This window comes from Phacochoerus africanus, chromosome 1, assembly GCF_016906955.1.
Source record: "Phacochoerus africanus isolate WHEZ1 chromosome 1, ROS_Pafr_v1, whole genome shotgun sequence".
In the NCBI taxonomy this organism is placed as follows: domain Eukaryota; kingdom Metazoa; phylum Chordata; class Mammalia; order Artiodactyla; family Suidae; genus Phacochoerus; species Phacochoerus africanus.
Window position 1 is genome coordinate 131,920,838 of NC_062544.1, and position 72,089 is coordinate 131,992,926.

The 72,089-nt window shown below is 38.0% G+C and overlaps 1 protein-coding gene across 1 annotated transcript; it reads right to left on the reverse strand.

Annotated features, from left to right (window-relative positions):
• Positions 1–12,430: 12,430 nt before the first annotated feature.
• MDFIC2 (MyoD family inhibitor domain containing 2) lies at positions 12,431–53,084 on the reverse strand. Its single transcript, XM_047779104.1, has 3 exons — positions 53,050–53,084; positions 20,909–21,130; positions 12,431–13,000 (listed from the first exon to the last, which is right to left on the reverse strand). The coding sequence occupies exons 2-3, from the start codon at positions 21,126–21,128 to the stop codon at positions 12,741–12,743; spliced, it is 480 nt and encodes a 159-aa protein (XP_047635060.1). The 5' UTR covers positions 21,129–21,130; positions 53,050–53,084; the 3' UTR covers positions 12,431–12,740.
• Positions 53,085–72,089: the final 19,005 nt, after the last annotated feature.

Sequence of the window (72,089 nt, forward strand, 5' to 3'; positions counted from 1 at the left end):
TCTAGACACCATCACAAATTTCAAAAATCTTTTTTTTTTTTTTTTTTTTTTTTAGGCCACAGGTGTGGCGTGTGGAAGTTCCCAGGCTAGGGGTCGAATAGGAGCCTCAGCTGCTGGCCTATACCACAGCCACAGCAACATGGGATCTGAGCCATGTCTGTGACCTACACCACAACTCACAGTAACGCCGGATCCTTAACCCACTGAGCAAGGCCAGGGATCCAACCCACATCCTCATGGATACTAGTTGGGTTTGTTAACTGCTGAACCACAATGGGAACTCCCAAAATCTTTTATTGGATTCCAAACAGAAGCAATTTTTACCCTGAAGCTAATGATGCTTTTGCTCCCAGGGTCCCCGCTTGTGCTGAATCTCCCCTTTTATTATTTTTTAAATAAGAAAATTTTATTATAGTTGGTTTACATTGTAGAGCCAGTTTTTGCAGTACAGCAAAGTGACCCAGTCTCACACACACACACACACACACACACACACACACACACACACACACACACATTCCCTTTCTTATTTTATCTTCCATCACAGTCTTTCCTAAGAGACTGGATGTAGTTCCCAGTGCTATGCAGTAGGACCTTGTTGTTTATCCATTCTGAATGTAACTGTTTACATCTACTAACCCCAAAGTTCCCTGAGCCCCTTTCAACATGTGAATATGTTTTTATAAAATTGCCAAATTAATGTTTTTGCACTCCTGAGTCTTAAAACTATTCTCCTTAGTTTTAAGCCTTAAGCCCCACATGGCATGAATGTGCTGCTATTCCAAAGAAAGTCTTACTTGGATTTTACCCCCAAAAGAAAAGCCATACATATGCACACTATTGTATATGGAATGGATGGTCAACAGAGACCTGCTCTATAGCACAGAGAAATCTACTCAATATTCTGTGATAACCTACGTGGGAAAAAAATTCTGAAAAGGAATGGATATATGTATAACTGAATCACTTTGTGCAGCAGAAATGATCACATTGTAAATCAACTATATGTCAATAAAAACCTTAAAAAATGAAAAAAAGGAAAGACCATGTTAAAATTTCATTCATGGTACACAGTTAACATTAGGCATAATAAAAAGGCTCAGAATACCCCTTTCATGTGCTGGAATGTTCACCTCGGTGTTTTATACAGGTGTTTACTTGTAGCTGTGAGTGTCCATTTTGTCTTTATCCCCCTGGTTTTACGGATAATAGCAGTTTCAGGTCCTAGAACTCTTCAAAATGATTGAAGTTTCCCAACTACCTCTAGGTGGAAGGCTGAAAACCTTGCAGAGAATATCTGTAAGGTTTACAGGACAAAAGAATATAAGGTTTACAGGAATAATCTCTGGGTTGTCTCTGATACTTATTTTTTTGAAACTCCCTTTCATGGCGAGTCAAAGAATCCAGTTTAGCAGATCTAGGAATCCCCAATTAAGTCAACATCTAACTTCTGTAGTAAACTCTTCCGTGAGCATTCAAGGAGGTGACACCCTCATCCTGACCCAGTGCTCCGGGATCTTGCATTGTGTCCTGCAAGACCCCTTCATTCCATTATCACCTCTAACACAGATCCTTTCCTCATCTCAATGGATGCCACACAGAGCTTCGCAGACTCTAATCAACAGAGGATTTATTAAAACTAGATCCTTGAATGACTATATATATATGTTCATCCATGAGGGGAGGAAATCAGTTCCTCATAATGTTATCCTCATAGCAATTCATGGGATTTTTATTTTAAAAAATAGTAATAGTTTTATTTTGAAAAAAACCTAATAGTTTTATAATAGTTGGAAGGGACTTAATCAGCAGCAGTGAGTTGGAGGGTGCTCCTGCAGAAGATCAGAAACCCAACTGCTTAGACTTTTCTTGGCTGAAATAGGACGTGACCAACACAGAAGGGGCCCCCAGGAAGAATCCATGTTGTGACCCTGTCCCATGCAGTGATGAGACATAAATGTGGACAGTGTGTTGAACAAGTGGTACTCATGCAGCGTAATCATAAAAGCAGCTTTATATTTGTCTCTCACCATCATTGTATTTATTCAGCAGAGAGCATCCTCCTTTAGACGAGAACTTAGAGAGGCCCCTGTGACATTCTGTTTACTCTTCAGCAGTAGACAGCCTTTAAATTATAAACACAATGTCAATACATATCTTATTTTGAGCGATCATCACTGTAGTTCTGAGTTTGATTCAGTCAGTGTCTTGTCCTGCTCTAGTTGGTGACTGCCATATAGACTGGCTGCTGGAGCCGAGGTCTGTGGGTCTTTGCCTTTTCTCCAGCCACCATTTTTCCTTCTGGACTTACTTACTATGGTTTCTAAAGGCTGAATGAGTTGAGGGGAGGGAAGGAAGCATAGGAGACTAGAAAGCAATTGATTAACACCCTCATAAGATGTCATCTTTTCTGAAAGTGGCACATGTGTGAGATGCCACTTTCATTAATGGTGCCTTTTGTGGGTTATTCAGAGACCCCATCATGGAGAAGGGTTTCCCACTTGCAGTTCCTTTGACCTGAAAAAAACCCTGTTCCCCCTTGGTCTTGGTGCCGTATACATAGTTGCCTTTCTGCTGAAGTATCATGGACACTTTGGGTGGCCCTTTGAGACAGGGCAGGAGGGAGCTCTTGAACCCACTCTCTCCCAGGTGCCTCACCCACATGTAGTCCCTCAGAGACACCCACAAAACTCCTTGCCTTTACTCATTCTGGAGTGGGGGCTTTCTCTAGGCCAAGGCCATTCTCTGTCACCCTGTTGATAAAGCAGCTCACCCCTGTGATTTTCTGGGAGGGAGTCATTGCCATCCACTTCTTCCCATGAAACAAGAGGAACATGTCAAGCTCTGTAAGTGGTCACATTGAAATCCCTCCCACCAGATGAAGGAGGGAGGGAAGACACTCCCAATCCATACCTTTTTAAATTGGCCAGTCTGGACTCCAGCCAGGATTGTCTTACAGCTTAAGTGGCCAACAACATGGGCTTTGGATTCTGACAAGCTTCTAAGTTCAAATCTCTGCTCTGCCATTGTGTTATCTTGGCATTAGACAGTATTGAAATACTACAAGCCTCACTTTCCTCATCAGTAAAACTCCTCAGAGGTTGTTAGTGGAGGTAAGGTGATAATCCGTGTAAGGCCATTCAAATAGTGCTTGGCACATAAGTGCTTATTGAAATTACCTACTATAGGTATTATCTTAATCTTCTGTCTTAAATTTTTTTTGTATTATAGTTGATTTACAATGTTCCATCAATTTCTGCTGTGTAGCAAAGTGACCCAGTTTATATATATGTAAACTTTTTCTCATATCATCTTCTATCATGTTCTGTCACAAATGATTGGATGTATTTCCCTGTGCTATACAGCAGGACCTCATTACTTTTCCGTTGTAATAGTTGTTTCCATCTAACAACCCAACTCCCAGTCCATCCCACTCCCTCCCCCTCTCCCTTGGCAACCACAACTCTGTTATCCCTGTCCATGAGTTTGTTTCTTTTCTGTAGATAGGTTCATTTGTGTCATATTTTAGATGACACATATAAATGATATCATATGGCATTTGTCTTTCTCTTTCTGACTTCACTTAGTATGAAAATCTCTAGTTGCATACATGTTGCTGCAAATGGCATTATTTTGTTCTTTTTTATGAGTAGTATTCCATTGTGTATGTGTACTACATCTTCTTAATCCATTCATCTGTTGATGGTCATTTAGGTTGTTTCCATGTCTTGGCTATTGTGAATAGTGCTGCAATGAACATAGGGGGGCATGTATTTTTTTGAATGCAAGTTTTGTCAGGATACATGCCCAGGAGTGCAATTGCTGGATCATATGGTAATCCAATATTTAGTTTGCTGAAGAACCTCCATACTGTTTTCCATAGTGGTTGCACCAATTTACTTTCCCAACCAATAGTGTAGAAGAGTTCAAAAAATCTTATAAGAGGAGGAAAAAGTAAAGAGATGGGGCAATTTGATAGTGTGCTCATTTCCTAGACAAATAACTAGGAAATAATGAAAAGGATGGCATATGACTAAGTCTCAAATAATTGGTATATGCTGAGTATTACAGATAGAAATCATGAATATCTCTCATGCTATGGAAACAAATGATGTAGGTAGTGATGCTAGTAATAATCATAGCTGAAAATTTTAATGAATGTACCATATGTATTAAATCTACACTAAAGATTTTGCTGAACTATCTCTGTTAATCCGCATAATGATCCATGGGATAGGCATTAATCACAACATTTTGTTGAGGAGGAATCTGAGAGTCAGAGAGGTTTAGTTACTAACTCAATGCATTTTAGCTAGTAAATAGTGAAGACAGGAGTGGAACCCATGTCTGTCTTTAGACCTCAACCTTCTTATCCACTGTTACATGGCCATGTAAAGCCATTTAATAGGATATACTTGGGTTATAATGGGGCATTCTGAAGCAGAAGTGTCCTGGTAGCCCAAATATCCTGAGACCAGAAGGGGGGGTACTTGAGACAGTGAAACTTTGAGATGCTCCTCTAATTCAGAGTGCCTACGTGATAATCTGACTTCACCTACAGAAAAGAATCCAAGATGGCTTTAAATCAAAGGATGTCCTCCATTCTCTCACTTCCTTCACCTTGGGAGGAACCTTGAATTACTAATAATTGCTATGTTTTCAACAGATAACACTAGAAGAATTGACAGGGATTTTTAATTTTTCTATATAAATGATTATTTAGTTATAAAATTTCTGCTCACTCTAGGGTTTCACAGGGCATCTTGATCATGGTGTACCTATTGCCCTCATGCAGAAAACACCAGCAAGGGCAGAGAGAAGTCACTTTCAAGCAGGACCAATAATATATACACTGGGTTCTCAGCCAATGCAAATATGCTGAAAGTTCATCAGATGAGTATTTACTGATGATTCCTACAGGACCAGTCAAGCTATTGAGAAGAATTCAGTTTCCATTATTCTTCCCCATGCAGCAGAACTTGCCAGGGGCCTGGAATACAATTTAGGCTCTAGTCAGATGGGATTTGCACTTCATCCACCCCCAAAAAGTCACTCCTTGGCTATTATTTTTCACTCTATTGTAAATAGCAAGAGGCAGATGAAAAGGTAAAAAATATGTTGGTTGGAAGATACTTATTTCTTGCCTACCTAGGGTAATCACAAGGAGACATCAGCTCCAGATTTCGTAAGTAATAACTCACATTTGACTTTAATACACTGTGATAAACTTTGAGGAATATATCTTTTAAAACATAAAATGCTTTGCCTCTGATTTAAAGTTTGGGGGATTGGTCCTACGCCGTAGGCAGCTTAGATTTAGCATCTCTGGAAATTCCAGAGCAATTTTAAACTACTCTTTTTGATCACTTGCTGCAGCTCCAGCTTTCAAAGAGAATGAGATGTTTGGGGAATGAATTGTGATGGACTTATATGAAAATTTATATGACCAAGAATTGGATTTGTTCCCCCGGAATATTATAGATTATGTTTTATGTTGGAATTACATCAGTGTGCAGAGCAGCAGAAGGCTGGCTTAATGTAGCTAAAAATATACCTTGACTTTCCACTTGGAATAAAACTCCCCCCTCCCCAACCCGTTTCTTCCCTAATGAAAATAATGGCTTCATGACTCATATACGTGACAGACAGTAGGGAATATTTGAGTCTTAAAATAAGAAGAGTTTGAGAAAGGACTAATGGTCCTTTTCTAATTTCTTTCCCATCCATCTCTTCTTTCCTGTTTTTCCTGTCACCATCCTATTTCGGGCCTTCATCACCCCAAGCCTTATTGCAATTGCTCTTTTGTTAGTCATCAGTCTCTCTTTGCTTTAATTTGTCCTGTACACTGCATCATGGTCCATCTTCGTCCCACACCACTTTAATCATGTAATCCCTTGCCATTCTTCAATGGCTTTTTATTTGCTCCTAAGTAAATCGCAAATTAACCTTCAAGGCCATTTCTAGATATGAAACTTACCTTTTCCTCCTTCCCCACAACCTTGTACTTCATAACCACCTTATTAATCCAAATCTCTACTAAATCTTACCTGGAGTTGGCCAATAGCCTCCCCACTGGTCACCTAATTTGTCTCATTCTTGTTTTCATTAAGCCTACTATTTCTTAGTATATTATACAAGTACTATTGGAAGCATGAAGGATGATTTTTGGTGCTACACAAACACATTTAGTCTCAAAATTATTTCTAATACACGGCCAATACATTATTGTAAAAATGTTACTGGTAGATCAAATTTGTGAATTTATGCATATTATTGCATAGAATGAGACCCATCAAAAAAAGTGAGATAGGAGGTAACTTCATGAGGTCTATGGATCTGATGGGGCCCTTCTACAACATTTGGAACCCTCTCTACCTCACCTCCCGGGGGAAGTCCCATAAACACCCCCCTGGGCTAGGTGGTTTTACTGCAATGTAACATCAGCAATTATTTGATTGTAACCATAGCAGAGTGATGGCATTGGAACCAACTTACTTTCTTGCCTTCTTCTCCCATTGCAGGGACCTGCACCTCATATTGCAAAGCTGTATGGCAGTGATTTGAAACATTAATGCAGCTTTCTGAAAAGCCTCAGTTACAAATGAGTGGCTTAGCTGCTGGGAGAATTGTGTTCAATATTCTTGTTTTATTTTTTAAAAAATTTACGGGAACTTGATGTTCAATGAAGACCGTTAGGCAGAAGGAAGTGCTGAAAGAAAAAACAAAGAGGATGTCCGAGAGTGCTGAACCTAGTGAAAGCTCTGAATCCGCAAAATAAGTTGTGGGTTTGTAAATTCACTCTAAGTACATTTGAGAAGCAATAAACCATAAAAGAGGTTACCGTGACCTTGGTTTCTGCATAGCTTTTGAGATAAAAGGTCTAAGTATCGGAATGCATTTGGTTGACCATACTGTTGTTGACTGATTAAAAACAATTCATGCTCTCATGGAATGCTGATGAGGGGCTGGCCTGGATGCTATGTGCAGGATGGGATCAAAGTTGCTTTGCTAAAATTGAGCACTAAAATGTAAGCTTTTGTAACCATAGATGAATGGGGCAGAGCTACTGACATAAAGATTAAATTGCAATACATTCACTTTGCATTTATTACTTATTGGGTACATATCTTAAAAGCATATTGAAGATGTTCCAAATTCTCATCATTGCACAGCATAACAACTTGGAAAACATTTGCTATCAGCGAATGGGTTTCTTTGAGTATGGCCATATTTTTTTCTGATTAATTTTGTTTTAGAAGTGAATGCTTGCACTTTATTTTGATTTGATCACTTTTCATAAGTGCAACTTTTAGGCTTAGTGATTAAAAACATAGACTTTGGAATGATCAGACCTGGGTTCAAGACATGTGACAATTTCGTATTTGAGGTGGAGCTTGAGCAAGCTACTTAATTTCTTTAGGTCTTTATTTCCCCCCCAAAAAATGGGACTGCTAGTAGAACCTGTGTCATAGGGCTGTTTAGAGAATTGTGATAATGTATATAAAGCACTTAATCAAATATTTTCTATTTGCTGTTTATCTTATCTGTAAAATAAATAAGAGTAATATAGTAAAGAGAACACTTTCAGAATCTCTGTTCTCCTCCTAACTACACTAAGACTGCATGGTGAAGTTCAGGTGTTAGATGCTGTTGCAATCCAGGTTCAAGAAATGCCTCAATCTCACCTTCCCACCCACCCCTTTTCCCCTACTGAGTTTTGGCAGAGAGAGCTGTATGGAAAGGAAAATAGTTGGACGGGAGGGATAGACTCCCTTCTAGCAATTCAAGTACCAGTTAAGACAGGTCTTTCTAGCTAAGATTGAATCAGAAAATATGGTGTAGATGTCAAGGCTTGCATGAGGACGTCTTCTTACTACCTCATGAATCAAGATAGATCCTTGGCTAAGGCACTTCCTCACTTACCAACAGAGGTATGACATGACCAGCTTAGTCCAAGGTAGTAGGCCTTGCATCAGCCTCAGACAGGAGGGAAAGTGAGAGTGTCCTGCTTTGGAAAGTGGAGTGTCCTGCATTCTGAACTTTAAGCCAGTTCCCCCCAACCTAAATTACACCTCTTTGTAAAGCATGGCCCAATGAATATGCTGGCATCTGACCAAATTGATTAACAATCCCTCCTCTCTTGGAGGTTGAGAGGGAGCTGAAGAATCATCACTTCCTCACATCACTTCTCAAAATGTGGAGCCTTTTGAACTACAGCTGTTGCACCTGGCAAATAGAAAGTAAGACAATCAACTAAATTTTAATTTCACATAGGTGAGGAATAATTTCATAGTATATGTATGTCACATACTGTACTTTGGACATGCTTGTGTAAGATATTATTTCATAATTTTTTGAAACTTAAGGTTGACTGGGTATTCTCTCAAAAGAATACAGTTTCGTAAGTCTGTTTCCAACAGTTTTTTGAGGCTGGTTTCGTTATGGTTCATTGAGAGTAATATAAGGGCTTTCAGGGTTCTTTGTTTTAGGAGGTTGTCCTGTGTGTTGTAGTATGTTTAGCAGCATTCTTAACTTCTACTCTCTAAATGCTAGGAGCATCCTTCCTCTTCCATTGTGACAACCAGTATGTCACTAGACATTGCTGAATGATTGCCGAATGATTGCCAAATCACCCCTCATTGAGAACCACTGCTTCAGTGATAGTGGCAAAAACAATGCTGTGAAACATATCAGGATGGTAGACTAGAATGTGGCACTTTTATTCAAATAAAATGTGGGTCCTATTCCTTACCTCCTCACCTTCTGGACCCCTCTCCTGCAATGGAAGGAGCTATCTAGACCTATGTAGTGGAGCCTATTAAAACAATTTTAGTTCATTGTTGATTATACTCACCAGGAAATTATTCTCTATTCACCTTATCTTTCTGAACAGCTCATATGAGGCTCTTTATGGCAACTGTTTAGGTTTAAAAGAACATCCAACAAACTATTAAACCTAGTACTTAAATTTTATAATTTTTTTTTCTCCACAGGCCTTGTTTTATTATAGGAAATGCCTTAAATTTTATAATTTTATCACACGTCATCAGTTTGTGTAACCTTGGTAAACTGAGTTTTGATGGGCAAAATTCTTATAGTCCAAGGACCGTCCTTAACTGTATGTATTAGTCTTTTGCTCCTTTTTGTAGTGGAGAAATTTGGAGGCATTGGATAACAAATTCTGTCCCTAGGACATTTCCACCTACACATTTACCCTTAAAAACATGCTGTTGTGCCTTCTTCTGATGTTTCACATTTGTAAGGTTTCCCTGACTGAATATGCTGTCTTATTCCCTTGGAGAAAGCTGAAGCAACTTTTGCTTTATTAACTTTGGTGGTCCAGCATTGATAATTAATTTTATCAGCTTGGGAGTTCTCATTGTGGCTCAGCGGAAAATGAATCTGGCATCCGCGAGGATGCAGGTTCGATCTCTGGCCTTGCTCAATTGGTTAAGGACCTGGTGTTGCTGTGAGCTGTGGCGTAGGTTGCAGATGTGGCTCAGATCCTGAGTTGCTGTGGCTGTGGCCTAGGTCAGCAGCTACAGCTTCAGTTTGACCCCTAGACTGGGAACCCCCATGTGCCATGTGTGTGGCCCTAAAAAGACAAAAGAGAAAAAAAATTATCAGCTGATGTAGTGGGAAAATTTCATTAGCAAGTTAAATGTAGCTTCATTTCTTCATAGCTTTCCATATTTCGTGGGCTTTTAGAGAAGCACTGATTTTTATAAAAATCCATTGAGCAAAGCAAAGACAATGGACTTACCTGGTTATATTGCTGTGGGAAGAAATCTCTGATCTGGATTCCCTGGAAAGGTTGTATGTTCTTAAATCTCTCTTATCTAGTGTGCTTCCTTAAATCAGGATATTCTTTTCCCTAAGAAACCCACCTTAATGTACAATATTATCTTTATTTGTGATCATACGCCTTCATCATTGCAAAAGAAAAATCTGAGCTTTCTCAGATTCTGATATTTGTGTTTAATCAATAACCCCATTCCTCTTTCATCTGTCTCACCTTTGCAATTGCATTTTCCCAGCTGTGTATGTTTTATTATGTAAGAATTCAATTGAGAGAGCCATTCATGTTTGCAAAAAGGATGATGTTTTATTATTGGTTATAAAGAAAAGAAATTTCACACTTTGTATAACCGACCCTTTCTGTTATAGCACGGTGAATTCTGAAAGTGAAGAATAAGTTAACAAACCATGGAAAAAGAGGCCACAGAAAGAGCTTGTAGTATTCTGACCACATTATAAAATATGATTTGACAACTCTTATGTCTTTAATTGACCAGCGTTCAATTCACATTTGAAATGCATGATCTTTGCCCAGGTGGAGGGCATGTAGACTAGAAAGAATAAGGGAATGGTGGTCAAATATGTGACACCAAGATGGCATGGCCTGATCAATGACACCAGGTACCATATTGTTGATGGTGTTGATCTCAGAGACCCCTAGGTGTCCAGGTGTTCCTCCTTTAGTGGCTGGACAATGGGGAGTTGGGTAGGTGCTTGGAGATGGGCCAGGTGGCTGGAGGTGTGGGGTAAGCACTAAAGAAGTTCATGGTAGCAACTGTTTATGAGCCAGTCTGGTAGTATTTTAATATTTGAACAGTTGGAATAGCTGTATCACTGTGTACCAGCTGGACTAGGAAGTGGAGAATCCTGGGGTAGTGCAGTGTAGCTAGAAAACAAGACCACAAGTTCAAGCTCCTCACACTGCCATTAATTCACCACATGGTCCCGGATAAGTCAGTTCTTGAGAGCCTCTATTTTCTCTTATGAAAAATGAAAATATTGGGTAAGAAGAGCTATAGGCACCCTTCCTAAGAATTTGCTTTTTTCTCCCCCTAAAGATCTGCAAGTTCTACGCTGAGAGTCTAGAATTGCCTCTGAGCTTCTGAAAAGCATTGAGGCTGGTGTTTCATAAGGGATGGCCATTCTCATGCTCTGTGCTTTGTGGGTAGTATGACAGTCAAACAGGAAGGAAGCCTGTGTAAACTATGGATGCACTATGTTATTAGGAGCAAGATGAATGGTTGAATGCCTTTTTATGGGCAGCTTAAAATTTTCAAAAGATTAATAGTTTTTAGTGTTTTGAGGAAGTTATTGCAGAGTAGAAAAACATGCTAGTTCACTACAGAAACAAAACAAGTGCAGGTTTTGTCCAAAAGTACCAAAGTCAAAAAACAAAAACAAAAACCGCCCCCCCACCCCCAAACCCATGGAGGTTCTCTTGTCACACAGCAGGTTAAGTATCTGGCATTGTCATTGCAGCAGCTTGGGTTGCTGCTGTGGCACAAGTTTGATCCCTGGCCCAGGAACTTCCACATGCCGTGGGTGTGGTAAAAAATAAAACTACGAATAAAAAACAACAGAGGTACCAAAGTCACACAAAGATAGGTATTTTGGAATTTGTTGTTGCTATTTGTCTAAATCATAAAAAGTTCCCTTGAATCTCCCTTTCATTTTTGTGTTCTTTGGCTATTGATCTATTTTGCCTGTTTATATTCAATGAATATAGTGAGCTATTTCCATGGGAATATTTAAGCACACTTTAGTAAGTGATGCCACGCTTACAGAAAGTAAAGAAGATTCCAAAGTAACTTTGACCTAGATGTATTTTCCTTATAAATTGTTCACTCATTTAATTTGTTTTGAGATGAAAGTTGCTTTCTATGTTTGTATTACATCTTCAGAAATTTGTTTATAAGAATAAAGAAGTGCTCAACATAATTTGAATTACTTGAATTATCAGAAAATAAATGTGGCTTCTGAAGTACATGCTGTATTAGGAAACTCAGGGCTGCATGAGTGCCAGGACATGGGTTTCTTCAGGGTGCCTCCACAACTGATAGTTTAGTGAAATGAAGTGGTTCTGTTTTAATATCCTGTTGCCTTTTGTACCTGACAAACAGAAATGAGGAAAATGAAGAATTGATGATCTGGGGTCATTTTCTTGAAACTTGCACATTATTCTTATTTCTGCTCATTAGAATAAATAAGAGCCTTTCTGTAACAAATTAAGAATATGCATAACCTGTTATGACATAGTCATAGACATATAATAACATAGTCTCAAATTAACAGTACTCTCTCGAAGTACATCACATTCAAAATTCACTGGCTATGTCTTAGAGACATCTGTTGTAATTACAGGAACATGGTTGCTAATTCATTTAATTCCCTTTCCTACCTAAACTGTACATATAAGTGAATTTTAAGAGACTGTATAAATAAATTTTTAATTACAAAAGGATGTTATACAATGCATTATTAATAATAACCAACAATGCATCATGTTTATGCATGAGTCCATTAGAAAGACGAGCTAATGTATGTCAATTCTGAAAGAATGCACTAATTTGTCCTGAATCTGTGAATGAAGTTTGAATCCATGATGCAAGCCAATGAGTGCAATACCACAGAATGGTTTCACATGCTATTTTACAGTCAAGAAACATCTTGTACCTATGGCATTTAAGAGGTATTTAAGATTTGTTCATCACATGTGATCAAGATCTTATTTTTCAGCGAGCCATGCGGTTGGGAAATTTGGACTAAGACCATTGGGTTGACAATACTAGCTTTCCCAGACAGGTGCAGAATAAAATGGTCTATAGGCATCCAAGAAATGTGTACAGTCCTTTCATTTCAGCACAAGGAAATTACAGTCTTAGTGTAAAGGAGTTTCCCCTTGGGGCCAAGGAGGTCTGCTGGAAGGGGCTTCCTTTGTGGCATTAGCGATAACAGATTTCTGAAATCTCCATGGCCAGCTCCAGACATTCACTGGTCTCATGACAGGATTCAAAAAGGCTGCAGTCCACGTCACAGTTGCAGTTGCAATCATTCCGGGAATGGCTCTCATCCGAGGTGTAGTGGTACCTGTGAGAGGGGCAGCACACGTTGGTGCACACCGTCTCACAAGTATCTGGGAGCATTAGGAGACAATCCAAAAACTGGCAAAACAGACAGGTGAGGATAAGGGAGGCACACTCCTCTGTATAAGAAGAAGACAGATAATTGAAAATGGTTCATGTGGTGGCTTGGATGAAGGGCTAACAGGTGCAGGGATGGGCTTGATAACTTCATAGCCAAGTCTGAATTATTTATCCATGTTAGGGATAAGGTGCACCCTTATCCTTTCAGGCTTCCCCACCCCCATCCAGTGCTCATGCTCCGTAAGGAATTGCTTTATTAACTTCCTGAGCATTGCCTATTGATCCTACATAATCTGGTTATTTAAAGTGCTGCCACTTCTCTAACCTCCCTTATTTACTTTGCCCGCAGAGGTGCTGGGAAGTCACACAATTAGTTACCTATCTGGAAACCTTGCAATTGTCTGAAAAAAATAGCAGATCCTCTCTGAGTGCAGGGAGCTTTCAGGAGCAATTATATTCAGGGACAAGGAGAGACCATACACGTTTCTGGCTTCTCATCACAAGGCTTTCTTACTTGTTTGATGTGGATTCCAGTAAATCTGCCATACGGCCATAATCAAATGCGAGGGGAAAGCACATAACAAAACCTAACATAAAGGATTTTGTAAATGCTCATGGTTGTTTGAGGTTGTATTTTATTTTCAATCCCTGTCTCCTTTTCCCCCTAGTTGTATGAAGCCTTGATTTTATGTTCAAGTTAAATGAAATACGTCATCATATACACCTCAAGTGGTAGAAATCTTATCAATCCTCTTCAAGAAAATTGGTTTAAAAATTTACTACGCAGACTTGTAAAAATCTGAAAAGTATCTCTAAGGCATTAAAAGTAATTGGTAATTCTAGCCAAACAGCTGTGATGGGTTAGAGATCACTGAACTTTTTCTTTCCATAAAGGGAATTAGTTAGAAGATGTAACAGTTCTCTTGTTAAAATTTTAACTTTTCTTTCTCCTTTTCTTTCTTTCTCCTTTTCTTTCTTTCTTTCTTTCTTTCTTTCTTTCTTTCTTTCTTTCTTTCTTTCTTTCTTTCTTTCTTTCTTTCTTTCTTTCTTTTCTTTTCTTTCTTTCTTTCTTTCTTTCTTTCTTTCTTTCTTTCTTTTTCTTTCTTCCTTTTTCTTTCATTCTTTCGTTCTTTTTCTTTCTCTTTCTTTTCTTTTTTCTTTTCTTTCTTTCTCTCTCTCTTTTTAAAGTTGAGTGTCTCAAAAACAGGTGAGGGTAGGTAAGTGTTCATGTAAAATATCATCCAAGTATTTAAAATCAGTGTCCTGAAGACTATTGATGATTGAAAGGAACATTCTAACATGAGTTGGAGAAAAATTCCTCCCTCCTGATAGGCTTTTCAATTGATTAAAGTTAGACTTTCATAATTTATTTTTCCTCCATTAAGAATGTAAATGACCTTTATACAGCCAACAGACTGTACAAGCCTGCAGGAGAGGTTTGGCTCTCTGCATCATCCTCCAAAGTGTCCTAAGTGATCTCAGAACCGCATCATTTATTTCTAACAGTATTTGCCAGCAAACTTTTTGTTCTTTCATTTTTCATATACTTCTTAGTCTTTAAGAGGATGGAGAACATGGAAACTTGCTCTAAATGGGAACAGGTATTTTAAAGAAAACCATTCTAATGTCGTTTAAAGACACATATCAATGTCTAAAGTGAGTTCTGTCTATAGGTAAACAGCAATCTTCCTTCAACCTGTTGTCTTGCCCTGCCTTTTTTCCTACCTCTCGCCCTCTGTTTCTTTCTTCCCAGTAAGACAGTGTTAAAGAACCACACCAAGCCTTTTATGACTACTTTAATTGCCATATATTGTTGCAGGTGCTCTGTCCATTCCTTAGTATTTATAGTTGTGGTGGCATATTCCATAATACCTCTCTGGTGTATGTACTCATCTCTTTGCCAGACAGAGTGTATTTTTTATTCACTCAGAGCCAGCTTCTAGCCTGTGGCCAGCAGCTCACCCAGATCTTGCAAGTCACTCCAAACTACCCACAAAAATTCAGGAGTGAGTTAGTATAGTACATGGACTCTCTTTTGCATATGCATTTCTGAAGAGGGTATGTTGGTGGTCACAGATCCTGGGCCCAAAACTTCATCATGTTTTTTCAGTACCAGGACTGCTCCTATAGGATCTTCTGGTGAAGAAGGGGTTCTTGGGAAATACTCCAAGCAAATGCTCTCTGATCTCTTAGGCTGGAGACTCAGAGACTAACTCAGGCCCATGACCACATAAAGATGATTTTCCCTCTAGATCTTGTCTGTTGTAGGTATGGAACTGAAAGTTTGGGTTGGAACTAAGTCAAGTTGGGTACGGGGTGTCCTGTGGGGATGGGAGCTGGTGTTTCCTATCAGTGTGTGAAAACCTCTTCATAAAAGGACCTTATAATTTCCTGAGGGCGTATTACCGATGGTTCAAATTCTCTTGCCAACATTCTTCTGGCAGACTCTGGAGGTCTCTGCTTCTGATGTATACCGTAGATTTTATTTATTAAAAAAAAGGTATGTTGACCTAATCCTTTGGTCAAGTTGGCATTTGTTTCCTTCTATCTCTCTATTTTGCACTTGAGAATATAGCCTTTTTTTTTTCCTTCTGTTTCTAAGTCAGTACTTTTTATTTGGTTATAAAAGGTAGAGCTTCTTGCCCAGAAAAACATGGCAACATTAATGAATTGAAAACAGACTTTTCCCCACTTTCAACTGTGTTCCATACTTTTCCTAAAAGACGTATGAAATAGTTCTTCAGGAGCAGGCAAAACTGTTTTGCATATGGCCAGGTTTTGTTTGCACAAAAGTAACAATGTAAGCAGTTCAGAGGAAAATGTGCAACTGTTTAAAAGTTGGACTTTCCATTCTCCTGAATGGGTATATTTTCCTTTGCTTGCAGTATTCCTTGGGACTTTAATAAACTTGATGTTCAAAGTCATAGTCTGTGATTAGCACTTGTCTCGGCCCATCCAAAACTTTGTGCCCCACATCCAGCTACCTGCTGCCTGTCTCTCTTGCAGTGTGTTCAGAACATCTCACACTTGGACAAGGCCACATTGTATCATGATCTATCTCTCTCTTCCCTGCACTGTGCAAACCTGCCTCTCTTCTGGTTTTCTCTTGTGAATGGCTCCTGAACACTCAGAGGAATTGACCAAAAGCTGGGACTTACTCTTATAATTTTCCTTTTCCTCATACACTCCTGAGCCAATTCTTTCTTGAGTTCTGATTCTCTCTCCCCCTCTCTCTAAGGGGAGTTCGAAACACATCAGCCTCTATCTACCTTAGCTGTAGCCACCATCAGCCATCCTCAAGGCCACAGCAATGTCTTCTTTCCCAAGACACTGCTTCCACATGAGCCCACCTCAGAGGCATCACCCCCTGTGATGTTTTTAGTCATAAATCAGAACAACTCACTCTCCCTTAGAGTGAAGTCCTCAGTCCTTGACATAGCCTTCCACTTCCCATGTGATCAGATTCTACATGTAAGTGATATACAGTGTTTGTCTTTTCTCTGACGTATTTCACCAACTATAATATTCTCTAGGTCTGTACATGTTGCCACAAATGGCAATATTTCATTCTTTTTTATGTCTGAGTAATATTCTATTGTTTATATGTATTATATCTTAATGTGGTTACCAAATGGGAGATGGAAGGGGGCGAGTGTACAAAATAAGGGTATGGGATTCAGAGAGACAAACTACTGTATATAAAAGAGATAAGCAACAAGGATATACTGTATAGCACAGGGAATCATACTGTTATCTTTTAATTACCTATAATGGAATATACTCTGCAAAAGAACTGAATCACTATACTGTACATCCGAAACTAAAAATATTATAAACCAACTATTCCTCAAAGAAAAAAGGTAAGAAAAAAAGAATCTGCCTCATTAGAAAAGATCACATTTGGAGTTCCCACTGTGGCATGGTGGGTTAAGAATCCAACTGTGGTAACTTGGGTCTCTGTGAAGGTGCGGGTTCTATCCTTGGCCTCTCACAGTGGGTTAAATGATCCAGCATTGCTGTAGCTGCAGTGTAGGTTGCAGCTACAGCTTGGATTCAGTCCCTGGCCAGGAAACTTCTCTGTGCTGTGGGTGTGGCCATAAAAATTTAAAAAAATTAAAAAAAGAGAAAGGATCATTTATAATTTTAGTGGAAAAGGTAACAGTGCAAAGGAGTTTCCACTGATTTGTCTAAGGTCAGCCTCAGGTTCATGGTCCTGTAATCCCTGAGTTTGTGCCTTTCTATGCTTCTGCTGCCATGGTGTCTGGGATGGGAGTGGGGAGAGGGGGCTGTAGCCACTCTCTGTGGTCCTTGTCACATTCCTAATTCCAGAAACACTTCCTGTGTATTTGGGAATCATTACCCAAAGAGGCAAGTATATGGTTCTTCCTGAAATAACCCCAGATAAAAAACAATCTCCCTTTCCTTCCTTGCAAAACAAAATTAAAAAAAAAGAGGCAATATGAACATGACCTAAGCCCAGTATTCTGATACCTGAATGACTAATGTGTTATCACCAAGAGAAGTTGACACAATAACTCAGATTCATGACACAGTGGCTCCCACTGATGACTAAAAGTTTTTGGTCAAAAAGTACCAAAATTGAGTGATTCCACTCCCCCAACATCAAGTTCTTAAAAAAATATCTGTAATGCAGAGTGGGAATAAATAAAGTGTGACTGAATGCCTTTCTCTATCTGGGGTATCATCTCTGATGTTATCAATTTTAATAGCTACTTAAATATGTCAAGATCTATTTAAGTTCAGACAAGCACAACTAACATTCCAGTCAGTTCTTTAGAATCAGAATGACTTGATTTGGGTGATACTTGGTAAATTTGTGCTTATGTTTTTTTCTGAGCAAATGAACTGAAATAATTATAAAATTGAAACATTTTATAAGGTGACACTATTGCATTTAATTGTATGAAATTTACAGTGTAGAAAATGTAATCATTTTATTCAGTAGTCCGTGGTGTAATTAAGACTATTCTTTTGAGGTATCTCGTATTTATGATTTTTCCTCTTCCACCTGGATGAGACACCTCAGATTCAAAATTATACATCAATTAGGCATGTTCTCAGATTCTTTTTAAGGAGCCTGTTTTCTAATATCATGTGTATTCCTGGTTTTATCATCCATGGGGATGCTTTTACAATTAGAACATAGGAGCAGAAGCAGAGACACAGATAGTGCTCCGGATTTTTTCCATTTTCTTCAGGAAAGGGACCACACGGGATGAGCCACAATTTAATAATAAAGTAATGTCCTAGCACATAGTGTGTGATGCACAGTAAAGATCCTTTTAAATCCCCATCAGAGCACACACCATGAACTGTGCTAATGGATGTAACACATTTTACAAAATCTGCGTGTATGAGGCTTATCCATCCTGTTTTAAGTGGGGCAATGTATATAAATAATAGATATTAGCAATTAAGCATCCATTCCTATGCACTCATTTATATATTTGAAAATAAATTAACCACAAACTACATGAAAGTGGATGCAATCTTCTCTTTTCCCTTCTGTTTCCCCTGCTGTTCTTGAAAGATATTTCTGTATTTATCTCAGTACGAACAATGACCCCAGCTCTCAATTTCTGCATCCTTAAATTAATTACTATCAAAATTTCCCTAAAGTGAAGTGTATCCAACTTAACTCTTTATTGCCTTGATGTTTGCTGTCTAAGATAATGAGAGGTTCTTAGCACTATATGTGGGTCTTAATCTGGGTGTTTTATGCTCTTTTAACCAGGTATCCAAAACTCTTACCTCAGTGGGGTAAGGGGGGATTTTTTTTTTTTTTTAATGTGAGAAATGAAGGTTGAGCTATTTCTTGTGTTGTCAGCTTAGTACTGGTATTTCCTGGGTCATAGTGGCCTCAGGCTAGCCCTTAAGAAAACTGTCAAATTCAGTGGTCCTCAAGACTTTTCTTTGCTCTTTTTTTTCCAAATTAAAAAATTTATTTTTATTTTAATTTTTTAAAAATTATTTCTTCTTACTAAATTATAGTTGATTTATAGTGTTGTGCCAGTTTCTGCTATACAGCATAGTGACCCAGTCATATGTACACATATTCTTTTTCTCATACTATCTTCTTTGCTCTTTTGAAGAAAGAGTGATTGGTTCTTTGCCCGAGTGAGGCTCCTGAGTATGGGTTGCCATTTTAATGCAGTGGTCGTTGTGGTCTTCCCTGAGGATATAAGGGTTCAGGTATCATGCTAACTGCATTAGCCATTCTCAATCTGTTGAGATACCTGATAAGACAGATCAGGGTAGTTCTGGAGGGGCACTTTGTTGTACTGTGTGGATATGTATAATGGTAATTCCTGATAATGGGGTCATTACAAACAAGATCCACTAACAAATCAGACCCATGCATCCCTGATAGGATCTGATAAAATACTAAATACTGTACTGTCAAAATGCAGAGGACTCTCCTGAATTTCCTGTTTTATTGATTGGCATCAAACTAACAAAATCAGAAACTTGGACATCATGTTGGATTCAAGGTCATAACCTGGCAATCTACAGGCCAGAGTTGGCCAAAAGTCATGTATCGTTGGGAGTGTCTGGGACTTCATAAAAGAAACAGAACTATTGCCAACATGGAAAAATGTGTCGATTTCACCTAACACTAGATCTGGCAACTCTGAACCTCTATTTTCTTCTAGTATCAATTAGGTGGAGCTGAGTAGAGGCAATGGTCTTCACCTTGACGCAGTCCTCACTATTCCCTATCATTTACCTCCAGTTGACTTCATTAATTCACATCATCTTCTGGCAACTGCAGGCAATTGTGTCTGTAGCTTCTAGTCTAAATCATCCATGACAACATTTGTATAAGATCGTATATAACATGTGTTAGAAATTTCTCCCCTTACTTTTAAGAACCATAATCATAATAAAAGCAAAAATCAAACATCTATTATGTGACAGGTTCTGTACTCAGTACTTTACACATCATTCATTTGATCTTCAAAACACCCTATGATATGTTATTAGCTTCATTGTATAACTGAGAGTCTGAGATTCAGAGATGGTAAAAAAAGTATCCAGTTTAATACAGTTAATAAATTTTAGAGCCAGGAGTTCAATTGATGTCATTTCATAGCTCCCGTTATACAAAGTTTATTTCATTTTTTGGGTTTATTTTGAGAAAGTAAATATAAATTTAAATATAGACCAGAAACTATACTCTATGATGTTTTCTTTTGAGAAACTTCAAGCTTTCTTTAAATGCAAATGTCAGCATGGAACATTACAAAACTCTTGAATGGTTTTTGTGTCCTGTGAAGGTCACTGCAAACTAACCTAAGTAAAATTCCATATCTCTTGGTATAGGGTCCACGATTTTGAACTTAACTGTGCTGATCATTTAGCATCAAGTCAATTTGAAATTGGGTTTGCAAATGGAACGTGCCTTTTATGTCATACATAGGGATGCTTGGTGTCAGTGTGCACTGAGTCAAATGCTTAGGAGGTGATATTACCTAGAGGCGCCAACTTTTTTTCACAGGCTGCTGATGTAACCAGTCTTATATTTTATGCAGTCTATATTTATACTTTCCAGCTTTTTGATGCTATTCCATTCCACCCTCTTCCACTCTCAGCCTAGAGTAATGGGTTGAACAGTCCCAGATCCAAGAAGAGAAAAAAAATAATTGGCCATTTTTTAAGTTTACTTCATAGCACCATCACAAGAATGATTCTACCTCACTCCAGCTATTTAAGACACTTCACCTCAGACTCACAGCTTTGAGAGCAAACAATCTGCCAAGCATGTCCTAATTGCAAGGTGACCTTGACATGTGTCATTCACCAGAGTCTTCAAATCCAAGTCTTCCTGTTTAATATTCATAAAGACTTTTTTTTTCCTAACAGCATATGTGATGATTTTCCAGGGGCTTGGGGGGGGGGGAGTGGGGGAGCTTTATTTAGAGATGGATTGATTGCAAGGAACATACCATCGGTGTCTCTCGGATGAACGGAAGTATCAGTTTGGAGGTAGGAAAATTTCTTTTGGCATTCTTCAAGGGAGGACACTGATATGCTGGATGCTGACAGTTTTTTCTCACAGGGGGTTTCCTTGGCTGGTCCATCTGTGATATTGAATTCGGACACTGCATTTATAACGATAGCATTAATGGCTTTCTCATCTGCCTGCTTTTCATTTGTGAGTTGCATATCTAGATGAAAAGAGAAAACACACAGACACAGACCTGCTATAGTTCTCATCCCCTAGTGATCCAGGAATGGATGCTGGCAGAAAATTTCACACTCTGGGCTTCTGTAAGATTAAAATCTTATTTAAAATAAGGAAGATCATTGCACAGAATTATTTTGAATGAAAATATATGCAAGAATAAAAGAGTTCAGTAATTATAAAATTTGACCCACCTTACAGGTTTCACTTATCACAGTAATTTACAACACTTATTTCTACAGTTTTTATTTTGTGTGTGTGTGTGTGTGTGTGTGTGTGTGGAGTTGGGATATTCCAGGCATTCATTCACTAGGACTAATAATCTCATAGAATGTTATCAGCTTAGTGTAGTAATATTTTATGGCTCTCAGAAGTAGTAAAAAAGGGTCTTAAATGCTGGACAGTACCATTCAGTGATATATGTGATCTCAATCAAGTTTTCTTTGTGTCTGTGTGTGTGTCTTTTTAGGGCTGCTCCCATGGCACATGGAAGTTCCCAGGCTAGGTGTCCAATGGGGCCTGCAACCACTGGCCTATGCCACAGCCACAGCAGCATGGGATCCAAGCCATATCTGTGACCTACACCAGAGCTCAATGGCAATGCAAGATCCTTAACCCACTGAGTGAGGCCAGGAAGTGAACCCACATCCTCATGGTTACTAGTTGGGTTTGTTTCCACTGAGCCACAATAGGAACTCATCAATCAAGTTGTTTTATTTATGTGTTTCTACAAACCTCAATTTCCTTCCCTTTCTAAGAAAAATGATCGCACGTTACCAGCCTAATAAGCTCATTCCTACATCTGCCTTTACAGACTCTTAAAAGACTCTTTAAAGTCTTTTCTTGGCCTTGACATTTGTTAAGTCCCTGTTCAGGTAATGGTTTTTGTGGCTTTAGGGGTGTGCTTCTTGGGAACATTCTTTTGTCCATTTAAACTCCTGGCAGGGAACCTCCGGCAAAGTCCTGGATTGAGATTGTGGCACAGAGGCACAGAGACAGCTGAGAAGGCCTCGGTGTTTTTAAGGATTCCCATATTCATTTGCTTACTCCCACATAATAATCAAGGGTCTGTTATATAATAAGTTCTGAGCTGGACACTGGGGATACAGTGGTGACTAAGACAGGCACAGTCCCTAGCATTCAGAAACATCAAGCAAATTAGCGATGCAACACAACGTTGACGAGTGTCTAAAAGAGAAACATACCATGAAATCAGGTTAGAGAGTGAACCAGATGGGGTAGTGGTACAGTTCATGATCCTATTAAATGATCCCAAGATGGAGAGAGGACTTAACAGAAGGTCTTTTCAAACCTGCATCCAGACTGATTCTCAGGGACTTCACATCTAAACAAGTATTATTCCTGATGATTCGGCAGCCCTCTGGGGAGATGGTGAACATGGAGAATTGCCTTCCCATTGCTAGCCCTGTGCCTGATTCAGTAATACTTACTGAGTGACCAAAAGAAACAAAACAATTGGCCACGTGGTTTCATTTTACCGGGCTTAGGCAGCTCAGTACAAGAAATACATTCGTGCCAAGTACATTGTCGTCCTTTCAGAAGTTGCTTTTGAGTTTAGGGCAGGTGGAAATCTCAATGTGTTCTTACCTCCTAGGACAGTGGTTCCTGGACCTATCTACAGAGTGGAATCATCTAGGCAATTTTTTAAAGATTTGGAATTGTTTTTAAAGCTCAGGCAACTTCTCCCATCCCTCAACAGATTAGGTCACAATCCCTGGGGGTTCTTGTAGCTCCCTGGGTGATTCCAACCTGCAGACAAGTTTGAGAACCCCTGGCCCAGGGGCCTTCTGCTTTCTAGTGTGGAGAAAGGAGGGAACAGCCCACTGATGTGAGCACCAGGTGATTTGCAGAAGCTAATCATCTGACAGTTGCTCTCCACAGGCTCCTAACCGGTGTGGGAGCTGACAGTGGAGCACACACAATTGTTTTAGGCCATTTTGTTTCTTTTTGAGGCTCCAAACAGCTGTGACTTTCAACAGTGTTTAGTTTTATTTCTTACCTCTTATGCTGGTTGCAATTTGATTCACCTCAAAAGGGAGGGCAGACCCAGGAGTTCAGGGAAATATCTATTGTTGGTAGCAGTTACTGTAGTATTGAAGAGATAGAATTAGCTCAACAGATTGGGAAACTATTGGGTTCCTTTACCCCAAGAGGAATTCACCGAAATAATGATACTATGATGATAAAATAATAGTTTATTTTTCTTACTTGGGTGTCAAAATGTTGAGTAACCAGCTATTATCACAAATAGTTATTCAGATTATGCCTTCAGTACTCAGAAAAGGATTGATATTTTGGACCAGATAATTCTTTGTCTTGGGGAAACTGTAGGATGTTGAGCAGCATTTCTGGCCTCTACTTACTTGATGCCAGTAACACCAGTTGCCCTAGGACATGACAAACAAAAATGGCTGTGGATATTGCCAAATTTCCTCCATGGGGCAAAATCATCCAGGTTGAACACCAAACCACTGCCTTACACACACACACACACACACACACAGAGTTGCGTACATTTAATGTCAAGTTCTGTGTTAGCGTTATATACCTTATTTAGCTTCAGCATCACAAAGATACTAGGAGGTAGATACTGTCAGCCTTCCAGAACAGATGGGAAATGTATAAATTGGTACTCCATATTAACAGATGAATGAGTGTAACCAAGGCTTAGATAGCTTATTTAGATACGTTACCTGAGGTTGCCTTGTTCGTAAATGGTAGAGTTGGGTTTGGAACCCTAGCCTGCTGGGTTCCAAAAGCTTTGCTCCTCTTCCCATCTCCTTTATATTGTACATCATTTCCTCTGATTTATTCTTGGCTTTTATCACTGCTTCCTTGCTGTTGGGACTGCACATCAGCAAAACCTTCTTCGGTCTAAATCCCGTCATGTGTCACTTACCTCGAAATTGAGCCTTGCAAATAACCTTGCTTTATAGACGTACCGCTCCCAAAGGAAGACTATCTCTTGCACACTTAGGGACTCCTGCCTGTTTAGTTACAGCAGCTTTATCCTGTACATTCAAGAGCAGCTCAGGAAGAGCTGATAGGGAAAGCTTGATGAGTATATAGATTCCAGCAGCTATTCACTTACAGAATTAATTACCAATCAGTTCAAATTATCACACGTAGTCAGGCTGCATGTAATTTAAATTGCTTTTGCACAGTGTAATTCAGTAACAAAAAAAAGTTGGATAGAGGTTACTGGAATATAAGAACAGGCGGAGAATACTGTATACAGCCAAGTGGTATATGAGTCTCTTTTTAATTTCTCGACAATTTTAAGTATAGCATTTTTGAATCTAAGTGATATGCTACATTAAGCAACCATTTGGAGACACTGGGCTTGTACTGAGAGAATTTTATGAGAAGTTAAACTGCCATTCATAAAGTTATTTTAATTCTATATCTCTGTTTATATTTTTATTTTTTTTTCATTCTCCAGTGGGAACTATCTGTTGCTCATTAGAAAATCATCTGACATGCACACATTTCAGAACCCAGTCTGCTCAACCCAGAATTCTGACATCCGAAGTGAGTCACAATTTTTCGGTGAATGTTACTGACATCTTCCATCTTTTATAGATGGGATGCTAACAGTAATTTCCCCAGATTCCTTCTTTTGCAGTGTTATTTGACATTGTACCCAAAGTATTATAAAGTAGCATAAGCTAAAAGCAGAAACACATAAAAAGTGCCATCACATCTTCTGCAGAGAAAACTATTTTGGAATTAAATAAGGAACTCGTGAAACTATATTTGGGATGTTATACTTAGTTCTTGACATTAACTTAGAGAAAATAATTTTTTCTTCAACAGGAAAAAAATCACCAAAATTAGGACAAAAATTAGAAACTCAACTGTATTTCTTGGGGACAAGATTAAAGTGTGTGATTAAAGGCAGTGAAATTAATCCTGTTTGGGCTTGAAGTAGTTGCAGAAGCAGTGGGCATGAACTCAAGAGAAGACAGACAGTTAATTAATTTTTTATTACCATTGAGCAAATGTTATTAACTTAATTCAATTAGCATTTATTGAGAACCCACATTCAATGGATGAATCAATGGGACAGGAGCTATTTATTTATTTACTTTAGGTTATTAAGGCAACATTTGAATGATTTTTGCTCACTAAATGTGACTTTATAATTTTTGCATTTGTACATTCTGAGTCTATATATATATGAATTCATATATATATGAATTCAAGTTATGAATAAATAGCAACTCTTCTCCCCTTGGCTCCTCTGATTCTATTTCTTGTTTGGCCCTGCCCTCCTCTCATCTCTTTTCTCTCTCTGGGTTTACTTCTTTGACCTTCCCCATCTCTATTATTGGTTTCCTTTTCTCTCCCATTCCTTCAGTATATTTAGCCCTCAAAACATTGTTTTCTTAGTTCCTTTCTTTGTAGCTTGATCTTAAAGTTTGTATTTGTTCATACAGCATATTTTCTTTGTACAATTGGCCCCTAAAATCTTAATATAGTTAACCAGCCAGCCAGGCAGTCTACTTTACTGAGCATAAACTATCTGTCTGGCTGTGTACTAGGTGCGTGGGAATTGAAAGGTCAAGAGCAAATAGACTTGGTCCTCAAGAGACCCACAGTTATCACAAATTGCCATCTCAAGTCCCTTGCTCTTGAATATTTTGTTAAATTACCAGTCAGTTCCTTACAATTATTGGGTATCTTTCTACTAGGCTTCTCATTGTCCCTAAATTTGGTAATCCTGGATATCCCTGGAGAATTCACCATTCATTTTCTTTTCATTGTATTGTTATTTTACCAGTTTCCTAAACTTAGAGATATTCTGTGATTTTCCCGATCCCTCCATCCAGTGATTTATTAATCCTTAGTTATTCTTCCTTCCAAATAGTTATTCTTCCTTCCTTCCTTCACAAGTCCATTTCTGTTTTTTCATTTGCACAGCTACCACTTGGGTGGAGATATTCAGTTGTAGATGACCACAATAAAGCGAGTATTGCCATCCATCGAGTCCCAATTTTTTTGCTTTCCCAGTGCATATATAAAGTTAGGCTCAACACTCTACTGCAGTCTATTAAGGAAGTATGCAATAGCATTGTGTCTAAAATCACAAGGTACATACCTTAATTAAAAATACTTCAGGAGTTCCTGTCGTGGCGCAGTGATTAACGAATCCGACTAGGAACCCTGAGGTTGCGGGTTGAATCCCTGCCCTTTCTCAGTGGGTTAACGATCCGGCGTTGCCGTGAGCTGTGGTGTAGGTTGCAGACGCAGCTCGGATCCCGCGTTGCTGTGGCTCTGGCGTAGGCCGGTGGCTGCAGCTCGGATTCAACCCCTAGCCTGGGAACCTCCGTATGCCGCAGGAGCGGCCCAAGAAATAGCAAAAAAAAAAAAAAAATACTTCATTGCTAAAAAATGCTAATCATCAGTGGGTTGTCATCCTTGTGCAGTGTAGTCACATGAAAGATCAGGGATCATAGACCATCCTAACAAATACAGTGATACTGAAAGAGTTTGCACTGTTGTGAGGGTTACCAAAATGGGACACAGAGACACAAAGGGAGAAAAAGTTATTGGGGAAAAAAAATTGGCCCTGACATAATTGTTCGATGCAAGATTGCCACAAACCTTCAATTAAAAAAAATAAATAAATAAAAGGCAGTATCTGTGAACTGTGAAACCCTATACAGTGAAGCATAAAAAACCAAGGTCTGCTTGTATTTCCTTTGTCATTGATCTCAACTACAGTAACAATCTTCTCCAAGTCATCTTACATGCTGTAATCAAAGTGATGTCATGAGCAATAATCAGATCATATTACTTGTTTAAAAAAAAAAAAGGAGCAAAACAAAGCAAAGCACACACATCATGCATACACACTCTCACCTGCATATCTTTCCATGCTCTTATTCTCAATTAACCTATCCATTCTCTTGACACATTGCCTATGGACAAAAAGTAGCTTGTTAAGTTTTTCTTATGAGCGCTGGACTCCAGAAGCCTATATGAAAACTATCAGATAGGTTTTTAAAGGCAGGGTGATTTTAATTTTAATTCTAGATCAAAATCTTTCAGGTGAGGGTATATTTCAAATGTATAGACCACTTTAAAAGCTGTTCCCCTTGCATGTAAACTTGACTCTAGCTCTGAATTTAGTACTGTGATTATTCCTGGTTGAAATTATTACTAGACAGATAAGCTGACATTTCATAGTATAAGCTACCAAACCACTGACAAATAAGTATGGTTAGTAAGCTGTTGCTGTTGAGGATGAACAAGTTTTTTCCTTTGTATGTAAAGTTTGCAAAGTTCATACAAATGTCAAGAATGATATTTTGTTGTTAGAGTATATGAACTTTCTTCTCCACTTGGTAGGTAATAACACAAAATAGAGAGAAGCATGCAACATGATCACACATGGTGAAAATTACTAGAACGAGCTAGAATCATTTTTCACATGTGTATGTACAGCACTGCTTTTCTTGATTTAAATTTGAGACCTGATACTCTGTCTAAAGACAACCAAAGGAGGAAGGTAAGGATACCTCCACAGTCACGAAAGTATAATAAAGAGTAATTGATATGCATAAAAGCTGTATTGAAAAACAACACATTTTCTTTTTTGAAGGCTGAGAGGAATAATTTTCTCAAGGTGAGGGTTGAAAACTTCCTAAAATATTCTCCCTTTTGAAGTGAATGGAAATAAGTAATTCATGGAGGTTTCCTTTGTGGTATTCTGTTAGTTAGATTGGACAAAACAAAATCTTGGGTTCATTAAATCTCTCTCTCTCTCTTTTTTTTTTTTTTTTTAAGGGAGAGAAGTTAATGAAACAAATATATTGGACCATTTCTCCCTTCATTTTCCACTGCCAGCTCTGGTTAGAAGCTGTCCTTTAAAGACGTTCAGGTTAAAGCCATAGGTTTATGTATCATTGTTTTGATTTGCCTTCTGCAGGGCTTCAACTAAAACTCTGCCTCAGAAAAACTTAGATGAAATGTTTATCAAGGGCCATGACAAGAGGACATTTTAAGCCTTTTCAATCAGTCTTAGTAAATCTTTTCTTTTTAAAGAGAAAAAGCAGAAGAGTGTTATTCTCTAGATATAATAGCCTTGAGTGTTCAAGGTGAAAAGGATTCAAGGGGAAGAAGGTTCTGAGGGAGCGTTGAACATGGCCCCTCCTCAAGTGTCTATGATATCTGCAAAGCAACTTCAGGCTTTTGGGGGCAAGGTTGGATTTTTGGCCCTCTGTTTCTAGATAATTACCCCAGTTTTCTGCTTGCCACTATGCTTTGCACCCATAAGCAGACACGGGCTAAGTGATATACTTTTATAGCTCGATCCTAAACTGTAGCAAGGAGCAATTCCGTCCTAGGAAGTGGTTGAATCTTCTATAGACATGAAAACAGTTTGCAATTATGACTCTCCATTTAGTTTTTATGCAGTTACCTCTGGTTTAATGTTAGTATAAAGTGTCTTGAGAAATAAAGATTATGTTATCCTAGGGAAAAAATTGGTTAGTGCTTTTTACAGTTTGATGCGCTTGATTTAGTAGTAGATGTAGAGCTCTGAAAAAAAATAAATCCAGCCAATCAGGTTATATACTCATTCATAATTGGTATTGTATATATAACAGATTTCTTGTTTTACTGTTAGTGTTTAAATGTGAATGTTAAAACTTAAGTTATAATCATGCAAAAGATTCTCTCTTATGTTAAAGCCATCACAATTTATCATTCCCACTATTTGAATGTCACCGAAAGTCTCGCACTTGCATTATCTCATTTGAGGCTCGGGACAGTATTGCAAAGTATTATTATCACTATTATATGAATGAAGAAGTTGATGGAGGGTCAGAGAATTTAATGGTTTGCCCAAGATTACCCGGCTGGTAAGGGGCAGAGCTAGTACTTGAACTTAAGCCTTCTAATTCCTGTGACAGTCAAACTTTACTTTACAAATTGCTTTATGAAACCAGGCACTCTGATTTCAGACCAAGACAGTTGTCTGAAATATAATTCCTTTGTCCTTTCTGATTTTTCCTCTCTTTAGGTAAATTTATCTCTCTGGTATTTGATTAGGAAGCACATTATCGGTATGCGCAAATCTAGAATGCTTGCAAATGATTGCATTTTCCAAACTTATCTGCACAAGACCAAAGCAAGTGTCATCCCCTAGGTGAAGTTTTCTGCACTGTCTGCTCCCCAAATGAAATGAGTCATCCCCTTTGAGGGCCCCCAGAGACCCATGTTGGTCTCCTCATATAATCAATGGATGCATAGGCCTGTGCATCCATTGATTATACTGTGGTAAATTGTGGATGTATTTCTCTTCCCTTTCTGTGGTGAGCTCTTTGAAGCAATGCACCCTCCAGTTATCTTTGATTTCCCTGCACCTAGCACAGTGTCTGGCAGACAGCAAGTGTTAAATAAATTTCAGATGAATGATGAACTGACTGACAGACTGAACGTGGGGTGTTTCAGCTTTCAGTTGACAATTGACTCATTTTCCCTGGGACAGGTTTTTCTGAGCACACCTCCCATTGGTCTCCCTCTCCCACTCTCTATGTGCCAGTTGATGCTGCTGAAATTCTAAAAATTCTCTTTTATGCTAAAATATATATTGGTTTTTATTTTGATGTGAAAGCAACATTTGCATTTGTATGTGTAAAACTGAGAAGAATATAAAAAGACACACACAAAAATTCCCCAATAATTCTACCATTATTTACCCAGTATTTGTTTCACAAGAAGACAATGGATATATCTGCTGTATGTGTATATATATATATACACTGTATATGTCTATGAGTCAGATCCAGAATATATAAAATAATAAAATTAGATAAATATTCCAATTTCAATATATATTTTTATGTATTTATCTAATTTTAATATATTAGATGTGTAAATTTTAATATATTATATATACACTATACACACACACACACAACACACACACACACTGTATATATATAGTATATAGTGCTTCCAAGATGTGTCACTCACTATTCTAGGGCCTTTGCATGTATTAACTCATTTAAAACTCCCAGAAACCCTATGTGTTAAGTACTACTACTGTCATGCTCATTTTGGGGATGAGGATCAAGGATAGAGGGTTGTAAAGTAACTTACCCAAGGGCACCCAACTAAAAAGGGATGGAGCTGGGATTTTAACTCAGGCAGCCTGGCTCCAGGCCTATGTATCTAACCATCAGGCTATATTGTCTGTCTAGATAGAGATTTAAAAAGAAAATCAGTATTAGAATTTTATTGAATATATTATATATGTTACCATTAAATCATGAATGTTTTCCTGTATCTTAAAGTTTATTTCAGAACATACTCCCATCTCAGTTCACATGTTACCTCCTCAGAGAAATCTTCTCTTACACTAAGTCTAAAGCCTTGAATTTTGCCTTCCAGGAGTCATTGGCAATGGCTGGAGACCTGTTTTATTATCATGATTGGCATGAGTGCATATAATGAGTAGTGACCAGGGATGCTGCTAAATATCCTGAAATACACAGAACTGCCCCCCTTAAAAAACACCCCTAAGAGTATGGTTTCCATTGTCAATAGCCGAGGCTAAGAAATCCTTGCAAAGTAGTCCACAGCTCTCATCACCAGCCTTTTCTATTACATCACTGTTTCACTGTCTTTGTACTACTTTCTATTTATCTTAAATTTTTTTGTTTATATTGTTTATTTGATTATGGAGTATGTGTCTCTTCTACCCTTGACTGAAATATCACCTTTATGGTATTTATTAATTTTTATCTCCTAGAAGGATGTGGGGCATGGTAGGTACTTAATGAATAGAAATCAAATAATTCATAGCATTGCTTGGAGTTCCTGTTGTGGCTTAGTGGGTTAAGAACCTGACATAATGTTTGTGAGGATGCGGGTTTGATCCCTGGCCTACCTCAGTGGGTTAAAGATGAGGTGTTGTCACACACTGTGGCATAGGCCACAGATGTAGCTCTGATTTGACCCCTAGCCTGGGAACTTCCATATGCCACGGGTGCGGCCGTAAGAAGAAAAAATAATAATGCGTGGCATTTCTTGCATGTCATAACATAAATGATTTAATGCTTTCACCATTCACTAAAATGTAGATTGTTGCCAATTTTTGCTAATATAAATATTCTTAAACACCGTTTCAGTGAATCTTTTCATATATCTATTTGTTTATGTAGGTTGAATTCATAGATAAGGACTTATTAAATGAATGGCTAGATTTTTAAGCTCTGAATATAATTTACTAATTGCCTTCCAGAAAGATCATGTCACTTTATACTCATACCAGTGGTAACTGGGGAAAGTTCACATACTCTTCTCTGGCTGATTCTAGGATTTACCAATAAAGTAATTTATTTTTATCAATTCAAACAGAACTTTGACCCAAATCTTTGGTTTTCTACATCTGAAAAATTCTCTATCATGAGAAGTGCAAGGTTTTTTTTTTCATATTTATTGCTTTTCTGAAGAATTTTTGTTCTGCGACCAGATTCATGGGTTTTTCTGAGCTCTCCTACATGACATGAAATTCGGCAGTTAAAGACACTTGTTTAGTATTGATAGATCCATACATTATTGATAATCGATAGCTGAGTTTGGTCTCTTTAACTGATTCTTGCCTTGAGTCCTCAGGATTCTGAGGTGATGTGTCTTTTGACACTTTGGAGGATCCCTGTTGGCTGCCAGGCCCTGATGTGGTAATGCCCACTCATGACATGTGTCTTTAAGTGTAGGATAGGAACATGCCCTATGTAGATACCCTGGGGCCAGAAGTTAAGCCACACTAGGAAGAAGGGCAAGAGGTGACAGGAGGGAGTAAGAGGAGATGTAAAGCACATGTGCATTTGCAAACTTTTTGGCCCATTGCATGTGTCCAGTGTATTATGGAATCTATCAGCACCTAACTAGTGTTTAAGATCTTTTTTCCTGATAGTCCATCCGGTGGAAGTTTAGCCCAAGTGTCTCCCAATAGTGGGATACAAGTTTATCCAGTGTGCGTTAGAGCAGCTATTGACGTTTATTTCTCAAAGAAAATTCTCATATAATAGCAATTTTGGCATATTTGATAATGTACATAGCAGTTAACATGGTAGTATATGTATCTATTGTGTGTGCGCCTCTGTGTGTGTATGTGTCTATACACCTAAGGTGGCCTTGCTTCCCCCCTGCCTTTTCTTCTTTGGCCTTGTTATAGCATGCAGAAGTTTCCAGGTCAGAGATTGAATCTGCACCACAGCAGTGATCCAAGCCACAGCAGTGATAACACCAGGCCCCTAACCAGCTAGGCTACCAGGGAACTCCCTCCCACCCCCCCTTTTTTCTAACTAATAAAGATTTGCAATAAAAGCTTTGGGGACTGCTAGTCTAAGGAATAGCCTGAGGTCAGCCCTCTATATCTCTCTCCACCTGAAGGAAAATCACTTTTACTGTGCTTCCTTTTGGTACCAAGGGTGTGGTTGCTGGAACAGTTACAGCCACAGCAGCTGCAGTAGTGGCCTGAGTAGACTTTTCCTTTGAGTTTCTATAGTGGTAACAGGATTAACAGACTCTATTCTGGAAGTACTTGGGTGGCATAACACCTCCCAGCAGAACTATTCCTGACAAGGATGTGCAGATGGAAATGCATATTTATGTCACTTAAAGCCTACCAGAGACACAAGGATTTGAGCTATAACAATAAATAGAAAAAAAAAAAAAAAAAAAAAAAACCTCCAGCATTTTTGGTAACCCATCCATACTCAAGAGCATTGACTGTGCTTGGCGAAAGACCTACAGTTTGCTCTTTGTCCAAGCATAAAATATTCACTATTTCAGCCTGTGAAGGTAGACTCTTCTGAATATATTTTAGAGTGTTAAAACAAACTAGCAAAAAGTTAGGTTAAATTTTCAGGTCTTAAAAATAACAGGACTAGTCTCTGAAGTGTTCAGGCCATTTCAAGAAAAAAAAAAGTCTCCTTTTGAAAAGTATCCACTTATTCCATTTATTAATAATAACGGGCTTTAAAAAATATTTAGGCAGACCAAATAGTAATTGTAGTCACGGCTTTCAAGTTTAAAATATTGTCTTTATAGCAATCCTTGGTATAACTTCTAGCTTCCTTCTAAAACACATCTGACAATGCAGCAAAAGAAAAATGCTCACATCCACAAAATATGGGTTTGATTGTTCTGCGAAAAATTTGCACAACACATCAACTCATTAGAATTGAACTGAAGAATCCGATCAGTCTGGCACTTTGGCTAGCTCTGCTGAGAGTGAAATGAACAACCTTTGTTTCTCCTGTGCCTGGTGGAGAAATAAATATTTTGTGTCAGCCAGAAGACTGAGCTATCCTCCCCTATGAAGAGGTGTGTTTTTTTTTTTTTTTTTATCTGATCAGCAAGGTATAGTTCTTTATCAAGCTAACCAATGCAGATATGACTTGCTACAATAAACAGAAAACTTTCAAAAATTGTTTGTGGTTCTCGTTAAGTTACACGAAGAACACTGTGAAGAAAAGAGAAGATAATCTTAAGAAGCAAACACAGGGGGGTGGAAAGCCAATAGGATAGATCCAAAGGGACACAGTGAATTCACAGATTCTGAAGAAGTCAACATTATAATGACAGAGTTAAAATCTGCATTGGGGCAGTAAAACACAGAATTGACACTTCAGAAGTATTTATAGGAATATAGAGAGCAAATATGAAGACTTTCCCATGATGTACAAGTAAAGAAAAAGGATTGAATTTAGGATGATAAAAATGGTGTTAGATACAGAGGTCAGGGCACATAGGTGTCACCTAAGAAATATAGTTTCCTAAAGAACAAACCAAAACAGTTTAAATATAAGCTTTGTTTAAAGATAATCTTGATGTCTATGTCAGAGTAGATACAACTTCTGAGTGTGCACCTGTTTAAAATTTAGTAAAAAGTGATCCAGGAGTTCCTGTCATGGCATAGTGGAAAGGAATCTGACTAGAAACCATGAGATTGCAGGTTTGATCCCTGGCCTCGCTCAGTGGGTTAAGGATCCGGTGTTGCCATGAGCAGTAGTGTAGACCTCAGACGTGGCTCAGATCTGGCGTTGCTGTGGCTCTGGCGTAGGCCAGCAGCTATAGCTCCAATTAGACTCCTAGCCTGGGAACCTCCATATGCCACGATTGTGCTCCTAAAAAGACAAAAAGACCAAAAAAAAAAAGAGTGATCGAGGATCCTACAAAGTATTTTGCATTATAAAGATCTTTATCAAGTACCCAGGCATATAAAACTAGATTGTGTAAGAAAGAATTGTCAGAGTCCTCACTGTGGCACAGTTGGTTAAGAATCTGATAGCAGCAGGTCACTGTGGAGGTGCAGGTTTGAACCCCAGCCCATTGCAATGGATTAAAGAATCTGGAATTGATGTAGCAGTGGTGTAGGGAGCAGCTGTGGCTGGAATTCAGTCCCTGGGAACTTCCATGTGCTGCGGATGTGGTCTAAGAAAAAAAAAAAGAAAAGAATTGTCATGAAGTTGTCTCCAAATCATTCTTGCCCGATGTGATGTGCCAGAAAACAGTGGGGCAACATTTTTTAAATTTTGAGGGAAGAAGATTATACTTGGACAATTTTATTCTCAATTAGTCTTTTTTGGGTGAAAGTACAATAAGGTATTCTCATCATACATTATCAGAAGAAGCAATACTACTCTAAAGAAAACAATTTTTTTTTTTTTTTTTTGTGGAAGCCTGTAGCTGGTTGAAGTAGGACCAGGATTGAACAATGCAGGCTACAGCAGTGAAAGTGCCAAGTCCTAACCAGAAGGCCACTAGAGAACTTCAGAACTAAATCTTTTTTTAAAATGGTTATATTTTCACTTCCTGAGAAAGCAAAAACAAACCTAGGAACTCAAGTTTTGAGATGCAGAGGCAAGTTAATAATGACAATTGTCCTGAGAAACCATCAATTATTACAACATTAAAATTACAATGAAAGCATTGAGGTGAATGTCTGCTTTCAAAACTGATTCTGATTGGAATTGACATAGTCAGAAACCAGGAAGTTTATGGAAGTGTTTGTTCTCCTTATAGAATGGTGTCTGGGTGTAATTAGAGGGAAACCTTTGCAATATTAGTTTTTAATTCTTCATTTTGGCAGTAACCTGGAAATTATACATAAGAAATATTCTCAGATAAAACCTCTACTCACAAAAGTGTATTCCTGAGCTTAGCAGAGCACTGGGCTTAAAGGTTGAACAAGTGTAGACAAATGTCCATTTACTAAGTGGTAGGCAATGAAATGTTCAAATTTTTCTGGCTTCTAGTCTTGTGCACTTTTTTTTTAAACTATTGTATTGCATCCAAAACATGCACAATAATGGCCAGGACTGGTGAGGTATTTTCAGATAAGTTTTCAGATATGAAGTTCTTTGGAAAATGAGTAGAATTACGGTACTTTAGATCTCTGATAAACTATAGGTGTCGGTTTCATCTTCCACACACCAATTCATCCATCCATTCACTTAACACCTGCTAAAATAATAAAAATAATGATAGCTAAAATTTGTTTCATATTGTGAGAAGCTTTGGCTAAGTGCTTTGAATGAATTCTCATTTAATTGTCACAATAACCCAATGAGGAAGTTATTCTAAGTACTGTTTCCTAGTAAGGAAAATGCAATATTAAGAGGCAAGGGGCTGTGCCTTATTCATTGTGTATTCATTCGTTATTCACTGGTATGCTCCTAAGGGAGTAAAGATTGGGGTGAGAATTTGAATTTAGACATTTGAAAGCTGTTGTCCTTCCTCTTGACCACAATGGTTTGTGTGGGAGATACAAAGATGAATGAAGTATGGTTGTGCCTTTGGGGACTTAATGGTGTATTTATAGGAGGCAAACATGTCCACAGATACATTGCCCTCAGATATCCCTTCTGTGCCATCTGTAACCTGATTTTTGCACCTCTGAAATTCCCCTTAGTGACTAATGGCTAGTCAGAATTGCCCAGTGAGGCCAAGGCTCAAATGAAGGGGGAGAAAGGACAATGTATGATGGAAGATAAGGCAATTTGGCTGTTGTCCTACTCCCTGGAACTCTGTTGCATAGAATTATGTCAAGCTATCATTGTTAAGCAGAGCTTCTGTATTTACAGAGCCTTGTGAAACTCTATGATGAGTGTTGGTCCTCATCCCATCAGTTAGGTGGATTAATCTCCTGATTCTCTTTAAGAGCCTCTATCAATTAGGTTGTCATAAACAACAACAACAACAACAACAACAACAACAACAAAAACCACTGTGCCTGGTTGAAATACTTTGTGTCTAGGAGGTGAGTGCTCTGTCTCACTTAGAAAATAACAATATTAACAATATAACAAAATAACAATATTAAAATGATCACAGCCACACCATATGCTTTAAACTACTTTTATGGTCCATACTCTCTTCCCCATATTTACAGGATGAAGAGGCTGTAAATCTAGGAGCAGAAGTGGGAGAATAGTCACAGTGATGGAAAGTTGGAAATGTGGGTAGATTTTGAGTTGTTCTTGGTATTGGAGATGAAGATTCTTTGAGAATCTAGGTCCTCAGCTTCTGAAATGCTTCTCCATTGCCATAAAGATGAAACTAGTCATTTTAGCTTTGTTAAGAGCTCCTTGGCATTTGTATTTTTTCTTTCCTTTTTTTTTTTTTTTTTTAGGGCCACACCCACAACATATGGAAGTTCCCAGGCTAGGGGTCTAATCAGAGCTGTAGCCACTGGCCTATGCCACAGCCACAGCAATGCCAGATCTGAGCTGTGACTGCCACCCACACTGCAGCTCATGGCAATGACAGATCCCTAACCCACTGAGTGAGGCCAGGGATTGAACCTGCATCCTCATGGATACTAGTTGGGTTCCTTACTGCTGAGCCATAACAGGAACTCCAGTGTTTGTGTTTTTGTCAAACAAGTTATATTAAACTATGCATTTGAAATAATTTTAAATAATTGATAGTTATAGATTTGTTTGTGTCTGTGGGTTTATAATTGAGTACTTTGGGTAGGCTTACAACAAAGCAATTCTTTACCACTGCTACATCTGCTTTGGATTAATTTCACTTTAATTGAATGGCAGATACATTTGCAAAAGCTTAAAAGGTTGAAAACAGTAACAGAAACTCTAAAGGAATAATATGTAAGTTGGAACCATAGGTCTTCCTGGGTTTCTTGAACTTCCTTCCCACTTAGCTTACAGGATATTTAACCCTAAAATGAGCCAGCCATACTTTGAAGTTCCCCCTTGCTGATACAAACAGATATAAATATACCAGGTGATTCCAATCCAATAGTTGTGCTAGACTGAAAAGACTATTTTTTTCTTTCTCTACGAGAGCTCTGTAAGTCATCAGAAGATACTGCTGATGTTTTAAAGGAAATAAATTTGCTCTTGTCAAGGTTGCTCTGAAAGGAATAACTTTAGAGGTGATCAGTTTGTTGAGTACAGCTTGTACTTGTGCATACTTTATACAGTATGTTGGCATGAGCCCACCTAGATCTTGTTGGTTTTTTAAAAAATTTATTTATTTTTTTCTTTTTTGCCTGCACCCACAGCATATGGAAGTTCCTGGATCAGGAATTGAATCCGAGCCAGAGCTGCAACCTATGCCACAGCTGCAGCAATGCTGGATCTTTAACCCACTGTGGGCCGGGAATTGAACCCGTGGCACCACATAGCACAGTGGGAACTCCTTTTTATTATTTAATTAAATTATTCAATGTGTTTATTTTTTCTTTAGATCTTGTTTTGTAATGCCCAGGAGAAAGGTTCTCAAACTTTAATATTCATTAAAATCACCTGGAGTGCTTGTTAAATCCCAAATCCTGTATTACTCCCTCAGAATTTCTGATTCTGTAAGTTTGTGTTAGGGGCAGATTTTTAAGTTTCAAATAAATTACATTAAACAACGATTGATGGAAAATCTGGCATATCTTATAGCTAAACTTCTGCCACCTGCTTTGAGATAATTCTTGTTATCTGCACTATCCTTTTAGTCTATCTGAAACAGGATGTTAATATGTGAAAGTGACACTTTTAGCCAAAGTTTTCATTTACTGTGTCCCTGTTATAAGCTGTGAGGCAACTGAAATTCAGAGAGATGAATCATCTTGTCCAAGGTCACACAGCCAAGACTCAAACCCAGTTTGTTCTGTCTCCAAAGCTTTATCTCTTGTTACCATCTGCACATATTCCTTAAAATCAACCAAGATAAGTACGGAGCGCTGATAATAAACACTTGCATCCAATGCTTTGGGCACACATATGTTTAAGAAGATGTTTGAGTTAGAATTAGAAATGATTCTCTCTTTCCCTTTCTGAGCAAAAGTTACTTTTCTAGATTTCAAGGAAACTAGTTGCAGTGCCTCAATTGGGAAAGACAAATTCTCTTCTAGAAAATGAGAAATTAAGTTCTTGTACTGTCAGAATGCAACTTAAGGGTCTGTCCCAGGTTCATCGCCAGAGCTTAACTCTGAGCCATTTCTTTTCCCCACAATATTACCTGATTTAAAGAACATCCTAGGACATAACCAGGTCAACAAAGTTGCATGCAATCTCTTTAATTCACATACAAACAAACAAACAAACAAATGGACATTAGGCTGCTTTGGGTTCTTCTGGTGTTTTTTTTTTTTTTTCCCTTAAGAGGTAAAGTTGGTTTTATCACCCTTTTGGATCCCATCTTGACCCTCTTTTAGTGTGCTTTTTCTGTGGTCCCTTTACTCAACCTGATTTTTGTAACTCCTACCCCCAACCCTTGTAGTTTTTTTCCTTTCTTGACTAACTTGATTAACTATCTGCATTAAATATGTTCCTGAGTGCAGTACTCTAGTCTTTATATACTTCCCCATGTGTCTTAATCTTTTATCACAACAGATACTGCGGAAAATACTAGGTTAGTATAAAAACCAGACCCTCGAGTGTATCTTTATCACTAGCAACAGAGGGAAAATACTGAGTGTAGATGAAATGGGATTAGTAAACCACCAGTAATAGCCAAAATATGTTTTCTTCTAAGTTTGTAAGTGGCCTTTTTGCATTCTGGTTCAACATCCCAGCTAAGGATTCTGCATGAACCAGACACCCTTTCATTCTTCCTCTATCTCAGGAGCATGTTATAATGGTGGATGAATAACTCTTGTATGTATATAGAAGTAACTCTGTCCCATAAGCTAGTATTGAAGCCTCAATGGCTAAGGTGCTTTGCTTTATTTCATTCTACCACCTCTTCTGGAAGCCCTTTGGATAAACTCCAGGTGTCCCATAAACAGTGACACCTTTTTATTTTTTATTTTTTTTTGTAAAGCAAAACACTCAGTTTTCTTGTTGGCAGCACTTAATGAGTGTGTTCTCTGAAGATAGGGAAGCACCCCAAGGAGGATATATTTAACACAATACTATAATTTCCACAATGCTCACTCAGTGTGACTTTACAGATGCCCCTTTGCCTTCCCCAGTGTCCAAGGCAGTAATGGGGTCAGTCAGAGAGTTTCCTTCAACACTTGGGAGCTTTACCCTCCGAGACGTCAGTGGAGTTAAACACCGGGAGAAAATTCATCCCTCTATGTTTTTTAATTTTTTTCCCACTCATTTAGAAGTTCACTCAGCAAAATGCCACTTCCTTCTGTTCTCTAGTAAAACACTGCAGTTGATAACATCACTGTAATTTTTGCAGTCTTTTTTCCCCTCTTAACCATCCAACAAAGGAAGGAGATGGATAAAAGTGTATGTTAAGTGAAAACATAATATTATATCTTCTTTTCCTTTAGCAAAGGGTGTTAAAACAGATTCATTAGTTTTGACTAAATACAAGGTTTCCATGAGGATTTTTCGAGAAGTGACATGACAATGTTGATATGTGCGCTCAAGACAATGGAGGTTAAAACTGTTGTGAAAATATAATTCTCTAATATATCCTGCAAGATACAGAATAAATATATGGTAGAAAGTTTTCAATGGAAGAAAAGGATGTTCACGGCAGGTCTATCTTTTCCTGAAATTCCTTTTGTGCTGTGATGAGCTAGCCTACAAAAGAATTTGGGGGGAGGGTTAATAAGAGAAAGTAATTTATAATACTGATATGTCAATATGTTTTTCAATAAACTTTCCCCCACATTTTCTTGAATTCTCGTCACTGTACAAATTATAATTATATGTCTTCCTCCCACTTGGAAAGTGGCACAAGGCGCTCGAGTGCAGCTCTGCTGTTCAAGTCGTCACTAGAATAGAAATGTCACGACTCAGTTAACAATGCTTTATTATTCACATTGATCTTTTTTTATAGTGTTCTTTATCTCAAAAACATTGTAAATCAGATATCTACCTCCCACTCTTGTTCATTTGCAAATTTGTATTATTCTAATGGAAGAAAGCGATGGAGTGTCAAGAGTCAGTATATACTGTTTATGTTCTCCCTGCTTCAAAATGCTTTTCTCTGTAAAAAGGGAAGATGCCAGAAGCGTGCCTCACTCCAACTTCTTTATCCAGGTTCGTAGGTACACTTTATTTCTCCTCTGGATCAAAAGAAGTTGGGTGTTTCTTGAATCCAGTAAGATGGAACAATGGAATGAAAATATGTTTATTATATAAAGAAACAAAGTACTTTAAATGTACATCTTTTTAAAATATATCACTTGCTTCTGCCTCAGTTTCTCCCTCTTTAGCTATGCATACGGCCTTTACTGCAGCCATGTTGTGTTTCAGTTCAAGATATATGGTGGTGCTTTTATTGAAATAACTTCAAAGTGTCCCTTTTAGACACATGTTATTAGTTGAAAGCATGTTGGTCTCTTAGGACTTCCAAATTATGATATCAAGACTTTGTTCCATCACCGTCTATCAAGTTTTTTTGGATGTAATACTTTCATGATTCAAAACAATTTAGAAGGAGTGAGAAACATAGTATTGTGGTCCTGAATCGAGGAGTATGGTAGTCATGTGGATTACCCTACATTCATTTTTTAAAAAAGGATCCTTCAAAAAATACCGCTTAATACCCACTTAACAGATGGATTCAAAGCACGATAACAATCAGTCAGTCACTCACTCATCCAGGAAACAGTTTTAGACTCTTTATATAATACTTAGCACTATGCTCACTGCTGGTAGATACACCAAGATGAAAAAGACATGGCCCCTGCCTTCTGACTATACCCTTTCTTCCAGTGCCTGGCACTCAGGCAATCTCAATAGCATATGATACGTGGATTTTAGAGGTAGGTACATAGTTCTGTGGGTGCAGAATTCAGGGGTTTCCAATAATGCTTGGCATAATATAGATAGATGTCTAAAAAGATAAGACCTTTTCACTGGACCTCAAAAATTTGGTATTCTATTGCCAGAATACCTTGAAGAGCAAGGATATTCCAGTAAGAAGATTGTGAAACACTGAAGTGTGCACAACAGTATTTAGCAGCGGATGGTATGAGTGTGCTGGAGAGAGGGAGAAGAGAAAATGGGGACAATGGGAGTTAAGGTGCGGCTTTATGTGTTTATCCATGGATTTTAGACTTTAGTCGTTGGGGAGGTGTGGACACCAAGGAAAGAGATAGACCCTACCTTTGGAAAAATGCACCATACAGAGACACATAATATAGAGACCCCACCCCAGTTCGGCCTCAAACACAAAAATAGATTCAGGTTACCTTAACTTTGTTTAAGTGCCTGAAGTAAATATTTTAAGCACAAATAAAACAAGATCATATTTTTGTCTTCTAAATTCCAATATGGAGGATGAATTATAGGGAAAGTAAACTGGAGTCCAGGATTCCATTTATTCTTATTTGATCACTTTCCATCACATCAACCTGGAAACTGATATAACATTTTCCTTACACTATTTTTTCCCTCGGATTCTATAATACCTGTCTCTCTGAATTTTTCTGTACCTCTTCTTATCCAAGAGATGAGACATTGCAAAAAAAAATTTGATTAAAAGGACCAAATGTTGCAAAGAAGGCCAAGATACCCCCAGATGGAAAACAAACCATTGATTTTGGTAATTTGGTGATGGTTTGCCAGAAGAATTTCAACAGATAGGTGAGGCTAGAAGACAGATGAAAGTGGGATGAATGGGGGAAAACAGAAATAAGAAATCAGAAAAAGGGAATATATATTACATGCTCAATAAGTAATAATAGCTACATATTTCTAGATGCTTTTGATATGCCAAATAATGTTCTAAGACTTTTCATGTTCAAACTTATATAATCCTTATGTAATGCTCACCACAATCGCTAAACACTAGTGCTATCCACGTTTTCCATACAAGGAGGGTAAGGCATAGATAGGTAATATAAGTTGTGAATTGTAATGGAAGACATTGAGTGGCAGAGATGGGATTTCTACCTGGGAAGTCTGGTTCCAGAAGAGAAGATGAGCACTGAATTACCATGGTACCCTGTCTATGATAAAGTAGACTTAATAAGCAAATAATAACATTCATAGCGCATGTAATATAATAAGTAATACTGATAAATAGTAGTATTATAATGGTAATTGAAAAAGCAGTATAAATTAAAGGCAAAGGAGAAACTTTAATGATATCGGTTTGAATAGGTCACCACAATTATTAGGATTTAGTGTGAAATATTTTAATATTTGGAAGAGGATAAGGTGCTAATTGTAGTCTTTACTACCCTTAACTTTGAGAAGTTTTGTTAAGAAGAAAATTTTTAGAGATGAATATCTATAGTAAGTTCTAAAATATAACACCAAAATACTAAAGAAAATATAACACTATTATTTTCACAGTGAATGAGTGGAAAAGTCCTGACAGTAGATCTCTTAATTGAAGTTTAATTTGAAAAGTCAGCCATCTTTAGCATAGGTATTTTTTTTCCTTACCTCTCAGAGGGAACTGTTTGCCTTGTAAGTGATGTTAGGCTGCCAAAAAATGTTTCACTAATAGAGATTCAAAGATGACCTCTTAAAGGTAAATGCATATTCTTCCCATTAATTTCTTTCATGACTCAGTTATTCATTGATAGTGCTGAAGTTTCACTGGGTTTTTGTTTTCTTTAATGACAAAGATGTACAGCTGGATTATACCTCAAAATTCCTTAATTCAGTAAATGGTACTGAGTGTCTGCTATGTGGAAGATGCTATACTGGGTCAGGAGAAACTCAGGTAAAAGACCTAAGTCAGTTTTCAGATCACTTCCAGTTAAATAGCAGAGTCCACTAAGGACACCAGTAATTCCGTGTAGCAATTGCTCTGGCAGAAGTTATAGGAATACTGCTGGGGGGCATTGAGCTGAGTCTCCATCACAGAGGAGGTATTCACCGAGAAGAGTCAAGAGCTGAATGCGAGGAAGAGTAGGAAGAATGCACATTTTCTGCTGTAAAAAAATGCGTAGTATCATTTATGACAGCAAAAGTTCACTTATCATCATTCTAGTACACATGTTGGAAGGGGAACCAGGTACGAAGGTGAGGAGGAATAGTCAGAGGTTAGAAGAAAAACCCAGAGACAGCCAAGGAAGGTGAGCGTGTAAAAAGATTCAGTGGTCAACAGTGCTTGTGCATATAATGGGAACATTATATATTCAGAAATCTCCTTATTTGCATAAATTGGTGTGTCTGGTGCTTTAAATACAACTAAGGAAAATACACCCAATTATACTGACTTTAGCTCCTGAAGACTTATGTTGGTGACAGATACTGATTGGACATTCACCAAGCCAAATCTATTTCTTTCTGGACACATAGTTAAACTACATTTTTTGGCCTCCTTGCATCTAGGTGGGGTCATGCAGATAGTTCTGTGTGAAGGGATATAGATAGAAATGAAGTGCCTTCCTTCCAGTTTATCCCCTAAAATGTGCCCCATGATTCTCCACTTTTTTATTTTTATTTTTTTATTTTTTTTGCTTTTTAAGGCCATACTTGAGGCATATAGCAGTTCTTAGGCTAGGGGTTGAATTGGAGCTACAGCCGCTGGCCTATGCCACAGCCACAGCAACATGGGATCCAAGCCACGTCTGCAACCTACACCACAGCTCACAGCAGTGCTGGATCCTTAATCCACTGAGCAAGGCCAGGGATCAAACCTGCATGCTCATGGATACTAGTCGGGTTCATTAACCACTGAGCCATGAAGGGAACTCCTGATTCTCCACATTTATTCTTTATTTTTTGGACAACTTGAAGCAAGGAATATGGTAGAGGAGTTTCTGTTGTGGGTTAAGAACCAGCATAGTCTCCTTGAGGATATGGGTTCAATCCCTGGCCTTGCTCAGTGGGTTAAGGATCCACCATTGCCGCAAGCCACAATGTAGGTCACAGGTTCAGCTCCTTTTCCACATTGCTGCCTCTGTGGAGTAGTCCTGCAGCTGCAGCTCTGATTCAACCCCAGCCTGGAAACTTTCATAAGCTGCAGGTGCAGCCGTAAACAGAAAAAAAAAAAAAAATACAATAGAGAACTCTGAGAGGCCCCATAAGGATAGCAGAGTCACAAGATGAAAAAATGCCTGAATCCCTGGGTCACCATATGGTGGGGGGACAACCCAGAAATATTTATCTACCTTGAGCTTTGTGTGGTCAAGAATGAACATTTATTAAGTTAGGCCAAGGAAATTTGGGGATAGTTGTTTATAGCAGCTACTGTTAATCTGGTTAATAATATGATAATTTGGAGTACAACCCTTATGTGAGTTAATCAATAAATATGTCTCAGTAGTTATTATAGGATAATAATTTTAAAAATAGTATCTGTTGAATTCCTGGTACAAAGTATAATGTACTTTTAATTTTCTCCTATAAGAAAAGGACTTAGTAGATACTTAATAGTAGTGCTATCTAGTGGAATAATAGTAGGTACTATTACTGCTGTTCCACAGTAATGGTTAAGACACTGGGACTCAGAAAGTTGGAGACATTTTACTTAAGAGGGTAGGCTTAACAGTAGTGTAGCCAGGATTTGAATCCATGCTGTCAGATATGAGAACTATCCTCTAAACTGTGTATTGTCTCCCATTGGTAGATACTATAGTATATGTTGAACAACTAATTTCACATATTCTTTCATAAAGGTAAACATAGCTTGATAACATGCAGTACAGTTCCTTTTATTATGTACAAGAGTGTAGAAGATTCACTTTACCCTTAGGAAGATGACAGACATTCTTTTCACCAGTATGTCCTTTGATAAAAATGTGTATTTCTAGGCTAGTATCAGAGCCTTTGCTTTTGACCATGAGAACTTTTATTTGCTTCTTAAAAATTTTTCCCAACCTGTTACCATAACACACACAATAGATGACATATATATATTATATCTATCCATCCATACACACACACATTAAAACTGTAGCCAAATGGATGCTTGAATAACAACAGAAATCTCTTCTGAAACTGACTGATAGAAGTTATTTATTTATTATTTAATATCGGTTTCATTTAACAAAAACAAACTAGCTGTGATCCCAGCTAACTAATTTATTAGTCGGGGGGGGTGGGTCTAGTTTTTTGCTGGATATCTCTTTAAAATGTGTGGGATTATCAAAGGAACAGTTTATCCTATTCCTTCATCCTCCTTGAGTTTTGTAGACTGTGCTTTATGATGAATCCAAGGGCCAAATACTTACTCAAATAGCAAGATGCTGCATTCCCATCTCACCTGGTGTGTTATCCTCCTCCTCCTTCCCAATGAGAATTTATTTTTGTAACTCCTGATCCAGTTAATTTTACTGCCACTTATTTGAAGGGGTGGGGGTCATTATTAGGAAATGCCTTCTGGGCTCTCTTTGTCTCTTTCTCCATCTCTCTGTGTGTCTGTCTGTCTCTTTCACCCCCACTTACTGCGTGTTTTGCTGATTAAGCAAATCAACCTTAATTAGTAACTAACTAGAAAAGAACTCTGGCAGGTTTCCTGAAGCAGCCTCAAAACCAACCACAGCCTGAGCTCAGAACCCATTAAGAGGTAATCAACCAGTGCAACTAAGGAGTCACTCAGACCAGACTTTTGGAATTTGGCTCTTTGTTCTGTCAGTTTGAAGATCCGCTGTGCCAGTGATGCAATTTAGGAGGGAGCTCTTTGAGAGCTTTCACTCAGGAAGGCGTCAAGAGCTCTGGGGGGAGAGCTTAGCTCAGAAAAAGGGAAAGAAGGCAAGTTTGCATTGACAGCTTGATCCCAGAGAGAGGCGGCGTGGCTGCTTGTCTAGCGGGTCCTCTGGGTGTGGATAAGGCAGGGGCAGGAGGCTTCCTCTTAAGTGAACATGTGCCTCCAATATTAAAGGAACAATTACCTTCCTGTGCACCGCTCGCTGTTTGCTACTGCTGTTTCCTTCAATAAAACCTCTTTTCACTTGCCAATTGGAGCCTGTCAGGCAGTAATATTTTTCAGGCACGATACACATACTAAAATGCCCTTGTGATGTTTTAATACATTTACAGTTGATAACAATAGGGCTGTTTTGTCAAGAGAGGTTTTTTTCAAAAAAGTATTTTTTACAAATGCAGAGCAATGTTAAAGCTGGACGGTCTAGTGTTGGCTGTGCTTCGTGGCTGCTGGTCCTTCCTAGAGGTCATTGCAGCCCCGGAGAGCAGGGAAAAGTAGCAAAATGGGATCAGGATGTAGTCCTTTTATTCAAATTGAAGTTCTGCTCTCTGTATGTTTGTGTCTGTGTGTGTCTTTTCCTCTTCCAGAACTGATGCAACACCAAATAATAGTGTTTCCTTGCTGGCTGTTGAGGGCGGGGAGTTCCCAAAGCCTTATTGTCTGCTCCTTTAGCCCTGCTCCCCCTCCAGCCATTAATGAATACATTCAACCAGCCAGGGTCACTTTATTATTCTGACATAATGAACTGGGGGATGTGATTTCCAAGTTCTGAGGCTGACACTGGCAGGGTGACGCTTTCACCTCGAGGTGCCCCAACTGTATATTCGACACACTTGGAAGAATAAATATTGATCTGCTTTCTGAGGATGTGCGGCATGTGAAATGTTAATGCTTTTAAACGGCTTTGGACATACAAAGTAGCTATTATTACCCCTATTATTATAAGGTATAAAAATCTCAGAGAAGATCTCATCTTCACCCTTTATCCTTATGATTAGTGCATCTGTGTTGAGTGCTCGCTGTATTCACACTGGTGCTCGTGGGACTAGACACAGTGGTGACATTCGAAGACAGAGTGATTTTGAGTCTCCTCCCCTCCCCCTCTAGGGGAGAGACTCAACAATAATGTGAATACATATTTTGTGGACTTCCAATAACACATATTTATTCCTTCATGGGGCCCCATTGATTATAGGGTTGGGCATTTTCCATATGTCTTTCTGAGGTGGCCCATTGTTTTGTATGGAAATACAGAAAAAAAAATGGCCATTTAAAATCATAATTGGTTATAAAAGTTTGGAGCCCTAAAAAGAATGGGATTAATATCTAACCTTTGGTTTGGCAAAATAGTTTCTGGGAATGTTTACGTATTAGTAGCGAGCTCCTCCTAAGACATGGTTAAACTCCTCTATGTAAGAAAAAGCTGAAACTTGTGGTTTGAATGGTCCTGGTGAAGCTTGAAGGAAATAGGAGTGCAGCAAAATGGCAGGACACAGGACCCCACCAAGGAATCACAGCCAATGACAATGGCCAAGTGACATAGTTAACAACATGGCTAATATTTAGTTTTAAATGACTTGCTGGCTGATGCTTGGATAATAAAGCCTTCCTCCTCATTGTTTTCTCACTTTTGTCAAACGTTAGTAAAGATCACTTACACACATAATCTATTGTTGATGGCATTAGGAATAAAGAGTTTGAGGTTATAGATGATGAAATCCTCTGAGGCCCCAGGTAGATATGAGTGAGATGTGGAGTGCAGTGAGTGACTTGGGATGGAGTATGAGACACTTCTGCTTTTCTCAAGGATTCTTGACACTTGAAGAGAGGTGGGCTGCCATCTGAGTTAAATAATTTTGTTTATTGAGACATTCAATTAATGTTTATTGACCATCTACTGTATGCTAGGGACTCTGATGGGGATTGAGAATACAAGTGTGAATAGTTCTGATAAGACCTGTGCTTAGCAATGGGATGTATATGTACCTACTTTGCAGCAATTTGTAAAATTTAGAGGGAGGCTTTGTGATCTGTCCACATACCAATGTTTTTATTTTCTTCTTCACTTCTGCCTTACTTCTTTTATTTTAGGCAAATTCATTTCTTTATCAGGTCTTCAGATTGGCCTTTTTTTTCTTTTTTTTTTAAACATTACACACAACATTTTAATTTTTTTTAAGATTTTGATTTTTCCCATTATAGTTGCTTGACAATGTCCTGTCAATTTCTGCTGTACAAAAAAGTGTACAGCACAGTACTATACAGCAAAGTGACCCAGTCACACCAGAAGCATATGGAAGTTTCCAGGTCAGGGATTGAGTCTGAGCCACAGCAGAAGCCTATGCCACAGCCACGGCAGTGCTGGATCATTTAACCCACTGAGCACAGCTGGCTTGGGATCGAACCCACAACTCCACAGCAACTTGAGCTCCTGTAGTCAGGATCTGAATCCACTGCACCATAGTGGGAGCTCCCAGATTAGCTTTTCGGATTTCACTCAAGTTGTTATTGTATGTAATGCCTCCCCATCTTCGCACCAAGTCATACCTTGCTAAATCCTCTTTAAAGGTTTGGACATCCTCAGCCTGAGGAAACTTCACATTGTTCTGATTTAATTGGTCTGGAGTTCAGTCTAAGCATCATGATTTAGGACAACTGCCAAAATGATTATAGTAGCCAGGGTGGAAAATATACGTACAAAAGTTATCAAAGCACATTTTATTGGTATTGTTGACTGAAATAATAATCCACAACCTGTAAGTTGAGAATTTTATTTGCGGTGAAATTAGGACTTAAACCCAAGAGACAGCATCTCAGATAGCCCCAGAGAAACCCCTCTTCTGAGGCAGTGAGGAAGGAGCTAGGATATATAGGAGTTTTTGCAATAAAGGGCAGGGAGCAGGAACAAAAGAGACCTGGGCTCACTGAAATCATTCCTTTGATATGCATATCAGCTATCGGGTGGTATCCTGAGTTTTCAAAGCCTGCAGGACTCACTGGCTCTCACCCTTGGAGGTGACTGCATTTATAGATGACTGTGACATTCCTTACCCTTAACCACAGACCTGGTTGAAATATCATTCAAAGAGGAAAAGGGGCAATATCAGGATAAGATAGAGGGGAGGGGGAGGTGCATGCAGCACACACACATCTTACAATGCATACACACATTTTACAAAAGTTTTGTTGCTGGTCACATGAAGGTTACTACCAGTCACAAGGAGCAGACATCACCATGAAGGAGTTTAGTGTTTTTCTAGATATGAGGAGATGCAAGAATTGGGCACATAAAATCTTCTCCTGAAAATATCTTGACTAACTGAAGACCTGTTCTTCCAGTTTTCCCAGAGCAAAGAGTGCCTCACTCCTGGTCTCCACCTTGAGCTCCACTCAGGGGGTGCTGTGGGTTTGTAGCTGCAGTGGCTCATGTTTTACTCCATATAAGAGGCTGATGATGGCAAGTGCCAAACTTCAGGTCACAGTATAGTTGTTATGATTGCATTTTACAGCAACATTTCACTCTTCCTTTATTTTTTCTTCTATCCCCTGTCTGAGGGGAAGGGACCCTTCTCCTTTTCAAGATGAACATTTGCAGCAGGAACTTGCACTCTTTCTCTTTCTCCATCTGCAGGATGTGTCTTTGTCACCATCATCCCCTTTCCCTGTATTTTCACTTGTGCTCTGCTGATGCTACCCTCCTTCTGCCTGCTTGCTTCAGTGCATTGTAGCCTGAAAATCCTTCTTGAGCTAATTTTTCTAGCACCCAATTCCTCAGAGGAGTCCTTAACACATACTATTTTACCATCTACTCACTCCATAATCCTTCACAGTCAGATTCCATCCCCACACAAATAAAACTGATCTTTCAGAGCCCATGCAGTAATCCATGCTAACTACTTAATTAATTAATATTATTAATAGTTAATTATTAATAATTAACATTGGCTGAGTGGATAAACAGAGTAATAAGTGACTTTCTAATCATCAAATCAATGGTCTTTAATCAGTTTCCCTCCTCCTCGATACCTGGCTTGTCAAGCCCATGACTGTTCCTGTCTTCCTTAACATAGAATTCTGGTTTTTCTCCTTTTCTGATGTTTCAAGGCTGGCCACTTTAAAAGGGAGCATTACACATGTTTATGGGTTGTGATGGCAGGTAGACTTGGCATTCAAATCAAATCCCTGCCACTTCATAGCTGCCTGACTTAAATAAGACAGGTTGCCTACCTCACTGAACCTCTCATTCTTCATCCATAGAGAGGAGGCAATAATAGCATTGTTCTATAGTTTTCTCTGATACTTCAAGGCAATTGCAAAATCAATAAGGGCTCAGTTAACATAAATGGGTGTTTGCATTTTGGTGGATATAATCCCTGTGGGCAGTCACCAGGCTATTTTTCTGCCACTCTGTTCTGTCTGCAAAACCTACAGTGTTTGGCCCAGGGTCTTTGAAAAAAGTTACCTGTGAATGTGTGAGCAAATGCATTGTTCATCTTAATTGATGATCATTATCAAAGTCTTGCCTTAGGCGCTCTTCACTCTTTCCCTTACAGACCTCATTTATTCCCTGATGACATTTTGACCTCATTCATTACTTCCCCTTCTTCATGTAGATGGCCGCCACATTGAAAGAAATCACCTTGGCTTATTGTGACCTCCTTACCCAAACATCCCCAAAGGCATTTCTTTGATATTTTTTTTCTTGTTTTATTATTTTAATTACCCCCCCCTCCCCCGTACAGCATGGGGACCAAGTTCCTCTTACATGTATATATTTTTTTCCCCCACCCCTTGTTCTGTTGCACAGATCTTAAAATCCCTATACTTGCAAAGAATTAGTCTTCTCTCTCCTTAACTCTTTTATTCATTTAGATATATTCATTGCATACTATTATATATATTTGTTATATATTTCAAATGGTCTCCTATATTACAATATATTTTTAATGTATTTGTTTAATGTATATATATTTGTAATAACCTCCAACATAGATTTGTACTACCTGCCTATTTGTTTATTGGCTCTAGGATAGTCCCACCTGAAAACATGTAGCTTAGTATAGTAGCTATCTGCCCCTTTGACAACCAAAAATAACAAGAACCTTATTATTATTTTTTCTTTTTACAGCTACACCGGCAGCAAAGGGGAGTTCCTGGGCTAGGGGTTGAATCGGAGCTTCAGCTGTAGGCCTGTGCCACAGGCACAGCAAGGCCAGATCCAAGCCACATCTGTGACTAACCTACACCACAGCTTGTGGCAATGCTAGATCCTTAACCCACTGAGAGAGGCTAGGGATCGAAACCTCATCCTTATGGACACTATGTCAGGTTCTTAGTCACTGAGCTACAATGGGAACTCCCAAGAACATGAATTTTTCAAAGTCCATACTCCTTATCCTACTATAGTGTTATTTTCAGTCTTATTTTAATCAAATACTTCCTTTTATGTAAATGATATTTATGTATTAAGCAAGCACAAGTAGATACAATTTCTTTGTGAAAAAAATAGCTAAAGCAATATGGAAGTATAAAAGAATAGCAAAATTCCCACCTCATCCTGCTGTTGGCTTTCATTTTTACTCCTCTTTCCAGGTGTGGTTCCTCTTAGCAGCCTGGGGTAACTCTTTTCTAGACCCTTTCCTTATGTTAGTTATGTTGAGTTTTACTTCATGTAAATGGGCCATACTCTATTTCTTAATGTGAAACTGGATTTTCCCTCATTAATATGTCTTGCTGGCTTAGACATGCTTCGTCCTAGATAACTATGGCATAGTGTTGCCTCTTACAGAAGCTCCAAAACCTATTATGGCAGACGTCTATTGCTGAATCCTTAAAAGCTACCTCGATATTTATTTCCTGTTCCATTCATATATGTCATCTTTTAACAAAATGAGAAATCACGTTTCAGCTTTTCTGTCTTGACCTCTTTGTCCGTGCCTAACAGTGAAATGTCTGTTTATCCCCCAAAACCCAGCTCAAATGTTAATTGTATGTGGAGTCCTCTTTGCTGATTTCAGATTAAAGTGATATCTTTGAGAGATTCCTCATTTCTTTACGGACAAATTCTGAGGTTTTTGCAAAGCTAAACATATGGTCTTGTGTTAGGTAGGTTCTGAATCCATGTATTGCATAAATGAGTAGATGATTTTTTTTAATCCCCTGGGTAATTTTTTAATTTTTTTAAATTTTTATTTAAGTATAATTGATTTGCAGTGTTTCTTCAGTTTATGTTGTATGTCAAAGTGACCCAGTCATACATATCTTCCATCATGTTCTAACCCAAGAGATTGGAAATAGTTCCCTATGCTGTACAGTAGGACCTTATTGCTTATCTATTCCAGATGTAACAGTTTGCATCTACTAAACCCAAACTCCCAGTCCATCCCACTCCTTATCTGATCTCTCCCCCCGCCACTACTGGCAACCACAAGTCTGCTCTCCATGTCTGTGATCTGTTTCTGTTTTGTAGATAGGAACACTGATGCCAACTTTTAGATTCCATATATAAGTGATATCACATGAATGCAACTAGAGAGTCTCATATTAAGTGAAGTAAGTCAGAAAGAAAAAGACAAATACCAAATGAGTATATGATTTTTAAACTTTTGTTACCTGACGTGTTTGCACAAATAGGCTCTAAGTACATTCAAGGTAAAAACTTACCACAGTGTGCCTTGAATAATGCAGAAAGGTGATGATTTTTATGCCGCTGCTATGCCCACTATATTGTGGATATGGATAAAGATGAAGTTTTCCCTTATCATATTGCACCACAAGTACCCATTAGCCCATCTAGGAAGCTATCACAAAGAAATGAAATGAACCTACCAGGATCTTCAAGAGGACTTGGAATTGAGCTGGATAATCCTAAAGAAGGAAAGTTAAAAAAGAATTATTTGCATGGATATCCTTTTTTTTTTTTTTTTTTGCCTTTCCAAGATCCCTTTACCCGCTTTTTTTTTCAGGAAAGAGAACCCCGCTTTCCAATGGAGGATGCCTTCCATGTAGCTTGAGTGGAATTGTCTCCTCCATCCCTGCTCACTGCACAGAGCCATGGTAACCTGAGTATTCCCAGCCATAGTAGTTGGTGGTGGGATGGCTGTAAGAATCAGGTAGGACCAATCAGGTTGTTCCCTGAGACTTAAGATCTGCATACTGGAAGCGAGGCTTCTCTCCTCCTTTGTGAGGCAGAAGGATAATATAGGCTTGTGACTGACAGAAGACATCTTTCCTGCCTTGGATAAAAACGTCTGAGAATAAAGCCTAACACTGAATTCATCATTTGGGTCCCTGGATTTCCTTACTCCTGAAGCTCATCTCCTCCTGGACATCCTAGATAGGTGAATCCACAAATTCCCTTTACTTCTGCTAGTTGGGTTTCTATGACCTATAGTGGAGAGAAACCCACACTATTATATAGAAGGTTTAATTAATTTTAAATATTTCTTCTGAGTTTGTTTTCTTCCCATTTCTCTTTAGAGGATGTATGCTGATGAAATTCTCTAAAATCAATTGTTTGGTGTCTGCTTTCTAACTCCCAGAATATTCACAGAGTAGCAATGTTGAATTTTGTGGAGGCATGCCAAAAATGATCTACAAAAATGGCTTAAAATCAGAGGCTAGATCTTATGCTAAAATGACTGGTAAGAAATCATGAGATGTGGTTTCTGTTGGCCTGGTCTTTCATCAGTTCTATTCAATTCACATGAGTGAGAAGAGGGGACAAAAATGTATGTGTACTGAGTTTCTACTCAGTTCAACTCTTTCATGAAATGTACCCCTTTCATGCAGATCTTGTGATCTTGTCTTGAAAGATGTTATTAAAAATCCAGATGATTTTCAGAGTTCCATTTTCTTTCAGTGTCACTAGCTGGTTAAGTATAGTAGGTTCAGGATTATGATCCAGTTGAGTCTAGGCCTTCCTTTCTACCATCTGGAATACCATACAACTAGGATGAATGTTGACTCTTAGTTCTCAAAGCCTATTGCTAATTTTCCATCAACTGTCTTGAAATTTATGAGTTGGCCTTACTGTTTTTGGGGAAAATTATTTTCTGAGGAATGTATTAGTATATTGGGAGTTTGAGATTTGAATTTGGAGACATGAATTCTAGTCCCGAGATTTTTTTTTTTTCCTCCAAAGACCTCTGTGATTTGGAGATCAGTCTTCCTAGATCTTAGTTTCCTCCTCTATCAAATAGAAAACCTGAGTACTGATCATCTCTTAAGTCTATTCTCCTTTTATTTTTTATTTGTCTTCTTAGGGCCACACCCAAAGCATATGAAGGTTCCCAGGCTAGGGGTTGAATCAGAGCTACAGCTGCCAGCCTACACCACAGCCACAGCAATACCAGATCTGTGCCACATCTATGACCTACATCACAGTTTGTGGCAACGCTAGATCCTTAACCTACCGAGCAAGGCCAGGGATTCTAGTCAGGTTGCTTAACTGCTGAGCCACGGTGGGAACTCCTCATGTCTATTCTAGTACTTTTCTGCTTGTAAGTGCTTCCCAGAGCCCCACACTTCCCCTGTTAGAAACTGCATCACCCTGTGTTATGATTACTTGCTATATGCAGTGATGTCTTGTTCAGCTCAGTATTTCCCAACGAGTCCAGCATATTGCAAGTAATAGATGATCAATAAATATTTGTCAAATAAATAGATGAGGAAATAGGTTTATTCACTTTTGTGTACAGGATACTACTTTTTAATTTTTTTTTTTAATTTCCACTGACCAAAAGAGTGATGTTTGAAATTGTAGAAAATACCTCCAATTTTCCTAGTAAGAAGTAAAAACAGGATAATGATAGGTTTGAGTATTACAATGTTCATTCCATCAATATGGATTTTTTTGGCCATGCTCACCACACGTGGAATTTCCTGGGCCAGCGTTTGAACCCAAGCCACACAGAAACAATGCCAAATCCATAACTGCTAGGCCACCAGGGAACTCCCAGCATTGATTTTAAAGAGGACTTTTCTTTAACTCAAAGCTCAAAATAAGAAAAGAGTTACCTCGAATTTTTAAAATAGGAAGTGTACTTTAAAGTATAAAATGGTCATTTTGGGTGACCATTGTAATTCAGCTTTTAAAGCTTGGTAACTGAGACATCTTGCTGAAACTTCTGTGTGAATGAAGCCTTCCTTAATCGGCTTTTCCATGTTATTTCATCCTGGGAAAGAAAAGCAGTAGCTAAGCCAGAAGCAAGCAGGATAACAAAAAAGGAGTCTGTGGCCAAAGCAACAGAATTACTTTTCCTTTTTTTCCCGTTCACTTGTGTTTATGAAGGAGAAGTAGGAAACATAATTTTTTGTCTTTGTTTAGACATTGGACAATACAAATCACAAGAACATATATTTTTGACATACTATTTTTTGGTGTTCTTTGGGATTTGGACTCTAATTAAAAAATATGTGTTTCCTAGCCCTTCTTACTGTGAAAATCCTTGGCAATATAAACAGATGCACTGGTTGGCTTTTAATTCTGACACCAGACTGCCTGAAATAATAGCTCTAAGAAAGTGTGAATTCTTTCATTCCTCCAGCTTTAATTATAAGTACTTAATTTGTTTCTCTTTCTCTTGCCGACTATCATACCAATCTGCTTTATTTTTTAGCAGGCTAAACATGGTGCACCTTAGAAACCCCTCATTTTGAAAAGCGTATTCTGCATGGGAAGGCCAAAACAAGTTAAAAGTTTAAGTTATTTTCATATTCCAGGGCCCATCACTGCAATTTAACCACTGAGATACTAAGTGGTACTCTAAAATTTTGAGTAATGTAGGCCTTATGATAGAATTAGGATCTTGATAGGCAGTTTGAAAACACTGAATATTTGTCATACAAGTTGATTCATCATTTGGAAAATGAGCCAAGTTAATAGCTTGCTAACTCATCTTGACCTTCCCCAGTCAAGGATATTCTTCCTTTTTTGTGTCCACCAGTTTTTACACATTGTAACTAATTTGCTGTCACTTCATTTCCAGCCATGGGACTGGCTGTGGTGATGCTGCCTTCTGTAATTAGATGAGGTACCTATGACATATTAGCCAAAAAAGTCATCAGTTACTGGGAGTGGGTACATTTCTCAAGAATTGCTAGATCTGAGCTTTCTGAATATTGTCATATTTCTGCTTTCAAAACTGCACTATGTAGAGATGTGTTTTTATTTTTCAAGGGCAAAAATAATATTGAAGAAAGACAAATCATTGCTGGAACTAACGATAAGCATGATGAAGAAAGTTTTATGCTCTTCCTCGGATTGGTTTCTTTCCAAGTTTATATATACATTTACATTTTGAGATACTTTCACCAATTATTTTGGAGCTTAGTACTAAAGATGTTAAATAAATCCCCTTTGTAAGTATGATATACAGAATGATTATGGGTCAGCTGTAGTGTGCTTTATGTTATGAATTGTTAAGCCCATTATTTTATTATCTCTCATTTTAATCCTCATAACAATCCTCTAAGGTATTACTATTATTGTCCAGATTTTAGAGGTGAGGAAGCTGAGATTTTATCCAAGTTCACAGATTCAGGAAGCTGCGGAAGCAAGGATTTGAACCCAGGAAGGGTCAGAGTGTTTAATCATGGACATGAGGCTGCTAGACTTGATTGCTAGTAACTTTCTTAATACATTAGACATATGACCCCATTTAATCCTTCCCCAAAACCATTACTATAAGAACTATTATACACCCATTTTACAGATGAAGCAACTGAAATTCTGATGAAGGAATTTGCCCTGGCTCACTTACTTTACCCATCTCACTAAGTAGGCAAGAAGAGCTTGGAATTGAGGTCTGCATGATTCCAATAGCCCAGTGCTCAAAACCTTTATTCTTAACTGCATAATAACATTTGTTTATGGCTTCAGAATTTCTAATCTAAATCTAGTACATAGCACCCAAAAAATTCTTAGGTGTGCAATGAATAAAATGAACTGTTTAACTATTTTAGGTGCCAGAAAGACTTAAGATAAAGGTAAGGGTTAGTGAAGTAATTGTTCTTTTTGATTTTTTTTTTTAACAGTGATGGAAAGGAGTCTTGGAGGACATGTATTTGCAGTGGTAAAAGCAGAGGCTGGTAACTTGGGCTCCTGGATTATTTTCCCAACTCCCTTTCCCATGACACATTTATGCAATTCATTTGCTTCTGATTTATTTCCCCTAAAATCAAGTTGGTCAGGACAATATCTCTTCAGGAATGGTGGGAAAACCAGAGGGTGACACTCTCTTGATTTTTTTTTTTTTTTTTTGCAAAAGGCAACCATTATTTTGTCCATTTTTCACTTTTTTCTCCTAAGTAAAAAATGTGTTTACGTGGCATTAGAGTTTTGAGCATAGAAAGGTTCAGTGGCCCCTGGGTTCCACAACCAGGCTTTGGGACAAGAGCTTGGACAGCAGCAATAGCTTCCAACTTGTTTCCTGTTTTTCTTGGTCTTAGTGCAATTCTTGCCAAAGCTTCCTTCCTCCTCTGCTGCATTAGTAATGCAAAATGAAATTCATTGTGCCCATTATATCTGTTAAATGGTTTCCATTTTAACTTGAGAAAAATGTATTGACGTTCATGTGTTTGGCATGGAAAATGTGTATATCTATCGAAGATAGCAACTTGTCTGTTGGAATTACAGTGCATTATGTATAATGCTGCTTTTAGCTGTGCATGTACATTTCCTGGAATCTTATTGTGTCAGAGCTTGGAAAGTTTACACAAGCATTGGTAATCTAATTTTTGTCTGGTGGGTGGCTGTGGAAATATGGAGTATTTAAAAAAGCAAATGTCTTGGCCATCTGTGCCAGGGAGTGGCTTAGTAGCAGGGGTGTCTAGTCAGGTGGGGTAAAAGCACTCATCAAAAAAAAAAAAAAAAAGGTTTTGAAAATATCGCCCCGGGTCTAACCTAACCTAAATATTAATTTCCCAAGAGCAGAAAGATATAACAGTTATTCTGACATGATTTTGAGCACGTTTCTGGTTCTTCTTTTTAGGAGTTCTAATTGTAAGGTTGAGGAATCTGTTTTATCTTTCTCCTGCCTCTTAACGATAATCCTTCTCTAGACTATATTGTTTCCTAGGTCTTTTGTCTTCTGCAGACATGAGTCTTTGGCTCATGAACATCTTGTTAAGGTCTGTTGAGGATTAGGGGCTGTGACACAATTTTCTTGCTGAGTCTTTTTATGGGGGATTTTTCACTTGGTTTGTCTGGGAGTTCTTTGAAATGTCTTCTATCAAGCAATAATTTTCATTTTTCTTTGTTCTCCTTAAAATTGGGGTTGTATTTTGCTCCTCTGTTCCTGGGGTCTAGGTAATGAATTGGATTATTTAATAGGTGGGTGTGAAATTCTGTGTGCAGCTGCTGGGCTGCTCTCTGGGTCTCTGAGTTGCTAAATCCTGCTCACTGCACTGCCTCTGAACTGTGATGTGGTCTTTTTGTTTTTTTGCTTTCAGTGCGCTGCAGTCATCCACCTAAGCAGGAGTTTCTTAACTTCACAGAACTGCTGTTGTCTGGGGGCTGGAAGTTCTTTATTACAGGGGCTGTCTTGTGCATTGTAGGGTGTGGAGCAGCGTAGCTGGACTCTACTTACCAGAAGTCAGTGACACCCTCCCCCAGTGTCTGCAAGTATTCCTAATGTCCCCTGGGTCCGGGGTAGGGGCGTCAAATTGCCCATTGGAGAATCACTGATCTAAAGCAAGGTTGAAAGACAAGGCTGGCATGATGTAAAAGAATTTCCATAAAAAGCACTAAACTCAAGCAATGCAGAGACAATGGCGAGAGAGAGCTTTGTGTCTTGGAGGGTATGTGGAGAAACTGTATCACAGGTCCCTGGAGAAAATACTGTAATAATTGTCTATAGTTTCTTAGTCTGAGTAACAGAGGAGGTAAGGGTCACCTTTTAAACTGCTTTGCTTCTGATCTGCTAATTATCTCCTCACCCTGTGATGCCTTTTATCTCCCCTCTACGCAACTTGCCTCACATAAGGAAGATTCTAATTCTTCTCAGATTTTCACCTTAACTACTTTTCTAGCCTAACCTCCCTACTCTTCTGTTTCCCCCACTGGTTTTCTTCAGCTCAGATGGGAACATGGTGCCCATTTATTTATTTAATATACTTCACCACCTAATAGTACATTCTCTTCTGAGGATGAATTCTAAGAAGATGCTTTCGACTCTGTAATATAGTCCAGCAAAGAACTAATGTTTACCATGCTAAGTATCCTCTATTCCACCTGAAAAATGGAGGGGCCACCGACCACTGCCGTATGCACTTGCTCATGTTTACCTTTTTTCTCAATGTCTCTTAGAGTGAGTTACATCTGTGATATTTAATGGTAATCTTATGGACCTGTCAAAAGGGCATCTCTTGGCTACTGAAATAGCAATGAAGATAACACACAAAAGAATGAAGTAATCAAATGTATCTGATGATAATATCAAGATTATTGCATATTTTTTTGATGCTGTGAAAGCTGTGAAGGTGTGCTAACGAATCTATTTGATCAATATATGGGATGTAAAAAAGAAGAGGAGACAGGATTGACTGATGAATAAAATGAAGCTGACACAAACAGGCTGCCAGCCAGCTGTAAGTCTCTTTAGGGCAAATGCAATTAACTTAGAATAATAGACTCAAATTTGATGGTTAGAAATGCATTTTTATTAACAATCACAGGCTGAATCATTATGCTCTTATGAATAAAATGGTACTTATATTTTGTGCATGTGTGTGCATGCATATATAAATATACATACATATGTCTCTGTATGTATATATCCATACCTCTCACATTCCTATGTGCTCTGCTTATAATTTGGGTGGAAAAGTTGATTTTTTGAATACTGTACTTTAAAGAGGAAATTCATTCATAAATTGTCTTCAGGTCTATAAATTCTGAATATTCTCCCAAATTACATATATAAAAATCATGCTACTTATCTGGTGCTATTAGACATGAAGCCAGTGAGCCCTGGTCCCAGAACTGCTGGTCCTTGGGGGATTTGGAATTGCAATCAGGGATTTACAGATTTCATTTTGAAGAGGAGAAGTCATTACTAGAAACCTAAGCTCATTTCCTCTCCTTTAATAGCTATTTTAAATCATTCATTTAGAAAATACATTAACTATTTAGGGTACTTGCAATGCGTTTCTCTTGGCATTAAGTCTGCATTTTTTAAAGAGTTTTTTTCCCTTGAAAAATTTTTTTTAAAATGAGAATTAGAAGAAAAAGATCAAAAGATATTTTTGGTGACATAAAATTACTTTTACATAACATTTCCCTCTCTTTGCCTAAGAGGAAGCAACTTAAAACTTTAAAAAAATCTTGGAATATTGTAAGCAAACTTTTTAATGCCAGAGAGATGAGAAAAAAGGTGTGACCCTTGGAGACTTACAGACAAGACTTTAAATATGATTAAGAAATGGCAAATGGTAGATGGCCGCTTTGAATGAATTTGTTAATAATTTAAATCAAAACTCATTTTAATTCTGTGCTACTCACTTAATACTGATTCCCACCTTAACTAATAAGTGGGTAATAAAAGAAAAACAGTATAGTGAAAAATCAGGGACTTTAGTTTCTATAAAGAATTTAGAATATGGAGTCTTGCATAACCCTGCAGACTCCTTTAGATATGTATTTTTTTCAAATGCAAAATAAAACTCCCCGAGTTATGTAATTGCTATTCTTCAAAAGGACATCATGAAGGTTGACAATTTAAAATGTACTCTTCCTGTCACCATCCAATTTTTTAAAATGTCTCCTGATGGTGTTAAAAACAATCTCCGCAGAAGAGGGCTGCCATTGCCAATTTAGGACACTGGCTTTGTTATTAGCGTAGGCATATTAGATCATCCTCTTGCTCTTCCTGCCTGCTTTGTTCTTTTGATATGGCAGGGAACTGAAATTGACAACAGCCTACATTTATATAACAATAACTTGCATTGTTAAATATATATGTGTAGATAGACAGATAGAGAGTTCTTTTATTCCCCAAAGATATCAAAGTTCACTACACACCATGAAAAAAACTACAGAAATATGCAGATGCTTCTGGGGTGAACCATGGCAACTATTTAAAAGCATAAAGTATTGACAGCCTCAAGATTCTGGAATAGTTCATAGTCATTTTTAATTTGGGATATTTTTACCCCTTTAGAAAATTTCTGTTTTCTTCAGGAGGAGAGGAGGATACAGGTCACATTTTTGCTACTTGTGTGATGAAGCAGAAGTAGTTTAGGAAAGTGAGCTGAGAACTTAGCCCTCTGAGTTTGCACGCTTGAAAAACAGTGATGTGGTAAACACAAGGCTGAGTAGACTGCTCTGTAGCTCAGCCACTGTGTGAGCCATTGCATCCATTAAACCACATAGAATGAACTCAACATAGGGTGGTCTGATGAATGGGGAGGCCATTGTAATTAGGGTTACTAGATTTAGCAAATAAAAATACAAGATGCTCAGTTAAATTTGAATTTCTGATGAAAGATGCCTAAGTTTTAGGAGAAGTATGTCCCATGTAATATGTGGGACATACTTAATACTAAAAATTATGCGTCATTTATCTGAAATTTAAATTTAACTAGGCATCCTATATTTAATCTGGCAATCCTCACCGTCTAAAGCAAAGCTTTATGTACTGTTTAGATAGTTGATTATAATGTGGGTAAAGAAAGCTTATCAAGAAAAAAAAACAATAGTAATTCAACTTTTGCTTATCGTTAAAACAGCCTTACCATCTTGAAATTTGGAAATCTCTTTTCTCAGCACAGAATAGTGACATACAGTATATTTAGACATGGCTCTCTGACCAGAAATTTATGATTATATGTCCTTAACAGAGTATTTTTGAGCCATGTAAAGCTCAGGCCATATGATAATTGGTGTCTATATGTCTCCCTGGCTACCCATGAAAGGTAGAGAATTTTTTTTTTCCATGTATTTCCCCGAGTAACAGATATGGAGCCTGGTAAATGGTAGGAGTTTAATCCATGCTGATTGATTGAAATTTTCCCTGACCAGTGAATTCATTTTCTTTTCTTAACTTCTAACTTTTTGTCTTTTCCTTCGTTTTTTAGACATAGTGATAATATTCCTTCTAGAGTTGAATTTCTATTTGGAGATATTTTTCAGCATGCACAGAGAAAAATGTACCATCTTAGCAGTAGGATATAGGCAGAATTTTTTACAAGGAGGGAACTAGATTAAGTCTGGATGATGGAGGATGACTTTCATGGAGGTTGGGAGAATTAATGAGGTATTTTTTAAGGCCATGAGGAAAGTTGTATTATAGAAACATTTAACTTCAGATACACAGCTATACTCTTGAGTACTTCATATGTGTTCTTTATTATGTAATGATATTATCTGTTACATGAATGAGTTAAGAATTTTCTTAGAGGACTAGGTATGTAGAAGTTTTTATCTTAGGCCTTGAACCAACTTTTGAGCCACAGACACAAGTGCCAATTCCATTATATTAGAGTTTTGACATACAACATTATATCTTTTTTAAAAAAATTCAGGAGTTCCCGTCGTGGCACAGTGGTTAACGAATCCGAATAGGGACCATGAGGTTGCGGGTTCGGTCCCTGCCCTTGCTCAGTGGGTTGACGATCTGGCGTTGCCGTGGGCTGTGGTGTAGGTTGTGGACGCAGCTCGGATCCCGCGTTGCTGTTGCTCTGGTGTAGGCTGGTGGCTACAGCTCCGATTGGACCCCTAGCCTGGGAACCTCCATATGCCGCTGAAGCGGCCCAAGAAATAGCAAAAAGACACACACACACACAAAAAAAAAATTCAGAATTTTATGACCCTTAAATGATATAAAGTAAATCTTTTTATCCCCATCATCATTGTCATTGGTTTTGTTCCCATTGTATACATGCTGTGGGCATTTCCAAGGAGGTATATAAAGGGAGAGAGATGTGAGGCAAGAAGCAGAGTGAGATGGTATTTTTAGAAAGATGCAAGGTCATGAAACATACAGAAGAGGATTATGATCATCAGGAAACAGAAACTGAAAGTGTTCATCAAGCACAAAAATGGCATCCTTTTTTACCTTAAATGTAACTTTCTACCTAATTTGGGAGCAAAGACATGCTCATTCCTTCCTTCCAACCTTTCTTCCATCCTCACTCCCTCTCTTCCTTCTTTCCTTCTTTCTCTGTATTCTTGACTGCACCTGTGGCATGCAGAAATTCCTGGGCCAGGAATCAAACCCACATCACAGCAGCAACCCAAACCACTGCAGTGATAATGCCAGATCCCTAACCTGCTGAGCCACATGGCAACTCTTGCTTTCTCTTCTTTTAGATTAGGTGGGACATTACATTCCAAAATGAAGTAGAATTTTCAGACATGTTGGTAAAAATAAAAGTCCAAACCAGCCAATTTAATATACATTTGAATTATTTTAAGGATAGGGAGGAGAGTGGTAGAGGAGAGTGACTAACATTTACTAACCATATACTACATGAAAGCATTATGCCAGGCAGTGGGAATGCTAAATGATAACCTCTACCTTAGGGCTCTTTGACTCATGGTTACACAAGGAAGTGAAGGACTGCAATGCACTGTTATTAAGTACTGTTAAGACTGTATTGTACAGACATGGTCCTGTGTAGAATGTATCAACCTTTTTTAAAAATTGCAGAAATGTCTTTATTCGGGAGATAATGCTTGAGTTGATAATTCTGAGGGAATTAACAATTGGCCAAAAAAATGTGGAAAGACATTTTATGTAAAGGGCACAGCAATTGCCAAAGCGTTGAGTCTGAAGCATCATTAGAAGCAGACTAGTTTGACTGGAATAGAGAAGAATTCCAGAAAAGGAGACAAGAAATAGGCATAATCCAGAACTTGGAGCCCCCATATATCATAGAAAAAAAGATTTTAAAGCAGAAAATACATCGCCAAATTTAGAAAGAGAATTCTGGCAATAGTTTGGAAGGGTCACGCCTAGGTTAGAAGATCACAGTTTGGACTCTTGCAATCAGTAGCTCAGGTAAGAGGTAACCAAGGCTTAAACAAGACCTCAGTTTGTAGATGGACAAGATGTAACAAATTCAGAAGTTAATGAGCTAAAGAACTCAACAGCTGCACATTCTGAGGAATGATAATAAACCTGCCTAGCGTCAAACAGCGCTGCCCTGAGTGAGCTGCCATATATAATATATTTGCTGATGGTGGCTTGTATGACTCAGAGGAAGGGATATCAAGAGAAGGAAAGTGAATCAACTTTGTGATGGTGTATCACCTTGAAAGGAAATGGGCTGAGTAGCTTTATATGCATTAATCCAATTGACAACTTCACAGCCATCTTCCCCTCCCTTCCCCATGGAGTTTTATCCCATTTGGCTGGAGAATAAACTGAAGTGCATAGTTGCTCAATGTAATATTGTAAGTTCACAGAGCTAGGAAATAGTGGTGTGGAGTTTCCTCCTCAAGTCCATCTAACCACAAAGTCCCTGATCTGTCCTTAAAATTGCACAGCTTCAAGTTGACTTCAGACCAATGTGTATGTTTGGATTAAGTTGAACAAGGATTCAACTTAACAGGAGTATAAAGTGGTTTCAAGAGCTTTGTGTCTTTCATATTTCCCAACTATTTTGAGAGGACAAAATGGATTCATTCACTCAGTCTTTCAGTCTTTATTAGTGCCTTCTTTCTTCTTTTCTTTTTTTTTTTTTTGTCTTTTCTAGGGCCACACCTGCGGCATATGGAGGTTCCAGGCTAGGGGTCGAATCGGAACTGTAGCCACTGGCCTACATCACAGCCACAGCAATGCCAGATCCAAGCCGTGTCTGTGACCTACACCACAGCTCACGGCAACACCTGATCCTTAACCCACTCAGCAAGGCCAGGGATCAAACCCAAAACCTCATGGTTCCTAGTTGGATTCGTTAAACACTGAGCCACGTGGGAACTCCCCTTCTTTCTCACTTTGAGTCATAATTTGGAGCAATTTAGGTATTTGTGTCCAAGGGAAGGAGCTTATGCTGTGCAAGGATGAGCAGTGGTTTGGGTGCAATTTAGAAGATTCCACCATTGTGACCACCAGATTCCAGGAGAAAAGGGAGGAATAAATAATTAAATTTCAAAATTTCCCTTGATATCTTTCTTTTTGTATTGATCATCCCTTTCCCTCCCTCTTTCATGTTTGCCCCTTTTGGTCTTAGCGAATTTTTCCCTAAAATACTGCATTGCAGGTGCCCTTGCTGAGAAAATGGAAAGAAATGTAGTGTTTTTGGCCATGGGAGAGCTGCCAAGCCCAGAGTACCAGCATGGTGAGAGTCATCCTCTGTTGATTTCCCCCTTTCCCTTTTTTGGATGTTGATGAGACACTCGTGTGGCATGAAGCCTGTTTGCTCCTTGCTGTATTTATTTTGTTAAGATTAGAGTTGCTATGATACGGTAGTTATTTCAAATTGTAACTGCTGATGCCAGTGGTCATAAAACAGAGGACTAAGATTCCTTTATTTGCTAGTGCTAATAAAAAACATTCTTGAGGGGGCGAGGGAGTTTTCTGGCACAAAAGTGAGCAGTGCGCCAAGTGGCCTAAGTTTTAGCACATAATTAGATCTACTGATCCAGCTGATCTTGAGCTATTTCAGTCAAAAATCTAGAGAGAAATTCTGGCTTTGAGTTGTTTATTAAATTATTGTTTTTAAACAAAGGAATGGTCAGGTTGTACAAATTTGGTGTCCCCTTTTCTATTTAGTGGTTTAAGCCAAAGGGTTTCTTTTTCAATCTGTTGCTAGTTATTTCTCTCCACTCAGGAAATGTTTTGAGAGATGTGGAGTTTTTGATGCTTTCTTGAACCTTTTTGAGTTGGGCCTCTTAATTTTTCTCATCTCATGTAGCTAATGACCTAAATCTCTCTCATTGTATTTATTAATTCTCCTCTCTTCATATGTAATATGTGAGTTACTTTTATTGTGGTTAATGACTTTTTTTTTAGGAAATTGAGAAAATTTCCTACAGTTCAGATTTAATTGTTGTTGACAAGAAAGCATTCTGTATTTTTCTTCATTTTAAATATTTTTTTAAAGCTCAGAATATTTTCCAACCCAATTCAATCAGTTCTAGGACATTCCTTTGAGCTTGTAGGTAAATATTTTCAACTAATACTTAAAAGAAAAACCATTAAACTGTTTGGGTGGAAAAAATAGTCTCTGAGCAGCCAGTTTGGCAAAGGTTTCTTCTATGAATGTGTGTAATTTCAAATTACTGTATGTTTCTCTTTAACAAAAATTTCCAGGTTCCCCAGAACACTTCAAATACTATTATCCCGAGTTTCCACTGGCAATCCTTTGTTTGTCCTGGAAGCATCTTGCAATTTGGGACCAAGAAAATATTGTGTTCCCTTTGGATTTATAGACATAAACATATGTATTTCCTCTTAACACACAGTTCTTTCAGGAGAAGCCAGGTTTAATGGGCAGATTGTCAAATAATAAGGATTCACCAAAACTACAGAGCATGTTTGGCTGAAAAAGTAATCTTTGATAAAATTCAATCTATTAGAGAAAGATAAACTGCAAAATAATGACGTCTTCTAATGCGGTTGGATTAAAAATAATATTTTGTGAAATTACCATTTAAATACCTTTACAGAGAGACCTAGAGAGTGTACACTGTACACTATTGAATCGTATTCATTAAGCCAAACTTCTAATACCCAGTGGAGCCTTATTCTATAACAAGCCTGTGGTTAATTGTCATTCCATTAAAGAAACTGAGTAAAGGTGGTTTCTGCCCACATCTTTGGAGATATAGTGATTCAGGTTCTGTGGTTTTTGCTGTCTCAGGATTTTGAAATGCCAGTCCTTTATAATTTTAATTCTCTCCTTTGAGTCCTTAGAACTTAGTGTCCAAAAGGTAAAGTCATTTACCACTGCCTTCAGCCTCCAGATTCTATGTTGGTAGTTCCCCTTTGCAATGATAAGGGAACCATCTGAAATTTTATCTGAGTATGTATACTGAGGTTTAAGATTATAGATATACTGTGTCTCAATCTACTTTCTTCTAAGAGCAGATATATATTAGATTGATTTATTGATCTAAAATTTTCACTCCCTTAGAATAGTGTTTAACCTGCACACCCTTGCTTTGGTTCATAGGTGTATATTAGATTGATTTATTGATCTAAAATTTTCACTCCCTTAGAATAGCATTTAACCTGCACACTCTTGCTTTGGTGGAATGTCCATCCTACTTCTTTTTGGAGAGTTCAGTGCTGTGACCTGATTTGGCCAAGGTAAAGATGGGGATGTGAGCAGTGTGCTTTCAAATGTGGGCTCCTGCCTTTTGCATTGAGAGTAACATGCCTAAATAGTAGCTGGCCCAGGAAAAATGATAGACATGTAGGGCAGAACTGGACGTAACCTACGGCTTTGAGCTAAGCTCTACCATATCCAGTTTCAATTAGCCAGACCAGATGACTCATTGATATGCAAGCAAGAAATAAAAGATCATTGGTATTTTGGGTATTTTGTTGCATAATATAATTATGGCAATATCTGATTGAGACACTGTGCCAAGTTATAATTCTTTAACCACTGTCTTCAAAACAATATTCTGGAGTTCCCGTCGTGGCACAGTGGTTAACGAATCCGACTAGGAACCATGAGGTTGCGGGTTCGATCCCTGCGCTTGCTCAGTGGGTTAAGGATCAGGCGTTGCCGTGGGCTGTGGTGTAGGTTGCAGACGCGGCTCGGATCCTGCATTGCTGTGGCTCTGGTGCAGGCCAGTGGCCACAGCTCCGATTCGACCCCTAGCCTGGGAACCTCCATATGCCGCGGGAGTGGCCCAAGAAATAGCAAAAAGACAAAAACAAACAAACAAACAAACAAAAAAAACCAATATTCTGCATAGGTTAGCAGGTGCTGATGGAAAGGAAGATGTCTATTCTGTCCTTAAGTCTTTTGGTTCTATGCTAGTTCTGAAGCTGTTTGACTTCAGCTCATATAGATTTGAAACATTTCTATAAATTTCTGAGTCATGTAACTGATCAATGCCCCAACCTGTTACTTGATGAAATAGAACAAAATAGAAGATTTTTGTAAACTTGATAGAGTTTTTGAAATGGAGATACACATAGTCTGAGTGTAATTCTTACCATACTTACCACTTAAGTTTAAAATATATATGGAGTATAGTGGGACATACTAGGGTTCCCTAAACCTTTAATGTGTGCTACTTCATTTGCATCAATATATGACCTTTTCTTAATGGATGGTAGAGGAGGGGATGAGTCTTAACTGAAGGTATAAGCTATTATAGTAATATCTGTCAAATGGATTACTGAACTAAGTAGTTCACTTAAGAAAAATTAGGGAGTAATAGGTTAGAAGCATGCTTCAAGTGTTACAATCTCAAAAGTGAAGCAAAGCCAGGCAAAAAACATAAATCAATAAAGTGACCCAGGAAATAGGAATGGGACATGCACGGTAGACTGGAGAACATGTACCCCATTTACAGGAGGTAGCTATTTGGTGTCAACCAGTTTCATCATGCAGGCACTGTCTTTGAACACCTATGTTCCAAAAACTACTCTAGATTCTACAGATAAAACAGTAAAAACAAATATAAATCTCCATGGTATTTATATTCTGGTTCATCAAACAGACCATAAAAAAAATTTTAACGGGAATAAATGCCATGGGGGAAGAAAAGCAGCAGCAAAGTAAGATAGCATAAAATATCCAACAAGGCTATAACCCACTTAGAAAAGCTAGAAATTCTTGCAAAAAATTAACCTAAAAGAAAAAATTCTGTTCCATGAGATAAAAGTATTTCAATATATTGAAAATGTACAATCACATGTAAAAACAACAAAACAAAATCCAGAAGTTTTTCTATTACACTCATTGATAAAATTGAGCTATTTCAAAAGAATAAAAAAAGGGTTAACAAATACAGAAATAAGATTAATTATGAATCTCTATAGTTTGATTCAAATAGGTATTTAGTAGACATGTTTATATTTTTAATATTCTTTTCAGAACATTAAATTTTTTGGTATTGTACATAACAAAACCTAGTTCCAATTACAAAAAAAATTGTATGCTAAATAGTAATGATAAAACATTAGTGTCAATTGCATGATTTTAACAGCTGTAATGTCTGTTTTTGAATTCTCTTGAATTTAATGGATAAATTAAAGTCATATTTTAAGACTACTTGAAAGAATCTTTTTTTGAAAAAGCTCAACCCCAAATATTCTAAAATTGCTTATTTTTATTCAATCTGTGCAATTATTCTCAATTTTTTTTGTTTTACCCAAGTTTTACATTATTATAAACAGATGTGAGTACAATCTGAAATAATGTAAGCCATCTTAGATACAAATGATACAAAAGCAAAAATAGACTCTTCTGGGGCTTTCCTTCCACTAAACATTGGAGGAAATCAATTTCACTTAGAAGGCTTTGGAATAATAAATACAAGTGTATTTTTCCCAATAGTGGGGTACCAATCATAGTCGCATTTAAAGAACGAAATGTGGAGAGCAATTTTCTACTGTGAAATTAGTAATTACCAGGAAGTTCATTACTTAAGTTTATCAGTGATAGAAAAAATAGTTTTTGTCTTGAGATTATAAAGTGGAAATTAGAAGTCCTGTCATCCCTCACTCACTTTCTATCAGCGGAGATGCCCAATAACCTCCTGCTCCATAGTACTTAAACTGCTGTCAGTTTCTTATATTTTTCTATACATGATTTATGTATATATGGCATCTCCTATTTTTATTTTAAAAATGAGAGCTTATTATATACAATGATCTTTATTTTTCTTTTTCTACTTTAACATTTTCTTTAATGATTTTATAATACTCCTCTGCATTAGACCAGTTGTATAATGCAGTTTGACTTATGAAATTTAGCTATATTTCCTATAGTTGTATAATATAGCCAGACCTCTGTATCCATGGCTTTTGTATCTTTGGATTCAAACAACCATTTCCAGAAAATATCTGGAAAAAGAATTTCCAGAAAGTTCCAAAAAGAAAGAATTTGAATTACATAGAATTGACATTGTTTTTATAGCTACTTGCATAGCACTTACACCGTATTGGTATTAAAAGTAATCTAGAGATGGTTTAAAGTATTTTGGAGGATATATGTAAATTATATGCAAATACTATGCCATTTTATATAAGAGACATGAACATTATTGGCTTTTGGTATTTGGGGCGGGGGCCCTGAAGCTAATCCCTTGTGGCTACTGAGGGTTGACTATAACAATTTTTGGAATGAATGGAGAACCAGCTGTCAGGAGAAAGAAGTGCAGATGAATGTTATAGGCCAATTAAATGTGGAGAGTGCAATTAACAAAAGAGTAAACTGGTCAAGTTCTCAAACTATGATACTTTGGTCTCAAGGAAGTGGTTTTGAGATATGTCATTACAAGAAAAGTAAAAGAAATTTAACATATTAGGAGACCACAGGATCAAGAGTAGCTTGTACTAGTAACTGACAAATTTTTTTGTAAAACACAACTATGAGAAATACTTTATGATTATATGGGCATCACAGGCACACAGATAAAAGGGCTATAGATGAGTCTGAGCTGTTTTTGACCTTTGGCTCATCACAAGCAGATATGAAATGAACATTTTGGTTCTGTGATTCAGGAGTATAGAAGCAGGTCTTTCCTCAACTCTGCCTTGGATACCACCCTCTGAAATCTGGGAGTTGAAGGACAACACCAATTTATAGAAGCCTCTGTCACTCTGGGAAATGGCTTCACTCCTTGGCTATGTGTAAATTGTGGCTCCTGCACATATTATTAAAATAAAATCTTAATTACATTAGTAAAAATTTTAAATATAAGATTTAAAATCAGGATCTACCCCCTACTCCCCTCAATTGGAATTGAACCAGTTTACAGGTAATAATACCACCTAGAATTCTTTTTTTAGTACAAACTGTAATGATAGGCTCCATCTGGACTCTAGGTAATGGGACCTGAACTAACAAGGTCAAGGAATTTTATCTGTTAGTTTCCCCATGGTAAGGGAATAGCTCTTTGAGACTGGCCCTTGTAATTCAGATGGAAATGTTAAGATCTTAATTATATTATAAACTGTTTGCTGCCAAGACCTTAATTATATTATGAACTTTTTGCTGCTGGTAAAAATAAAGCCACTTTCTGGGAATCCCAAGATAACATGTGTCTATGTTACAGGTTCTCTGAGTCATACAGAAGTGTACTCATCATTTGAGAGACATGTCTTGGCCTTTTTATCAGTCCTCCCTATAATGATCCACTGTATAATCTCTAAGGTTTCTTTGAGATGGAATGCTGACTGTAAACTGTAACTATTAAAAGCTGTAAGCCCAATTCTAATTTAGGATGGTATATTGACTCTGATGATCTCAGGATCCAGTTGTTCAACTAATTCTTCTAAGTGCTGGCTGGAATCCTAGTGACTTTAACACAAGTAATATAATACTAGAAAACATATGCCACTTTCTGTTCCATCGGTAAAATAAAGGATTCATTATATAAGAGAGTCTAAAGTTGTGAGATATGCCTCTCCTTTCCCAGAAGAGTGACAAGAAATGGAAATGGTCAAATGATACTTTTTGTCCTCTAGTATGTTCTGAGTGTGAGAAATTTCCCTCTTAATCATTGACTTTGAAGTTGAGAGCTTCTAAACATGTTTTACACACTAAAACTGCAATTCAAGGTAGATAGGGTTTTTTCCCACAGGATATCAAGAAACTTATAAACTTCTATGGATGGACCCTTGGACTTTAGCAGGAGCTTTCAGTTCTTTGGAAATGGATGTAAATTTGCCCCTTCTGTAAAGTCCAAGGAAAGCCAGACTCTGTGGCTAAGCAAATGAGAGGAGGACATGGTT

Excerpts from the sequence above, each read along its gene's own strand:
- MDFIC2 (XM_047779104.1), bottom strand. The coding sequence starts at position 21,128 with ATGCAACTCACAAATGAAAAGCAGGCAGATGAGAAAGCCATTAATGCT. Across the intron at positions 13,001-20,908 it reads TCATCCGAGAGACACCGATG|AGGAGTGTGCCTCCCTTATC; the intron begins GTATGTTCCTTG and ends CTTCTTATACAG.